Source organism: Haemaphysalis longicornis, unplaced genomic scaffold (genome assembly GCF_048455015.1).
Source record: "Haemaphysalis longicornis isolate Haplotype H1 unplaced genomic scaffold, Haemaphysalis longicornis Haplotype H1 scaffold_23, whole genome shotgun sequence".
NCBI classification, from domain to species: domain Eukaryota; kingdom Metazoa; phylum Arthropoda; class Arachnida; order Ixodida; family Ixodidae; genus Haemaphysalis; species Haemaphysalis longicornis.
This window is the reverse complement of record NW_027526306.1, coordinates 6,027,220-6,099,308: the sequence shown is the minus strand read 5'-3', so window position 1 is coordinate 6,099,308 and position 72,089 is coordinate 6,027,220. Positions and strand designations below refer to the sequence as shown.

Here is a 72,089-nt window from a genome sequence, read left to right as displayed (position 1 = left end):
CACTTCCCCAATTTTCTTTTAGCATTAAAAATAACTTATGCTTGAACGTATATTTTCTGTTTTCTGTTTTCCCTCAGAAGACGCCTTCGATCAGGACCGCCAGAAACGAAGAAATTAGCCTACAACGCCTTTGTGAGATCTTTACTCGAATACTCTAACATTATCTGGTTCCCGAATGCTAAAGTACACATAAATAAATTAGTGCGAATACAACGAAAAGCGGTTAGCTACATTTACAATCGGTATGACACAAATGCTTCACAAACAGAACTACTGAGGAACGCCGGTATGCTAACCCTACAGAATCGTTCAAAACTAGCGCGTTTAAAATTCTTACATCAACTCTTTCATAAAAATCTAAACCTTGATACTTCAAAGTATCTCACTACCAATATAGCGAGGCCCACGCGGCATAATCAGACTTCAACATTTAAAGAATACAATTATCGCACTGATTGCCTTAAATATTCATTCTTCGCACTGCCTGTAAGAGAGTGGAACAGTATGCATTCATCGATTACGAGTAGCGTATCTATAGAACGATTCCTAACTCTAATTGAAAACCACCTCCACGAAACAAATTAACCAAAATGACGCCCAAAATTTCATTAAATGAGTCTACACGGTTTTTCTTGGCTCTCTGGGTCACTTATGATTTTCACTGTTACTGAGTAGCTCTTCAGTAATATGTTTGGCTTGGTTTCATAAAATGTTTGGATTCGCTCGTCCTTCAATCGCTGCTGTAACATATTACCTCCAAATTGTGTCTGTGTTTCATCCTGCATTGAATTGACTGTTTCGTTGCTTTGTTTTTCCATGAACTGGTGACGTTTGATGCATGAGATTTCAGATTTCATATGTAATATGCAACCTTCGCTTGTCATGTAGAAAACCTCTCTCAGATGTCTATACTGTTCTCGTCCTGTATGAACGAAAACCATGCTTGAAATTTGTGTATTTGCAACGATGTATTGCCCCTCCTGCAAAAATCCCAAATGGGATTGGCAGTATGTTAAAATAAATAAATAAATAAATATTCCGAGGCAACATATCAAGGCTTGTTCATCGTCGTTCCCATGTGCATGGTGTTTGATATTGTGTGAAGATTTCAATGTGTTATTAATTCTAATTTATCACTGCCCCCTTGTGAAGGCCTCCAAGGACATCATCAACTGCTGGAGCTAGTTGGTGCTGTTCCCTGGTGGCTAACAGAGCAAAAACTAGGCGAGACACGGAAGGGGGGGGGGGGGGGGTATAGAAACAAGCGGTGTTGTCACTCCCAATTTCTTACGCACTGCTCTTAAAGCCTGCTCACAAAACATACCCTCCGGTAAAACAACGCATTGGTCGTCTTCACCCATTAAAAGCAATTTCATGTCATTGTTTACAATGTAATCCCCCATAAAGTTCCAGTTGAAGCTTATTTCGGGCCTAACTGTGGGCCGCACAACGGCATCCCGATGCGACGCTGCTTACCACCCTCGGAAACATGACGAGCGATGGCACGGGCCAATAGGCTAACCTTTTCCACTTTTTAAAAACGGCGCTTAAAGGAAAACTTTGGGCCTAACGCGAGCTGCTTTTGTCATTGCGTTGGAGTGGATTTTTAAAGACGATAGTCTTTCTTGGGCCACTTAAACCCAGAAATTTTGGTCTGTCTGTATGTCTGTATGTCTGTCTGTCTGTGACTCGATTCAGCCACCCGGCCAAAGCAAAACAATGCCTGCGCAATAGTCTTATATAGTCACAGCTAAATCTGCCCGTCTATGTCCGGTGTAATGTTCATACTTGTCAAAATTGTTGAAGAAGAACAAGACATTACGCAAATATGAGACAACAAATCAATACACAAGTGATATTTGCAGTGTTCCTTTATAAAAAAAATCAAACATGCTTGACGTTTCCGAAGTTAAATACTTCATCAACTGCAGAAAAAGAATTCACTCCGCCGTCGCCTGCTGTCCCCCGCGCCACCATAGCTTCTGGCGCCATTTTAAGAAATCAACCGGCAACAGTTACGCAAGGTTCCACTAGATAGGTTCCAAGTTCTGCTTGCAACGCACGTGGAGTACGGAAACGCGGTTCTAGAAATGTTGAAGTAGGGCGCCTTGATTAACGCGCGTCTTCGCCGTACGGCAGCGTTCGCATCGAGACACCCGGTTTGGAGCAGTGGAACGCGGGAAATTTAAAATGATTTAAGCAAACCTTTGACGTCTTTACCTTGGGAGGAGCACGATTTAAGAGGAACAACATGTGAGGGGAGCGGGAAAGCGAAGGGAGGCATTTACTTCGCAAAAGCCGATAAAGACTATCGTGTTTTAACGGCATTTGCAACGAAAGGAGCAGATACGCGGCCAATTTTTTCCTGGATGGATGGCCGGGTATGCCGGACGATGTTCCAAAGCGCTTCCGTTACTTGGTCAGCGGGAACCATAGGTACTTGAAAGTATAGCAGGTTAACCCATTTTTAATGAGATTTTTTTTTGCCTTATTGTGCGAAAATACGCGTGTGTGCGCGCGGGCTTGTGTAGATATTTGATGGTATCAAATACGATGGCGGTCGGGCAGGCTCTCGGCTACCCAGAGAAATTGCCTGTCCTGCCAAAAGGGTGCCCGTTTGTCAGTAAATTACAACTGTCTGGCAGCCTGCCCACCAACCAGTATATTTCGGCGGGGATGCGTGATTTGGAGACGAGGGGTGCCCCGTCACCAGCCACACAGGAGGGGGTGTGGGATGCAAAGCCGCACCACGCGACACTCGATGGAACCAAAAAAATATCGTAGACGGACGGTCGCCTGCTTTGTGGACGGTCTGACAATGGGTAGCCTGCAGGGAAAGAGCCCATTGCCAGAAGGTTCAGGCGAGGATCCCAGAAGGGGGAGGAGGAGGTGGCGTCGGCGGCACCAGGATGCTGCCCACTTGCAAGGAGGCTACATGCCTGCCTGCCAGAAGACTGCGGCGAGGATGCTTTATGTGAAGACGAGGTGGTCGGTGAGCGGAGTGGAGCACAAGGCGGTACCGTGGCAGTTCCATAGAGTCATGTTCTTAATAGCAGCTTTTAAGCACCCGTTGCTCTCGTTTTGCGTAGTCTCTCAGCGTTGGCCTCGTTGTTACCGAGACAACGGAGAGGCCACTGAAGATAAAGCAAACATAAAAGCGGAGGATGAAAGTATGGCAAAACTGTTTGCGGAAGGGCGGTATGCTGAAGCCGCGCGAGACATGCACCCCGGAGACGGCCCGCGCTATACGAGAGAACGCCAGAGCTTAGCGCGAGACATCGTGCGTTCGCTGATGACGCCATCACTTCATGAGACGCAGGCGCTATACGCCGTCGTCGAGAAGACGGCAGTTCGTGCTTCCCTCAACTTTCACATTAGGGTGTATAGTAATAGTAAGTCATTTTTTCTTGCTTATGAAACTGCGGGTTTATGAGCCAAGAATAAAATTCAAATTTAATCATATAAATGACCTAACTGAAATAATAAAAAGAAACTTGCGGTCATAAAGAGTAATTCTTTCACATTCACACACACAAGCAGCCTTAAGTGTCCCTGTGAGCCTTTTATATCGTTTTAGTTAATCTTGTAATCATTGACCTCCAATGAAAAACATTTTGCAGTGGATTGTGCAGCTAAAGTAACTCGGCAAAACTTCCGATAAACGTGTTCACTCTTTCGCAGCACGGAGCGGTGCTGCCTGTTTTGCTCGTCGCTGGAAATACGCCTTTCATTTCTGCATTGCTTTTGTGGCTTTCTTTTAACAGCGGAGCAACTTAAGCTTGAATCTGGTCCGGTGGCACGCGCAAAAAAAAAAATACTAAGAACAAAACCTGTGCTGCCCGTAATTGGTGCACCACCGCAGAAATGATTGTATAACAGTGAAGCCGGCTTTCGTGCCTGCTCGAGTGTTAGCACATGGGGCATATGCGTGTGCGCGCCCTTTACGATATATCATCTTAAAGGTGAGAGTCTTTTTTGCGCTAGTAAACCGCAAAAACAAATTGGCGCAGCTACACTAGTGGCGCAAGGTTGGAGAAACAGTGCATCTGAAGGTCGACCTAGCTTCTTCACCTGGGATCCGCTGTAAGTGTTGGGGACCGGCCGGAACGGCCTTGCAAAAACCGTGTAAAATTGGCCTCACCCCTCAACAATTAGCTTAGCCTAGCAAGATCATCCCGAAACCTAAAAAACTGAGCGTAGAGCAGCAAAACCTAGTAAAATGGCAAGATCCGAAAAAGCGAGGATGACCCTCAGCTCCGCTGTTTCTCCACCCTTGTGCCAGTAGTGCAAGAAGCACCATTTTTAATAGCGAAGCTGTTGTTTTGGCTGTAATGTGTGCAGCGTCATCAGAAATCCCCCTGGTCATAGTTACTCCAGCCGCTAACCGCGCTCGTGAGCAGGCGCCTTACGTGGGGCGCCTGGGATCGTACAAGCATGGGCGTAGCATTCGGAAAAAAATACTAAGAAAACAGTTCATGTGCGATCGCGCCTCAAGGGGATGCACAAGACAGCTCGCGCTACAGACGCATGGTTCGCGGACCCGGTTACCACCGGTTCTAGCACGTGTTGACGCGCCCCACTTTCGAACACATGTGAAAGCGCGCGGACAAAGCGTTCATGCGTGAGGGAAACGACGATATAGATGGATTTGACGATGACTACTACTATCGCAGTGAGGCGTGACAACAGAACATATAAATAAATAATTTCAAACCTATTACATACGTAGCGGTGTGGCCTTCAGTGCTTACATAGAACGAAATCCTCCAGGCCTTGCGCGACTTATATAGGGCAAGTATCTCCAATTTTATTACGTGGCTATCGAAGGCGTTCATTGCTGATGCTGAAGGAAAGCCGGCCAATAGCCCCTCCACTGCTGTAATGACGTTTTTCTGGCGGACGTCGAAGAGGGGAAAGAGAGAAAAATCTTCTGAGCAAGTTTCCAAGTTGCCTAATAGATATAGAACCGTAATTTTTGGCTGAGGTGTTTTGCGACCGTCTCTATTCTTCGTATTGCGCGTGTTCGTTGACTACGTTCTGGAAGCATTTGAGATTTCGAAAAAATTGAAAAAAAGTGTTGCAGGGTCTTTTGAATCGCCAAAATGAGAACATTTGCACAAAGAAACTTACACTACGAACTTGTTGTTATACCGACGTTACAATGAAACAAAAACGCAGCACTAAAAAAATTAAACACAAAAAACACTCGTGGTTTTTTTCTCCGAACCCGTTTGAACCGGTTGGAACCGGTTCGAACCAGAACGAAATGGTGCTCCGGAACCGAACCGGAACTGAACCCGAAATGCTTGAACCCGAACCTGAACCGAACCCGAAAAAATTCCGGTTCGACACCCTGCTGGGAGGTGCCTGGCGCCACCAAGGCACATGAATGCTCATGGTGCCTTCCACAGCCACGGTGAACGCTCACCTCGCAACCGCCTGTGGAAGGACATGCCACCGGACACTCCCACCCCCGGAAATGCGGCAAGGCGGCATGATGGCCGGGGAGTGAACAATGAAGAGACGTCTTAACTGGGGCAAATACACTTCCACACACTTGACGAGCGTTTTTCAAAAGGTGTTTCGCAGCCAAACAGATTTTTGATTGAACAGCGGGTTTTGTCGGCTTTCAAATATAGGAGTGATCTGCTAACAAAGGCATGTTCGATGCGCAAAAGTCCAAATTAAGTTAAATTTGAGTATGCGTCTATAAACAAGAATGCGACTGCACTATGAACCAATGAACCAATAGCAAATTAACTCCACCTCATGATTTTGTTAAAATTCTGCCTCTTGTTACTGAAACTGACGGTCCTATTCCACTGGTGCTAGCGGTTTTTTACCCGAAGTAAAAACTTGAGCACTAGGTTGAACTGGATTGAACTGGAGCACTAGGTTGAAACCGATAGAGTCCTGAAGAGTCAATGCTGCCCGGTAACGTAAATAAGGATCTTAAACTACCCTGGGAGTAAACTTTGAACCTCAATAGTGTGCATATGAGCGCCGACATTGTAAATAGGCATTCAAAATATGCATTTAGGGGCATTTATAAGCATTTAGGCGGAAACATCAAAATCCGCACTTATACGCACTATAAAAACAGCATAAAAGCCTTTCTTAACCTCTAATTCGTGCTCATATATCAAAATGGCGCGATAGGAGCGCGAAGAACCGAATATGCTTTTGCCTGAAGTACGGTATCTACTAGCGAGGCTACAAGAAATTGGGAAATTGGGGACGACATAGCGAACTTTTACTGACTTCAATATAAGTATTTCCAGTAACAAGTCACACCGGAAAAGGCACCTAAGTCTAAAAAGAGATCGCGATCAAGGCTGGCGTTCTAGGGGTGGCGCAACCACACGTTAAAACTTGCTAGTTATTAAAGACGATAGTCTTTCTTGGGCTACTTCAACCCAGAAATTTTGGTCTGTCTGTATATCTGTCCGTCTGTCTGTCTGTGACCCGATTCAGCCACCCGGCCAAACTAATACAAGACCTGCGCAATAGTCTTATATAGTCATAGCTAAATGTGCCCGTCTAAGTCCGGTGTAATGTTCATACTTGTCAATACTGGTGAAGAACAACAAGACATTACGCAAATATGAGACAACAAAGTAATACAGAAGTGATATTTGCAGCGTTTCTTTATAAAAAATCGTACTTGTTCGATTTGTGCGAGATGAAATACTCCTTCAACTGCAGAAAAAAAAATCCCTCCGCTGTCGCCTGCTGTCGCCCGCGCCACTGTAGCTTCTGGTGGCATTTTAAGAAATCAACCGGCAACAGTTACGAAAGGTTCCACTAGATAGATTCCATGCTCTGCTTGCAACGCACGTGGAGTAGAGAAACGCGGTTCTATAAACGTTGAAGTAGGACGCCTCGATTCACGCGCGTCTTCGCCGTACGGCAGCGATGGCATCGGGACACCCGGTTTGGAGCAGGGGAACGCGGGAAATTTAAAATTATTTAAGCAAACCTTTGGCGTCTTTACCTTGAGAGGGGCCCGCGCAAGAGGAACAACATGAGAGGTGAGCGGGAAAGCGAAGGGAGGCATTTACTTGACAAAAGTCGAGAAAGACTATCGTCTTTTGACGACATTTGCAACGAAAAGAGCAGATACGCGGCCAATTTTTTTGTTTCCTTTCTTTGCCGCAGAATCCCTCGCAAATGCACTCCGAAATCTTGATTGCGTGTCTGCGTGGGAGCATCGTGGCAATTTGAGAGGATGTGTAGGTCACTTGCCTATTCATCAGCCCCGTTTTGATTGGCTGCTTTGTTGCCCATGGGGGGCTGAAATTTGACATCACGATGGCCTCGTCGCTGTCTTGTGTTTTGCCCCCTTTGGAGGAGTGGTTTGGTAATAAAACCACAGCCGAGTCTGGCTTGACACGGACTGATTTAAATTCTGCGAGCTGTCTCATCCGGCTCTGTTAAAACATTCTAGGGGTTGCCTTACCCCATACAATTATAAAATCTGGTAGAAGGAATGTCAATAGGCTCAGTGGCTTAGGCGTTGCGCTGCTGAGTACGAGGTCGCGGGTTCGATTCCCGACCGCGGCGGCCGCTTTTCTGATGGAGGCGAAAAGCAAAAACCCCCGTGTGTACGAGATTTCGGCGCACGTTAAAGATCCCTAGGTGGTCAAAATAATCCGGAGCCCTCCACTACGGCGCGCCTCATCGCCTGCGTTGCGTCGGCGCGTTAAACCCTACAATCAATCAAGGAATGTCAGTAGGGGCGAGAGTGTGGTGTGCTGGCATGAGCCCAGTGTGTGGTAGGTGGCATTAGGCTGAAGTGACAATTTACAGGTTCTATCGTAGGGGGGATATTGAGTAGTTTGCGTGCGTTGTAGAAAGTGTATGTAGGCGACTCCAATGAACGCCCCCTTTCTTGGTTAGTCGAGTGTGGTGTTGAGGCAACAAAACGCGAAGGTTGCGATATCTTCCGCATAATAACGCATGCTGAAAACCCTTCATGGGCATAATATTTTCTGCACCCAAATTTCCCATGGAAGCTGTCGCGGATTATCGAAAGATTTCCCCAAAAGCGAGCCCACAATAATCTGCAAAGCTTTATTTTAGCGAGCTTAATTTGAAACATCAGCTACGTCCCAAATGCACGTGGGCTCGCGTTGGCTGCAAGCTTTTGCACACGTGATCCGTTATGTTCAAAGCTCTGTGGCTTCTTGTTTGCAGATTTTTCATTCACGTGAATCAGGTGTACACTTCGCCGAAGGAAGAAGACAAGCTTGAGTTGCGGAACTTCACAAATAGTTTTGTTGAACACTTGGGACGATTATGGAGGCAAGTTTTCCGTCAACGGAGATACTTGTCATGCATGCGTGCAAACCAGACCAATGAAAAGCCTTTGGGATCGGGCGCCTTTGCTACAATGTTGAAAAAGGGATTGTTAAAAAGTAAATGTCCCAATTGAGTAAGTAAATCAATAAAAATAAAATATTGCTTTGCAAAATCACAATAACAACACAACGTGGAAAACATTATACGTCTGTCCTTTTGAAGAATTTCACCGTGAACTGGGCGGGCTGCACAGTAAACCTTCTTTGTACGAAGTGAACGGTACGACAAAGGGTTTATATGAGCAGTGATTTGGTATCGCTAAAGCTAAGCAAAAGTTTGTTTGGTACAGCAAAATTCGCCGTGCAACAACTCTCCACAAGTGGCAAGTTAAAGAGACCTAGAGAAACACACTTTCATTGAGGTGCAAAAAAAGTTTACTTTCCAATCATGCCCTGCGAAAGTGGATGACCAGGGTTTTATTCTCCGACATAAATATGACGCGGAATTGAGGTGAAAGTTACATACACCTAGAGCACCCGCCACTTCTCACGGCCGTAGTTCGCGGCCCTGAACACGATGCGTCCGCGTACCGGTGATAGGCTTCATCAAAAGCACAACCTTCCTAAATCGCCGAATGCATGGCTAGGAAACCGGTCTGTGTCAGGTTCTTCACGCTGTCAGGCGACTGTTGGGTTTAACGCGCGAAAGCTAGACGTGGGCTATGAGGTGGCGGCCGATATCGAACACGCGTCCTTGGTTTCAGGAGCACGACGTTTGAACCCTGCAGCGTTAGTCAGAAGATGCAGAACGACAATATTTTGTTATATATGTGAATCTACGCATCTAGATATTGTTTGAAATGCAAAGAAACTCAAATTTCGCGCACCAAAACTTAAAACAACTTCTAACTTTTTGTTCATTCCGCAAAAAGGTGCCTCGAAGAAAGCAGCGACCGATTTCTTTCGCACGGCCTGCGCACTGCCGGCAAAATGCCGGCACACAAATCAAACGCGAAAATCACCGCTAGCGACAATAGCATGCAAGGCTATAACGTTTCAATTGCGCACGGGAACGCCCCCCCAAAAAGCGCACTCGATTAATTCAACTTGTTGAATATCCTAATGTTCTCTGCGCAATTAGGAAGAAAATTTTAAAAGCGACCTAATGCACACCTCCAAAGGGTTGTAAGCAGCGCATTTGTAACTGGTAGCTGGTGTTTACCCGTGTGTTCCCCCTTACCTGTGTAGGAGATTCGAGAGTTCGCTATGACATCCAGAAATCCAGCCGATCTCTCTGCCCTTAATTTCAACTGCTTTCTACAAGACATTTTTTTTCCCGCATGGGCGCGGGTTTGCTCCGGAGGAGACAGAGAGAATAAACGTTTATTTAAATCAACAGGGGGGATTGTGCTGAAGCTTGAAGGAGGCGTCCTCAGTCCAGGATGCCTTGAGCGCGGGCAGAATCGACAGCCCTTTGAGCCAGCCGAAGCTGGTCGTCCAGGCTGGTGCTCGCCAAGGCGCTCTCCCAAAGCTCGACAGTGGAAAGTTGCAGGTTGGGAGGAATCAGTGGAGATTGTGTGTAGCGTTCCGGGTTCTCCGCAAAATCGGCAAGGCGGGGGGAGTTCTGTCGGTCGAAAAGGTGAAGCCGGATAAGATGGGGATGTCGGATGTATTAGTCGCGAGAGCACGTAAGGGACGTTCGTGCTCTTGGGGTAGATATTTGTGGGGGGGGACCTAGTGTCTGACGCAACAGCCTGTAGTGCTGCGTGATCTCGGCGTAAGAGGTCAAGGGCTGCATGAGCTCGGGTTCGGCAACGCTGCTCTCGGCGCCCGCTCGGTGGCTCACTTCTGGGGCGATGGCGTCCGCCGCCTCGTTTCCAGGGATACCGTGATGTGAGGGAGCCCATACAATCCTGATTAGCCTCTTCAGGGGCTGCTGCTGAATGATGCGTACAGCTGTTGTGTGAAGGCGTCCCCTAGCGAAATTTCGAGAAGCCTAGTGTGAGTCGGTTACAATAACTCCTGCATTAGTTTGGACGACGGTGAGGGCGATTACTACTTCCTCTGCTTGTATAGTATTGTCGCCGGTAAGCAAGAGGCTGCAACGGTCCTTGTTTTCGACGACTACGGTGGGAACCGCCGCGGACCTACCCGGATATGACGCCGCGTCCGTACACGCTGTTGTTGGTTGATTGCCATATATAGATCTTGTATATGGCTTTTGCTCTGGCTTCCCTCCTGTCGACGTCGTACACGGGGTGCATATTACGGGGCAGGGGGTTTACCGTGACGTTTTTACCGACTCAGCGTACACCTATCCACCCACTGCTTCGCTTTAAATCTTTACCATTGTGTGTAAAATTGGCCCTAAACCTTCTTACTGCTCCCGCCAACTCGTGGACCGACCTTCAAAGCGATGCTTTCGGGAGGTCTTCATGTGTCATCTATCTCTTTACTTTTTTTTTCTCTGTGGAGAGCCGTGATCACGAAAGGCGTCGTTTGGAAATGTCTTATCAGCGGCGACGAGTGGCCAACTTCCGACAGCGCGCAGCTAAACGGGGCCCACTCAAGGGCGATGCAGGCGTGTCTGCATAAGCTGCGCCAAAGGCATGTGAAGTGTACCATGATAAGAGCGTAAAACACTAAATATAGCTTAACACCAACGAGTGTAGGCGCGCTTGCGGATACGCTGTTTAACTAAAAGCGCCTGCCTCGTATCAACCCACCGACTTTCAGAAGACGATGGTTCTGAGGCGCGAATCTCCGGCGCGACAGAACCTTTCCAGCGGTGTTGGATTCTCACAAGGCGGCCAGCGACGGTTGGTTCTGCACGCCGAGAGCCTTCACGCTTGTCCTGCGCCTACCCAGTCCCGTATGACCATGGAAGAATTCAACCCCGCTAGGAAAGTTCCCGCACCCCGAAGAACACGGCCTCTGGTCACCACAAGTGGACGAAAAAGATATTCAACAGGAAAAAATCTACTTATTGACGCACGTTTTCTCAAAATGGCTACGCGCACGAAATGGCCAAAGCAGGACGAGGAACACTTTTATTCGATGAAAAAGCACTAGGCCCACTTAGGGAGAAGATTAGTGGAACGGGAGGGGGCTTCGTGGTGTTATGAACCAACAAATTCTACACGTGTCGCATTCACTTCGAGTTCATGTTATGTTTTTGCCTACTTAAACCTATGCTGGAGGCTGTTCGATATGAAAGGGGCGCGAAGCTAAATAACAGTGATGGGATGTTCCCGCTGTACGTAAAAAGTTGTTATGGGCGCCAATGACGTTGACCACAAGGCCAACTGACTGCGATAGCGCAATTACTACACTTGAAAATGTGTTTAAGAATTTAAGAACGCGTTTAGAAGGCGAATGATAATTTGTTCGAAATGGCTCCTAGAAAAAAAATAGTTTTTGGCCAGGTTGATATCCCATTCCGCGGTAATAAAGTGACTTCTTGTGTGGTGGCATTCGTTATGCACTGGAATTTACTGCCAGCCTCTCACTTGTCGGTCTGAATATCGCCATCCTCAAGGCGGTTTGTTCGAACACGACGACTGCAAGCTAATTTCCTTTTTTAGATCATTTTTAATGACCAGTACGTAACTTCACAACATAAATAAATTTCATGAAGAAATATGTTGTTTTCAGAACAGGAGTTCAACGCATTCAAATGTATATAGGGGGGAAAAGTTTTCATAACCTTGATATGCCCTTTTCAGTCTAACGGGGTGGCCAGCTTTGCAACAATAATCGCAATGTTGTCGTAAAAATAGCATTATAAAAAGCCATTATATATGCATGTTACTTAACGTAATAAGTTTTACAGAGGCAGGAGTCTCTAACAGAATGTAGCGTTGGGCTCCAAAGAAAAAATAACGCGAGGGTTCTTGTCGATGTTCTGTTAACATTAAACTGCTCCGAGTCCCAGAGCAGTAAAGATCACCGTTGTGTTCGAGATAAAGATGGCCCCACTTATGTCTGGAAGTCCTTAGCCCTAAGGCCAGAAGAAAACACTTATCTATTTCCCAGTAAGGCGAAACATGTTTCTTCAACGGCATATAATCTTGAGCGCAATCTGATACTTTCCACCCTTCGTCGTTTCCAAACATTGATCTGATAGCGCGAGCAAGAGCTATAGTCTGTGAACGGAAGGCAGTCATTCGCTATAAAGGGCGTTTCTCCTCAGATCGCCACTCAGTCGTTCCACCTGTCCAAGCAGCGTCGCTCTGTCTGGTAGAAATGAACTCCCTGTGGTGTTTGTGCTTGCTCTTAACCGTATGCAAGTCTGTTGCTGAAAGTGGTAAGCTATTTTACCTAGCTCTCTTAACCTGATGTTTTCTTGTTCTCTTTCGCGAAGACACAATGCAAACGTTTTATATAGTTTTTTTTTGTACCTCGTCTGTAATGCGTTCGGGCAACCGTTTATTGTGCTGCTTATTTATTGCTACTGGAATGTCAAAGGAATGGCCCAAAGATTTCATGCCGCGCTGGGTACGTAACGTGTTTTTATGATGGCGACTCATATTTCTGAGAATTGAGGCACACACAAAAACAGGCCAAACATTGTTTCTCTTTATCTCTAGAAATTTGAATACTGTGCTACTGATGCCATCCAATTATGGTAATTCACCTGAATGAGAAGCGGGATGATTAAAGTTCGACTGGCGTGAAATTCTCGGCTCACACAGAGACAAATAGGAGCACAGTTCATAATTGTTTACCCGCGAGGTTTACCAATAGTCTCGTTACCCTATTGCCATATCGCACTAGGTGATCAAAACGAAAACGAGAAAGTACATGCTGAATTCCAGTGGTGAACCATATTCGGAATGATGCCAGTTGGGCAGAAAGCTGCTAGAGGTGCCTTGCTACAGACACATGCACAAGAACGTAAACATCTATAATGCCACGTGCCAAAAGCCAAAGGGACGAGGCTCCTGTCTATGGTCGTTATGTGAACACATAATTGTATTGCAGGAAATGAAAATCTAAATGAGCAGCACAAAAGAGAATCAGGCACAAACGTATCAACAAAAAACAAATACGAAACACACAAATCCTCACACTATCAACAAGTAGCTCTTAAGTTCTAAAGAGTCGTCTATCTTTAATTCGGCCTGCCATGCACACCTTTTGTCCCCTCGCTGCGCTACGTAACGAGGCAAGCCCTACCATGAGGGTAACGGGAACTTCGCTAGCGGGGATGGCGATATACAGTTGAGCGCGAAGCGGCTGGGCGATGTACCCGACCATTGTAGTTGGCTGCGCGTTCGTTGGCAAGTTCTTCTTGCTCGCCCTGAGGTCGCCAGGCCGCACCAAAGTCGCTGTTAGTTCCCCTCGCTCACCGTATCCACGTTCCGGGAGTTACCGATCCCGATACCAGCGATGTGAAGCCTCTGGTGCACTGGGCGTCACCGAAGACCATGATGCCAACGGAGCAAGTCCCCTGGAGTGATGGGTAGCATGGCACAGCAGTGCCAACCGATCATCTCCGGTTCGCGTTCCACACTCCGTCCGGTTGATGCTCGTCCTCCTCTTCAGCTGGCTTTTTCCCGTGTCAACACCTAATTCGTCACCACTTCAATTTTCTCTTCCTTTACATTTTCTTTCTTACGACCCTTCTGCATTTGAATGATTGACTGTGGTGCTTAACGCGCCGACCGGACGCGATGAGGCGCGCCGTAAAGGAGGGCTACGGATTACTTTTGACCACCTGGGGATCCCCTTCTGCATTTGTGTAATTTCAAAATTCTTCTTGTGATCTCTTCATTGGCTGGTTTCTCTTTATTATTTTTCCCCTTTCCCAATTTTTTCCGTTTGGTAATGGACAATCTCTTTTTTATCCTGGACAATTTCCCGGCGCCGGATTTCTAACCACGGACCTTATGTAGGCGAGGCTGAAGATCTATCTCTATGCTACCGCTAAAAAAGTCCGCTTGTTGATGAAATTGCGGAAGGAGTATTGCGGTGCGGCCTGATCCCGGAGACTATTGCCGGTAACGACCTCCCTCCCCAGAGCAGGATTGGCCACCCTGGTGCAGCATTAGCCACAACTTCCCATGAATACGCCAATTAACCCACGGCACTCAATCTCCAGTGGGTGCAAAGCAACCGACCACGACGGCGGTCAGACCTGTAACGCAGTATATACATACATACATACATACATACATACATACACATATATGTATATATATATATATATATATATATATATATATATATATATATATATATATATATATATATATATATATATATATATATATATATATATAGTGCTATGAATTCCTTGATCCGGACAGGCCGCCATGGGAATCTGACCGTGGCAACGTTTAACACAAGAAATTTATGTACCGAGGCGAGTCGGGTTGGTAAAGAAGTTAGAGGTCATTAAATTGGATGTAATAGGGCACAGTTAGGTTAGGAGGACAGGTGAAGCCTTTACAGTGCTGAAAAATGAACACACCCTATGTTGTCACGGTCTAGTGACAGAAGAGAACTGGTAGTGCGATTTCCAGTCAATTAAAGCATAGCTGACAACATAGACGAAACTACAGCATTAACGAAAGGGTATTATGTCTTGTAGTGAGCGTTATTAAGACGCAGAAACTCAAGGCGGTACAGCGCTACGTGCATCATCCAGTTATGACCAACAGCTGGTTGAATACTTTATGAAGATATGGATTGGGCAATGGCCAATGTAAAGATACAGTATACCCAAGTTATGGGAAACTTTAATGCTAAAGTAGACTAGAAAGTTGTTGTAGACAAGGAAGTTGGCGACTATATATAGTCTGAGTTGTAGGAATAACCGAGGGGACTTAGTATAATTTGCAAAAGAGAATAATCTCCGCATGATGAATACCTTCTTTGGCAAACGGTACAGCCGAAAGTGGACGTTCAGGAACCCAAATACGCAGCCTAAAAATCAATTAGACTTCATAATATGCGATGAACCTGGCGTAGTGCAGGATGTGGAAGTGCTCGGAAGGGTTAGGTGTAGTGACCACATGATGGTAAGATCTCGAATTACGGTAGATTTGAGGAGGGACCGTAACAGGCTAGTAGGAAAGAAGCCGAGCAATGAGCTAACGGTCAGACGTAAAGTACAAGAATTCAGGATCGCGCTGCAGAACCGATATTTTGCTCTTACCGAGGACGCAGAGTTTACAACACAGGAAGCGAACGAAAATCTTACACGCATTATCACGGAGTGTGAAATAGCAGTCGGAGGTAGGATCGCTAGACAGGATACTGGTAACCTTTCGCAGGAGACTAGATATTTAACTACGAAACGGCAAAGTACGACAGTCTCCACCCCAGCTGATGGAAAAGACCTAGCGGAGCTTTTGAAGTTAATCAATATGCGTAAAACAGCTGACATACGGAAGTATAATATGGAGAGGATTGAGCATGCTGTAAAGAACGGAGGTAGCCTGAAAGCAGTGAAGCGGCGTCTAAGCATAGAGAAAGATCAGATGTATTAAAGGCAATGTCATCGCAAACAGGGATAAAATAGTTAAAGTAGCCAAGGAGTTCTATAGAGATCTGTACACTAGCCTCGACATCCAGGATAATACCGAACGAGGAAGTAGTTCAGAGGAGATATACATCCCACCGGTAAGAACAGAAGAATTTTAGATCTCTTTGAAAGAACTACCATGGAGCAAAGCACGTGGTGAGGATCAGATAACACCAGACGTCCTGAAGGATTGCGGGCAAATTGTACTAGAAAAACTGTCAAACCTGTATACGCAATGCCTAATAACCACGCGTGTACCGGAAACTTAGAAGAACGCGAACATCATCCTTATCCATAAAAAATGTGACGCGAAGAACTAGAAAAATTACAGGCTTATCAGCTTACTGTCAGCCGTCTACAAGGTGCTTACAAAGGTAATCGCTAACAGAATTTCTGCTACCTTAGATTTCAGTCAACCTTGGCTAGGTACAGTGCCACCTGCGTCATTCGTCCTGGACATCCAAGAGGTTATACTTAATATCGGCCGCACCTATCATCGTCAGCGTCATCTGTCTTCTCCATGCATCTCTTTGGCTCGCTAACATATTGGTCTTGGCAGGGTTAAAAAAATCAAAGGCCCGGTCTTAAGAGAAGGATACTTAAACCGCGTATTTTTCTCCCGTGCATGTAAATGCGGAACATCCAAACTGCTTTGGCCGTCTCGGAATGGCGCAATAAGCTAGACGTCAGCTTCACAACACGAAAGCTCCAGGTTCGATTCCGACCACGCAAAGCGTTTTTTAGGCGTGTGCCCTTTTTGAAATCCATTGTGTAAGTTTGCTTTCATGCAATGAGTTTTGGCAAAATGAGGGTACAAGTGAGGCGGGGAAAGCTTCGCTTTGACCATAAACAGCCGCCTTAGGACTCTTTGTCAGCGTTTTCAATTATCGGCCTCTACAGAAGAGGGAGAAATGCTACCAGTTTATTAGGTGAACCTTACCTGGAACAATTGGTTAGCCTTCTATATACAAAAGATATAGATATACCACAACAGACGAAGGTTTGACGTAAAGTCAGCAAATGAGGGTGGCAGTAGCAGTTGGACATTAAGAGCCAGCAGTCAGCACTGAGTGAGGATGGACATTGTGGGACCATGAGCGGGTGGGCGGTCGAGGAAGAGGGGCGCGCGCAAATTCCATAGGTGAGCATACAGATTCCGAGAAGCGTCAAAACTTGAACATTAGGATTATACGGCAGCGGAGCCAATGCCACGGGGGAGGGGGGCAGAGCCTTGCTGAATATCTGTTGTAGGTGGGGAGGCACATATAAAATAGACCACTGCTTTCTTAATTATCTCGCGCAAAGCCTCAAACGATGCCGAAGTCGTGGTTCCAAAAAGCGCAGCGGTGTCTGGCCTTCAGAACCTAGCGGATAACTGACCCTATCCTTGAGCGCCGGTCCGCTTCTTCCATCGATGCGAGGGTGTCTCACTGGATTGGCTGCACAAGAAGGGACTCAAAGTCGTTGAGCTAATGACCCAGCGTTAGGACCTGGATAACACTAGCAAAATTTTGTGCGGTCAGCGCGTTGAACGCGAACGAAGAAATCCCTCTCAGCGCATGGCAGACTCGGCTTTCATAAGTCGTGCCTTCGTTTGCACGTCGACAATTTCTAGAACGTCCTCGATGAAAGAAGCATGAGGCTCACCGGGTCTTCGTGCACGCTCGTCCAGTTTCTTTCTGGTAGCCTCAGTAGGCGTCGGCGCTGAGCCGAAGACTTGGCGCAGCTGATAACTAAATCGCTGCCAGTCAGTGAAGCAATTCCACATGATTTAAAAAACATGTCCTCGCGACGTCGCTGAGGTAGAAGCAGTCGCAGCAATTTAAGGGAATCGTCACACCGATAGAAGGAGCCGACTCGGTCACAATTATCTAGCCAGTCTTCCGTATTGTCATTGCGAAGCCGAGCAAATCGAAATCTGGGGATCGCGCTGCCAGTTGGTGAATGTCCTGGCACCGATTTACTTTCTGGTGAGGCACCAACGGCGCTGTTCATGTCGGTTGAGTCACCTTGCGGCACAGCGAAGGTGGAACGCTGCACACGCAGACCTGAGCGGAGCTAAGACTGGGTTCGAGGTACGCAGTCTCAAAGCACGTTTTTTAAGGCGCAGGTCAGGAGTGTTGGGACACCGTTTCATTATGTAAACCTTGCCGAGAACAGTAGTGCAGCCACCGTAGGTTAAGCACGGATAAAGCAGATGGCGCTGAACATGATAGAAGGTGGACGATGGTGAAGTATAAGCTATTGGCGGTCCTTGGTGAACCAGGAACGTGGGACTGGTACATAGCCTTGGGCACTTACACACCGGAGGAAGACCACCAAACGAATAATCATGTCTTCGTTACACTCAGCGCTTACACATTATATGCACCAGAACTGGCGGTGCTTCTTGAGTAAACACACAGAGGGAACCACCTATGTAAAGAATGCCAAAGTTGGCATAGACAAGTTGTAGTGACCTTGTTTTAGTACGGAAGTAAGAATTTGGAAATTGTAGGCATAAAGAAAACCCCTCCAGATTTTCGTTCTTCCGCTCATCGTTCAGAAAAAAGGTTATTATGTCCCGTAACTGAGTTACAGATGGCTAAATTTGTCTCTATTTTTAAGGCCTTCATATGTATATAAATGTTTCCTACCAATAGGGCTGCTAGGCAGCGATGGTTCGATTCATATCGAAACGATGTAACATTTCCCGAAAATGCACGAGAACACAGCGTTTCGTTCGCCTAACGTTTGGAGATATCTGTTCTGTTGCAGACGCCTCGTGTGCCTATCATGACACACTCTTCGACATCGGACTGAGGAAAGTGTTAAACTCTAACGAGTTTAAGGAAATCCCACTTTCTGACATCCACGAACGGCTGGGAGATCTGTACAAAGTCGACCTGAGACTGTACACTGGACATCTCCGCTATCTCAACAGTCTCAAGAGGGCCGTCCGCAATTTCATACGGGTCACCGACGCCGGAATCGACGTAGTGTTTCAAGTGGAGGGGGGTCCCTTCCACATACAATACACTCGCGGTGCCGTGAGGTCCTTTCTTTTGGACGCTGACATCAGTGTCGACGTGTTTTTCCCGCTTATCGACATGGCGCTTTATGTACGAGAGTAAGTATACCGAACTCGTACCTTTTTAATGTGGGGGCCTTAAGTGGTAGTTTAGATGCGGAACGTCTTGCCTTGACGAGCGTGAAAAAAGGTGTTTTAAAATGCATAGGAAAGCTAAATATTGTTCTACTTTCGCCATACTATACTACACAAGGAGACGCCAGGATAATTACTCAATGGATGATCGCATCGGATACTATGTGACACTATGACTATAAGATTGTGTCATTGTAATGCCCGTATTTTTTCGACAAGCAGACAACGTAGTTGTGAACCTTAAATTCTCAATTAAAGTCTGATTCTTCTGCGTTGCTGCAGTCAGTCCTGTCGCATGTGCGTTGAATATCACAATGCACGCTTTCAATCGCCTAGGAAAGGAGCACAACTTGTGCTAAATAGATGTGTTAAGAATTTATCCATGCGAAATTTACCATATACTCCAGCGAAAAAAAAATGTGTGCATTGGAAACAAAACCTACCAATTTCTGTCTTTATTTTGTATTTCTTGATGGTATGCCCTTCCGCCTTACTTTTCCGTGACATTCTAAATAGGAAGGGCTTCTATCCTAGGGTTCGCAGTGACATTTCTGGAAGCAGTGTTATTGATCGACACATTTGGTTTTGCAGCGGTTTTATTTTCTGGCGATTCGCATGGAGCGCGTACAGGTGCAAATGTGTATTTTAGCCACAGGAAGAAAAAATAAATGCAGTTCAAGCAACCCCAAGTTCGGGGCAACATAAAACAGTGAAGGTCTCATAACCTCCATAATTGAAGATTTTTAACATGTAGCGTAGAAGATTCTCTTGATTCCAGGTACTAAAGATCCGTATGCTATTTTTATTCACTGTAGGCATTCTTAAGTTACAGGTGTGATATTCCCACAAGAGAAACGTTTGCACAACATAATAGACTGTTGCGCAGACAGAAAGAAAGCTTAAAATTTATATATCATTTATTAACAACCAGAAGGCCAGCATGGATTTACTCCACAACCCATGGTATCATGGTTCAGAGTGCAGTTTACAAGTAAAAGCACTTCAGATAAGTGATATAAAAAATGGCGAAGCTCGCACTAAGTCGCGCAAGGTTTCACCCATACCGACGCTTAAGAATTCACGAACGAGCTGAAGGACACACCACCACGCACTGAATTAGGTTTGAAATTGTATATTTACATATTCCGCCATCGCTTTTCACTGTGGTAGTAGTAGTCGTCGTATCCATCTATACCTTCGTCATCCTCACGCATGACTGGAGGGCAAGGATAGTTTTGTCCGCAGGATTTCACATTTCTCCAAAAGTAGAACACGACAGCATGCGCTAGAACCGGCGGCAACCGTCTTGGCGAACTGGGCGTCTGTAGCGCGAGAAGTTATGTGCTTCCCTGTTGAGGCACGGACGCATGTGAACTGTTTTCTTGGCATTTTTTGCGAGCGCCACGCGCAAGCCTGGCGCCCCTCGTAAAGCGCATCCCTTACACTGCACCCCGCATATATTACGGCCAGCAACAGTAGCTCCACTGTTAATAAATTACGAAAAACAGGACACGCTAATTGAAATACGAACAGATTTGTTCTAGCTCTTTTACGTTTGTATTTCTGCATATAAAAAGTTAAAACCAACCGGTTCCTCTCCTCCAACGCCTTAACCCACCTTATTAGGTGGGTTAAGGCGTTGGAGGAGGGGAACCGGTGTCCATTTCTTCATCGCGAAGGGGGGGGGGGGGGTCCTAAGGCCGGCTCTACGAAGAGACGGCCAGGTCCATCTTCTTCCTTAAAGTACTGAATAAAGGCGTGCCAGAGCGGTGCTTCCGATGGGCCCATGTGCGATGGGGGATCAGTCCACTCTTGGAAGGTACGAGGTCCATGTCCACCGAGAGAATGAAGACAAGTGGTATTTCAAAACAGTACGGCCACTGAGTGCACATTCGAACAAGAATAAATTTTGTGGGGCATAAGGGTTGAGTCCCCCTTCGCCTCCGCGTCTTACGCGTGGGGCCCCTTTCCCAGTGGATGAGAAGATAATCAGTTTCCAACTATATCTGTGAAGGGGTTTCGGGTTGACCCATGTGCGGCGGTCCGTGGGCCACGTGAGTACGACGTACGCTGTGTCCGGCCGCTCATAACCTCGCGCGAGTCCGCTTGCCGATAGCCCGGGAAGACAGCCTCGACCGCGTGACTCCAACAGGTACGGTGCGCACTGTTCTTGTCGAAGCTGTCGCTGGAAGCGGCCGCCGTTGTTCCCTCTTGTGTTGAGAACGCCGCGCGTCAGGCAACGGTTTTTAAATGCAGAGCATTTCAGTAACTCACGATGTCACCCTAGTTGTCCCGTCGTAGTCCGCACCGTCGTTGTCCGCACCGCTCCCCCTACACTATATAAAAGAAAATACTATCCGGCTCCTGGTTTCGATCCCTCGACCCTGCGGGCGGAACGCAATGTACATGGTGCTCTACCCACTGCGCCACAAAGCCGACACAGAATGGGACGCTACGAACGCGCCTTATATCGTTGACTCATTCAAATTACTGCTGACGAGCGCTCTCTCGTCAGCAGTTGCAACAAGTGCAACAACATTAACGTAACGCAAACTACTTAACGTCATGCGCCCCCCGGAAATGCTCTGCATTTGATCGTGCCCCTCGCGAGGGGGATGTTTCACTGCGTCGCCATGCGAACAGTTTGCCACGCTTTAGTTTCAGTTCTTTCTTTGCTGGGGTGCCGACGAGCGGCGCCACCTCCTCGCACTTCGCCGCGGGAGGATCCGCGGCGGGGCCGAGAGATGGTGCTGGCGTCTCCGCGGCCGCGTCTGCGGCCTCCGCGGGCACCGGTTTCTTTCTTCTCTTCGCCGCCGCTGTCCATTTAAATTCGCCATTTGGCATTCTTTTGTTTAGCCTCTGCAACTATTTTAAGTTTTTTTTCAGTATAGTTGCTGCCGCGGAGGAGACTAGCCCCTTCCGATAGCTTGCGTGAGCTTTCTTGTAGTCGGTAACCACCGTGCTCACCTCTGGCATGGCTAGGGCTAGCGCTATAGCTACCTCTTCTGCCACGGTCGGGTCCGTAATTTTCACCGACGCTTAGGTCTTCAGCTGATCGATGTCCGTTACGGCCACCACGGCCTTTGTTTTGTGTTTTGGGAGCGAGGTGTCCACGTACCGGACCCGGGGGTCCTCCTCCAGCTTCCGGGCCAGAGCTCTGGCCCGCGCCGTGCGCCTGCCCTCGTGCCGTTCTGCTGTCATGTTTCGCGGTAACGGTTTTGTTGTGATGGAGTCACGCCATCCCTGGGGGAGTGGTGCCTCTACCGTCTGGGGTTCAACCTGCCATCCAATCTCGTGTAGGACGGCTCTTCCGTGTTCTGTCCTGCTCAGGTGGACTCTCTGGTTGGACAAGTGTGCTTCGATGAGTTCGTCCGTGGTGTTTAGGGTGCCCATGTCCATCAGTCTCTTCGTTGACAAGTACATTGGGAGACCCATGGCTATCTTGGTGGCCTTACGCATCGCCGTGTCCAGCGCTTCCCTGTCCGCCTTCGTTAGCCCGAGGTACGGGGCGGAGTACGCTACGCGGGATACGACGAACGCCTGCACTAGCCGCAGGGCGCCTTCTTTCACTCAGCGGTTGCGGTTTGCAACTATACGTATCATGCTTGCGATCTGTTTCGTCGAGTGCTTGATCTTGGTAACAGCGGCCGATGCCTTTTTATGCTTCACCCTTTGACTTCATGCCCCTTGCTAGTGCAGGTGATTTCAATTGTTGGTTGATCGGTCAGACTTTGGTCGTTTCCGGTCGTAACCGGAGTCGACCACCCTCAGCGCTTTGGCGGCTGGCGCCGTTGAAGTACATGTCGCTTTCTTGCGCCACGCGTTTAACCTGAGTGGGTTGTTGCGTAGGGCCCTGTAGGTATGCCCTGTTTTTCTGAAGCCTAGTTGTGTGTACCAGAGCCGTTCTCTTGCGGCTTTCCAGGCATTAAACGCAGTTCTTCAGTGCTATCTAGTGCTCTTCGAGTCACGGCCCACGCATGACGAGAGCCGAACCTGCCTGACAGCTTGGCTCGCTCGAACCGGTGGTTGGATTCTTTGCAGCGATAGCAGTGTTAGATCGTGAACTCCCACAAATATATTCGGCGGTTCGTATCTTATCTCATCCGCAGCTGTGGCTCATGCGAATGAAATTCTCAGGTTTAAGTTGTGAAAAAGAAGGAAATGATCTGATTGTGGGGTTTAACGCGCCGACGCAACGCAGGCGATGAGGCGCGCCGTAGTGGAGGGCTCCGGATTAATTTTGACCACCTGGGGATCTTTATCGTGCGCCGAAATCTCGTACACACGGGCGTTTTTTGCTTTTCGCCTCCATCAGAAAAGCGGCCGCCACGGCCGGGAATCGAACCCGCGACCTCGTGCTCAGCAGCGCAACGCCTTAGCCACTGAGCCACCGCGGCGGGGAAAAGAAGGAAATGAGGTGAAAATATGCAGTCCGCAAAAAAAATCAATAAACCGAGGAGGGCGTAAGGAATATTACAAAAAGCTATTTTTTGCATTTGATGCGGTCCACGACTTTCACACAAAAATTTCTACACCGCTGACATATTTCTCTTTTATTAAATGGAAGTGTCCAAACACATCGTTTCTGCACATGCGCTATTATCTTTAGCCCTCTTCCTATCGTCGGTTTTGGGGATATCCCAACCTGAAGATCCTACATGTGGTTTTCAGTTTTTTATGCTATGTTTTGACGGTGGAGTGAATAATGTCATTTATCGGCTTCCACCAGTGAAGCTAAATGCGGCTGAAACACCAAATTGGTTTAAACCCCAGCTGATAATTCCCTGCGGGCTACTCAGTTATTTTTCTGTCGGGCACTATTCCAAGGACATTTTCACATTGAACAAAAGGTCCGCAAAGTAGTAATTCCTTGCTTTGAATCGAGTACTTTAATTATTATTCCTTCGCACTGCGGATTGAGCCTGCCGCCTCCACGTCGTGTTAGCCGGTTCGGAAAGAAGGCCAATACTACTGTCTGTTCCTGATTTTGCTTTTTATAGACACTCAATAAGTGCTCCTAAAAACTAGGAAAGCCGAGGTTACATTAATATCGAGGCTTAGGCTTACGATAGTCGGACAGAGACGAAGAAACACACAACGCGAACGGGTAAGCGAAATCCCGCAATGTTCACTTTCTAGGGCTTTGTGTTCACGCAGATAGAGAAGCAGTAAGAGACGAGTTCTCAGCTGCCCCACAGTGCTGAATGCATAAATATGCTACCACTCCTGCCTTGGCTGCCAACAGGTGGTTAGAACTATGTAACAAATATATTAGGAATACCAGCTGTAGAAGTCGTGGCCGTGCATCACTCGAGAGCCTAGAGAGAGGAAAGCTACACTATCCTCTCTCTCTCTCTCTCTCTCTCTCTCTCTCTCTCTCTCTCTCTCTCTCTCTCTCTCTCTCTCTCTCTCTCTCTCTCTCTCTCTCTCTCAGTTCTGATTAACATAAAGCACCGAATTTGAACTCGGCCCATGACTAAGATGGATGGATGAATAGGATGAATAAGCCCATGAATACTTCCTCCCTCTACATGCGGTCGGTGATTGCCCCAATTGGTGGCTCAGGTTTATGGATTTTTTCGTTTATGTGTAAAGCAGGCAAAGTTACCAGTCGAGCTAGTCAGTATCAGTAAGTAAGAGCACGGCCGCTCGATAGGAACTATGTCCGGCCTGCCGAACGCGCTCCTCCTCCGGTGTTGGCATTAGTTTCCCTTTCCGCCGCAGCGTCAGTCGCGGCGCTAATCATCGGTGAAAGAAGAGCGGCGCCTGCCGGCCGCGGTCATGGGTTTTATTGCGGTGTGAGTTGTTCATGACTGTACCGTCGGCCGAAGTCAGCATCTTCATAATTTATAATAATATGCGGTGATACGTGAGGCAGAAACTCACAATATAGGCGTCACGGACTGACTAGTATTTCCGAAGTAGGCACAGCGCTGCAATTGTTTTCCTTTTAGCGTGCCGCATGCGACGTTAGCAGGTGGCGCATTGCTAACGTCGAGCGCAACAGGCGGATTTATTTCTAAAGACTTTTCCAGGGGTTTCACGAAAAATATTTAACGTGGCAAGCTTGTCTGAGCAACCGCATTTCTGTTTATTACGTAACAGTTTATAACTTGCGCTTACGTAAAAATCACATAAACATTTCATGCTTATGCCGTACACGCCCGTTTCTCAATGCGCGTTTGACAAATGTGGCTGGATATTTTCACACTTTGCTTTAACTGCGTTTTCAAAGGAAACTGCAATAACCTTAATACCTTTCAAGGTCCATTGGCTCATTTGCTTTGGAAATATTGTTAGACTGCGCGTTAGGTTACAGGGTACACAAAATTATGGGGGACACTCGAAGGGAGTGAAGAGAGCGAACGCAACTATGAACTGATTTATTGCAACAAGAACACTATTTACATGGGAACCAAAACACAGAAATGAGTACAGGATGAAGCTGGAATGGTGTAAAACTGTGGCAGTTTTTCTTTTATTTACACCAGTTGCACAACGTTATATGCAGTTGTAAGGTAAATTAATCTGCATTAAATTGCTGGGACATAAAAAGGTAAATATAATACAACCTTTAAAAGGGGATTTATTGGGTTTGTCAGAAAATATGTAAGACCTCTTCGCCTACGGTTCACCGGCAATCAGCTTTACAAGCGGAAAGCCTTTGGCGAGGAATGCTTTCGCGAAAGCTTCAGTAGATTCTCCAAAGAGCTATTTACGTCGCCAGCCCAGTTGGCAAGAAGCGGCCTCAATCGCTTTTTTAATAACATTTCGCACAGCTCACGACAGTGGTACGGGTCCCTGTTTCTGGCGCACCACATCAGCGGACAGTCTGCGAGGTGTGGGAATACGGTGTTTGAAAGAAGCTTAAAAATTTGTCCGCTGTGTCGAACTGCCTGTACAGCGCGATCCTCGTCGAATACTTCTTCACTTGTTCGCGTAATTCGTCGGAGCGTTCCTGCAGTTTTTGTAGTCTTTCGTTTAGCCTGTTTACTGTCATTTTAAGCCGGCGGGCATTTCTCTTGGTGTTATCGAAAAAGCCTGTCACAGAGAACGAAGTCTGCTATTCTCGAGTCTCAAAATTACGTTGGCCGCATGATTGCATGTCCGTGAGAGCGTACAGGATTGGGTCTGCCTCTGTGGGTGAGTCCGGTTGATCTCTTTCTTCATTCCCAGTTAGGCCCAGAATTGAACGTTCAATCGCTTCATTTTCTGCAACCATTGTTCTCCCTTGCACTTGATTGCGTACTTGAGATGCCGACGCACACGCCTCGAGCAGCTGCCGAACAAGTGCCCTCCTCCTTTTTGGCATTCTCGGCTCCATGTAGGTTGGGTACGACGGAAATATTCTGGACACAGCTGTTGGCAGCAACAACTTGCGCTTCAATCCCACCGTGTCGATCTGGAGCTTGGCTTCCATTGGCTTCCCTTGTCGATCCCTTGGCGGGAGATGATGTGCAGCCAGGCATCTCGGAGTCACTCCTTGGCTGGAAACTCGTGGTAGCAACCGTCCAGGGTTTTCGAAGAATTTGACTTGCAGCGCGGCACGCAGCAGTTTTGGGCATTGCATAGCCAGGAGCACACTAGTACGCTATATTACGCACGCAGTGCGCGGAATTCTGCGAAACGAAAAGTTCAAAGCACTCACGAGAGCTTCAACACTCCTGCCGCTGCTGCTTTTCGCGCACAAACCGGAGTTTGCGCCGATATGTGGCACCCCACCGCGAGTACAAGCGGACAGCGTAAACTTCGCTTCCATGCCCTCGCCCCTTGCCGACGCGCGATGCTGCAATCCTTCCAACCGTGTTGCTTGCCCGCATTAATTCCGGTTCCACCCTCCTGAAGTTAACATGTACAGATTATTAAAACTGGAATCTGAGCTAATTCAGAGCTGTTCATAATAAAAAACGACAAGCTGCGTAAATGCTAAGCAACATAGAATCACGCAAAAATACACAAGTTCTCACTTCCAAGCAGTTTTTAAGAAAACTATGAATATCCACCCAAGCGGCCTATCAGACTTCACACATCAAATTTAACAGATGCGGGACACTCGAGCGCACAAGGGAAATCAAACCCCGATTCAAACGAAATGCGGAAAGAAGAAAGCAAATCACGAATACATTACCGATAGTACACAGTTTTTCTCACGCAAAGCAATCAGGTACGCAGCGCATGCATTTTACGTCCCGGTTTAGCGAGTAAATAACCGGTTTACTAATAAATGTGACCTTCTACAATTTTTCGGTGATGGGGATATTTGGTTGGAGTAGAATTACCGTGCCTGAATTCAACCATGAGACAGCCCTGGGGCTACTGAGCCCGTGTTTTGCAAGGTTTTAAACACAGCCGTTTTAAAATTGTCCTTCAATTAGCACGGTGAATGGCAGCAGTAATGGAGTTTTATTTTCCAGCACAAACAGGCTGCAGTGCTTAAACCAAATTGACATTGTAACCTGTTGTACAGTCATAATCCCGAACATCGCGGGAACTTGGTTGCGGGAGCGGCCGCATCGCACTCGTCTTTTTAAACCACGAACAAGAATTACCGCCATCAAACAGATCAAATTCTTAGGCATTAAAGACATATCTTTGCCGTAAATTGTGGTGCTATTATTTTCCAGATACGTGCATTAGAACGCGAGTTAACGAGGTTTAAAGTAACGATAATCGTCGATATTCTATAGGTGCCCCGAAGCGAGGACCGCGGGAGCCGTCACCGATGTGTGGCACCCCCGCCGAAAGTAGCGGCGGCAACTGACAACTCCACTGTCACGCGTCTGTCCAGTGGCGGCGCGTGAATGGGCAGTCCGGACCTTGTTCCCATCGATAGGCCCACCTTGTTTAAATGCTTGGTATATTACTTGCTAGTATTGCGAATAGAAAAAAAAAACAATACTGAAAGAGCACTCTGATGCTATGGCCGTCACGCTCTCTGCTCTAAACCAAAACATATCTGGAAAACCTGAAGATCGCACTGACATTCGTCCTTATGTGTTAGTTTTCGACAATACCAGCTCCGTTACCTATGTGGAGAACGAATTCGCTGTGTTAATATCCCCATTGAGAACCAACGAAGAGTTTCCTTTAGGTTGTCGCAGCCGTTACCACGTCTTTATTTATTCCCGGTATTAAGAAAATTGGGATGTCTGCCCGTTTTGTGTGCTGCCGCGGTATCTCCAACTAAATTGCCGTTTCCTGCAATTACACACGCAGGCCGAGCCCGACAAATCTTCAGCTCCAAGTATTCGCGTTAGACAACAGTCGTGCTCATGTCACCATCCACAACGAAGGCGATTATAGTTTTTGGTTCAACCTGGCTAAGAATTTGAAAAACGACGACATCGAAAAAAAGGTCTCCGGAGAGTTGGGGTCCATGCTCCATAAACTCGTGTACCAGTTTCTAGGCATGGTGGAGCTCTACGCCAGGAACGGAACCAAAATCGGAGGTGCGTACTTTATATACTTTCTCTCTGTTCGGTATCGAAAAATGCATTATGCAATGTATTTCTGGATGCTTAAATTGGTGTGATTGTTTAGCCGACTATGATCCTCTTAGATGAGGACAGAGTGTTTCACCGAGCCAGAGTTCAGAGAGTTGTAACTGCGACTGTTTCAAATGCTGCACCAAAAACCATCTCATGCCCAATCCCTTACCCATTTGCTCACATATGGCTCAAGTACACGATAAATGTCCTAGAATAGCCAGACAAAGCCCGCCACCTAAAGGAGTGTTTTCTTGTTCGTACCCTTGCTCACTCGGTGTCGTACTTGATCGGAGCCTTACCTTATGAGATGCTGACTCAAACTGTCTGCGCTGAGTTATTCGGCATATCTGTACAGTCGTGTCTCGTTTTTGAGCACTTTCATCATTTCCACAAAACGTTCGCGGTTACTTTCCGATGGCAACACTAAACAAGACAACAACATTGTCCAAACGGGTATAAGCAAAGCGGCTTTTCATTCGTTTATGTGCCATTCACCGTAGTTTGCATGTTTTCCTGTGCAATTTTGCACTATGTAATAGATGTAGAAGCGTGATAACAAACGGAGGATTTTTTTCTTGGGACAAAATTTTGGCATCGTGTTCTGTGTGACATAGCAGAAGACGCAGGGCCTGCTGAAAGAAATTCGGCTGCGCAGTTACAAAGTCTCAAGTTTTACACAATAGCAGTGCCCTATTCGAGTTAATCGAGCCAAAATACACCATTGTTTCAGAAAAATAAACGCACCATATCAGCGTACTATAGCATGGTGCCTGCAAAATAACGACAGAACATGCCGCACGTCAACAACAGTAAAAACAGTAAAAGTGTAAAAACAACATTTTCGGTAAATTTTCCCCGCCGTCGCCGCACTTATCCATAGCAGAAATTTCAAGCAGAGACCATAAAACCTACGGTTTTTTTTTTGCTCTCATATTTTTTCAATAGGTTTCCTTAATGCGCGATCTAAGATACTACTATGTTCTAATGCTTTGGAACTGACAGTGTCTTCCTTATTCCCGTTATTGCTAAAAATAATACTGCAACTGAAAATTAACACTGGCATGTCAGAAGAAGCACATTTTCTGAAGCGCGAAATAGCAAGAATTTCCAGATTTACTAAGAAAACAATATGGAATTTTTGTTCACATCAAACATTGCCCCGTATAAAAACAATCATACCAGTTTTAATTCAAATAGAAAAAAGTAGACTAAGTAACAAGAAAAACAGGCGGAATAACTAGGATTGACCATCCCCTTTCCCTCCCGGCATTTATTATATCTCTAAACTTCTTTTCTTTTATGGCTTCCCCATGCCAAAGCCATTGTAAACACGCGTAAGTGTACAATTGTAGTTGTGCATACATTACCATTTTATATCGCCACTTAAATGGTGGCGGGCAGCCAAAGCAGCCAAGACTGTGTTTTTTTCAAAGTTCCCGGTCATGCCAGTGCTAACGTTGTGCAGCCCAAACATCTGACATTTCTCGATATTCTCTTTTCTGATACAAAACACGTTCATGAGTGCCAGAACTGAGTTGTCAAAGAAAACAAAGGGGAGCATTTTTAAACATAACCTGGCTGCCTTTTGTGTTTCACTTAAATTTACCAATCCTTCTGGATGCAAAAAAATGAACACACGAGGTGTTGTCATTCAAAGTCCACACAACGATGACACACGTAGTATAAAAAATTTTTTTAAACGCTTAGCATCGTAAACTGTAGCGGAAGTTTGGAATATATCTAGGCGTATATGCCATTAAAAGAAGTGTCAAAACCACTTCCTCTCAGAGCATTCTTATGGTAAGCGGCGCTATCAGCTCGGAAGGAGTACTTCTGTGCCCGCAGGCAGGGCAGATCGTGCAGTCGTCAGCACCTGTGTTCATACAATGTGTTCAAGCCGTTGCCGGGACATATGCCTCCCAAATCACTGTGATACGGAATGACTTGCTCTAAGAATTAGAACTTTTAGTCCATGCAGAACATATTAGGGACAAGGCCGCCATACTAATGATAAAAGTTCTTGGTGAGCGTCCAGGCGCATCGTTGGTGGTCACTTCACTTTGTGTACGTGAAGTGTGACCTGTAGAGACCATGAAGCCAGATTAAAACTGTTTCGTTTAAAAGAACTAATTTTTGGTAACTCATTCGACATCATTTCAGCTCACCATGGTGTTTTAAACCGTGAGGGTGTAAAAACGGAAGAAAAACTTCCAAGCAACGCGACGTCAGCGCTGATGAAACACAGGAAAAACAGGTACCTAATCATCAGTTTGACAAGAGCAGATTCGCATTGCAGTAGCATGATCAAACGGGGCTCGTCTTTGATAACTTATTAAACATCATTTTATCTCAAGGCGTTTATATAGCCCTCAGAGTTATGTAAAAGAGTGTAAGAACGAAAGAAAAACATTCAAACTTTGCGCAAAGCCACGTCAGCGAAGGCAATAATAGCGAACAGAAAATTAGGCAAATTTAGGTCTGGGTGGGGTTCAAAATAGGGACGTAAAGAATGCCAAACTAACAGGCATTCGTCATACCGCCACATTACTTTTTTTGGTCAAGTTTATTACTTTAAAGTAATAAACGCGCAGCTCCCCCTGAACAGTCAGTAGCAAACACACATGGATAGATAACTGGCACATACTTCAGGCTTCTTAAATACATACTACAGTCTCATTGTGTATACCAATGCACTTACAATGTTGCTTACCAGTTTGACACGCCAGTTGCGTGGCGAAGATGGCCACCCACCCGTAGAGTAACGCCCCAGAAATATGCAACATGCGGGCAAGGATGTTAAGCCACGAAGATTCCGTTGCATACCAATATATTGTGTACCCGAAAACGCATCGAAGACGTATATAATATAAGACCTAAATTCAAGCATGGCAAAACTTTTCTCAAAGCAGCATTCTTTAGGCCCGCAGCTGCCCTAAATACACGCGCTTAACTCCCCTACTTCTGAATGCGAAAATGTGTTCAAATTCCTGGTATCGCTGCTCGTAAACTTCGGCGTGGGACCTTATTTTGGCCCCGTGCTCAAGCAACCCAACGTGCACCGTTTTGAATGTTTCCTCGGTTTTTATATAGGTAATCTATACGGAGTGCAGTTGCAGCGAGGCAAACTTCCCAATAGATTGAACACACTTGCAGTCGCAGCAGAAGTTCTCCATTGGCTAATTTTCAAAAACTGAAAGACTTAGAAAAACATGGGCACGCGAGAGGCAAGTTGTGATCGTCTTCCCGGAGAGAAGGACTGCCCCTTTCATTCGCAAACATTTTACGGCCACAGCAAAAATACACGTTTCAAACTGCAGGTAGTCTTTCTTACCGAAGGGGGTTCAGGCAACAGCCTTGTCAAAACATCACCGCACAGAAAGTAGGAGCTCACATACGGGGTTTACTCAAGCAGTGGAAACAAAAAATAAATGGCACAGGAGATATATTCGCCACAGCAATTCAATGTCTGGAGGCTCACGGCAGGGCAGGACGGATGGCTGACCGCTTGCTGTCGTGCAGGCTCCTTGAAGGTGGCTGGCGGCGGGTTGTAACTCCGGTCTTGCGGCGCTCCTGGCTGGCGACTTCACCGCTGACAAGCGCAGCTGCGCTTACCTAGTGTTCGAAGTACGTGCCACACTTCCTTCCATCGCACAGCATTTCAATTGTTCTTTCACAGATGGCAGGAGAGGTGGCACGCCGCATTACGCGAGTGTTCACAGGGAAGAATCCCTACAAAACCGACGCTTTGTTGCGTACATCATATCAGTGTTGCACACGTTCCTCCAAAATAGGAACGACAGCTCGTTCCTCGTTCCTTGCCAATTATGAAACGAGTTCCCGTTACAAGTTCCTTTATTGCGAAAGGAACACGTTCAAGTTTCACTTCGAAAATTGGAACGTGTCGTTACAATAACGCTACAATTAGGTTTTTAAATTAAAATATAGTGTCGGATAATCCTGGGTCGAAATTAAGTGAGACATTTAAAACTCACATCGAACTAAGTATATTACACGAATATTAACACCACCGGCAGCAGATTATCTGGAGATAAAGATAATCAAAACAAACGCTCCTAGGCGAATTTTTTCAGGGAGCACCGGACAAACTCCAGACGGCTCGAGGACATTTCGGTGCAGGATATTTCGGTGCGGAAATTTCGGTGTACGGACGTATCGGTGTACAGCAATATCGGTGTACGGGCGTTTCGGTGCACGCACATTTCGGTGTACGAACATTTCGGTGTACGGACATTTCGGCGACCAAATTATCCGGTGCTTGCCTGTTTGCGACAGCCATTATATTTTTATTTCCGCTTAACCTTGGTTATGGACAACAATCTGGAGCAGTGAATTTATTTTTTTGATTGATGCCATGTTCGATCTTTGCCAGGTATTTTTAGAAATTCTGCATTAATGTATTTTTGTTTATTACCTCTTCCTGGGGACACCTGTTATGCAGCGATTGAATTCTTTAGCACACGTTTTTTTTTTTTTCATTTATGACAGGTTGTTAATTTATATTCGCTGTTTTTAGCTAAGACAATTACCTGTGTTTACGATGGTCTACCGCCTCTATTGTATTTGTTTTAAATTACACACCCTCAAATTACATAAATTAGATGCACACTCTCAATATCCAAAAAGTAACAAACATTAGCTAGCCCCCCAGAATGAAGAAAACCTTATGAAGAGTATTACGTAGGCTGGGCTGCCTTGCTAAAATGAATTTGCGAACACTGGTCTAGGATATTGTCGGGGAAGAAAAACGGGCTTTTTGGAAAACAGCCGCAGGTTCTAAAGTCCTAAATGCTGATTTAGCGCGTACCGGTTGTGCATACAAATTCCACCCATTGTGTTCGGGACAACCAACCTTCGTTTAATGTTTACAAGCCTACATTTACATTTTAATTCTTTGTTCTAGCGCCCCTCCCTCCTTCCACCTCCCGCCTGTACGCTCGAATATCGACCAGATTTCTTTTTCAGCCATATTATTTTCAGTTTCTCCTGAAAACCCTACTGGCGTGGGGGAGTTACGGTCTCCGAAGCGTCACCGAAGTGATTTTTTTATTTTTTTTTTATTTAGAACATACTGCTAGCCTCTTAGTGGAGGCTTTTGCAGGAATTGGGTGATACATTCAGAAGAATGCAATAGCACACTTCGCGTTTAAAACAGAGAAAAAGCTTTACATTCAACATGAGCCCACGAAACCTCTCTAACGTGACACAAAAAGCCACCCAAAAAGCCGCTGAGAACACATTGGGCACTATCGTTTGCTGTCTACGCCCTTCCGCGCGTCGCGGTCATATCGACGGCGCCCCCACTCCAGGAATCGCTTTTTCTCCGCCTTCAGTCACCCCCTTGGGAATTAACTCATCAAGTCGCGCATATCATGGACACCCCAGGTATACATCGCTTCCTCTCATTATACGGAGCAAAAATATGAATAGGCTAGTGTGACCAGAGCGGCAACAGTCGTCTTCAAGTTTTCGAAGTCCAGTCGACGCAATGGTGAAGCACAAGTGACACCCCTCTCTCTCTCTACTTAGGGGGATCATTGCCGGCGGGGCTCAGCTTCCCCTGCCCTAGGTAACGCCACCGTAAGTGCGATCGTTGGTTTCTTAGTTTTAAGTAGAACTGACACCGAATGCAACGAAAGCGAGTTTGATTCAGAGAATAATTAAAACGAAATGCACACGCGCCTAATCGACCTCGTTTTTCTGGTGTTGTTTTTTCGCGGACGTATTGCTGGGGGGGGGAGGAATATACTAAAAACAGCAGCGTCTTCCACCGTTGGGTGAAGTGAAAGGAAAGCGCTCTGCTAACACTTAAAGTATAAGGGTTGTTCACATGAATGTTAAAATAACAAAAAATGGTTGAACGGGTCCAAATTAACAACTTTAATTTTTACCATCTGCTACAGAAATTGGGTTTCACGTGGCAATGCTCCGCCAAGGTTTCGTGTTCGTTTCCACGAATGGCGGCGCAAGCACAAGTCTCGAACGTAAAATCATATCAAATCACGAAATTACAATATTAAAGCTAAAATGTTCAAAGAATGCCTGGGACATCCCCTCACTCAAAATGTCTGGGCCAAGACGTCGTGCACCAAAATGTCCGTGAACAGAAATGTCCACACCGAAACGTCTTGAACCGAAAAGTCCGACACAGAAATGTCCGGATCCCGTTCAGCAGTCGGTCCGTTTCGTTGGCTACGTTGTTAACGCGTTGACCGGGACCGGTGTGCTCATGAGCGCGCGGAAGGGGGAGGCACGGGCATGGCGGAGACAGGCCCGCGGAACTAAACCCTCTACCGCGACGAATGCCCAAGTGCCCAGCCGAGTCCCGGTCAACCCAGTAACAACGCATACGACAGAACGGACGGACTGCTAAAATTATTGGTTCTTTCCCCGCCAGGGAGCAATTCTATCGGCCAGACGCGCATTCTGGCCTCCCCAGACAAACGGTGAAGGGTGAAAAGAATTCTCGCGGCTACACTATTCACCCGTCGAACGCCGCGTAAGCAACCAGCATGAAAGCAAGCACAAGCTGCGGCCTGCTGCGTGGTTATTCTTCTGCCTTTGACCTTCGAGGAAGCACGTACGGCTTAAGGGCGAACAAACTGACCATCTTATAGTAGAAGAAACGCCGTGGCGCTTTGTGGATTTTTGTACATGAGCTTTGGCATCAAAAACAGCCAAATCCTAGCGATGTAACGGCAGGAATGCCATTCCTGCCGTTCCTTTAAAAAAAATCGCGCCAATCCACCCCGTGAATGTGGTTGGAAAGCAAAGCTGTAAACGGCACGCACAACGATTACCCATGCGACGTCACTTAAATTCACTCACGTCGCTCTACAAATAGTAAAACCAGAGAGAAGTGAAATACACTTAACCACATCACTTATTACGTCAAAGAGATTCTTGGTAAGGTTAAATCAATGCATGATGCTTGAACGGTGGTTGGTTGAGTTGTATTGGTGTAGCACAAGAGTGGAAAGTTTTTTTATAAAATTAAAGTAAGATACAACACGGTGTTAGACGATCGGACTTCTCCGTCTCTGCGCCGCGGACGGAGGCAACGAGATTTGCGGCAGAGACGGAGGAGAGCAGGAGGAGGAAGAAATACTTCTGTTCAGATTTCTGAACGGCCCAGAGTGCAGCCCGGGAGGGTGATTCATTCTTCTGTGGGGCCCATACGCAGTCTGCGCGGCCTATGTTCTGTCCACTCGCTGAAGCTGGGTAGGTAGAGAGGGCCTGGACAGCAGCATCTCCAATTGCTCTGGTTGGGTAGTTGACGGAAAGAGAGGAGGGTGCTCAAGGCTAAAGTCGCACACCCCGATTACGGGTCGGAGTGTTCCTACATCTGAGCAAAATTTACATTCAGCGTCGTAGCGATTCGGATGCATTAAGGGAAGACGCGTAGGCTGAGGGAATCAGCCCGGATTGTATCAGCCGTAGGGTAGTTGTTCTCTGGAAAGGACATGGTAAGACGAAGGTACGGTCTGTCTCAGAAGGCGATAATGCTGGGTTATCTCCCTGAACGTGACAAGCGGGTGACTGTCCTCGTGCAGCTCCATAGCACGGGAGGTAATAGCGCAGGCTTGATGGGTGGGCGTATTCGTTGCCCTCCATTGAAGCGTGAGGGGGTGTCCAGATGAGCTGAATGGAACCGTTTGGGGAGTGGTTTTTTAGCACGCGCAGTGCAGGTCAGGACACCCAACCCGACTGGTAATGCCAATAGGCTTGCTGGGAATCGGTGACTACCCTCCGAACCCATGGTTGAGTGAGAGCCAGGGTGATGGCTGCCTCTTCTGCTGCCGTCATTTCTTGGGTCCTAAGCGAGATATACGCAAGGAGGTTGGTTCTGGATGTAGCCACGATGATGGCGTATTGCTGCCCTCGATGTTTGGAGGCGTCTGTGTGGATAACTGCATGATCCCCACCGAGGGTGGTGTTTAGCGCTTGAGCCCGTGCTTTCGGTGACCCTGGTCATGTGAGGGGCTCATATTTCCAATCGACGCGAGCATCCTTAGTTTCAGTCGCCAAGAGCCTGGGAGTATGTCAAGCGGAGTGACATTCTGGGCTGCCCAGCCAATCTGGTGAAGCATGCGGTTACCTACCCCAGTTCTTATTCGGACCTTCTGGTTAGAAAGATGGCCTTATATCAGGTCTTCCACCGTGTTGTGGAGCCCCGTGCTCAGCAGTCTCTGTGTGGACGCACTCATGAGAAGACCAATGGCCTGCTCGACTGCCTTTCTAATCATTATATAAAGCATCTCTATGTCCTTCTTGTCGAGAAGAAGACAGTGGGTTGACGTAAGTGACTCTCGAGAAGACAAAAGCTTCAATTTATCGAAAAGTTACGGATTCCTTTAGGCCTCGCTACTTGGTGGCAACTCGCCTGATCCTGTGTACGATTTGATTAATGCTGTTTTTGAGGCGCTGCAAGGAGACGTCACTCTTGGCGTTAGCCTGGAGATGTAGGCCCAGGATCTTAATGCTGGGGCTTGGAGTGATGGCCTGGCCATCAAGTATTATTTGAATGTATTCCTTGATTTGGCGTGAGGGCGGCCGACAAGGAGCGGTGATTTTTTACGAGAACACTGGAGGCCACAGGCTTTAGCCCATTGGCGTACTAGAAGTGAGATGCCATGCATTGGTGTGAGCTTCCTTTAATTTTTGTAACTCTTAGCACATGAGCAAGGTGCAACCAGGGCCGCTGGATGGGCCTGAGTGGTCGCGTGACGCTTTCACGTGGCATTCAGCGAGAACGCAGCGGGAGAACCCATAGATGTGCTTGGTCAGTACACCACCTGTCTTCCCCGTCTTCGCGTGGGCTCATAGCTAAAGCGGTAAGGCAACGGGCTCTCGCTTTGTTAGTCTGTTAGTTCCAGGTTCGATTCCCGGTGGTGGCAGTAAATTCTTTTATTTGTTCGCTGGAGTTTCCTGGTGACACCAACGGTCGCGAAAGAACCCTTGCGGGGTAGAGGTAAAAAGCTTTGCTTTAAAAAGGTTAGGACACAGCCCCGCGTGCAATACGTGCAAGCTTGAGGGGGACACTGCTGATGGGGACGAACAGAAAGCTGATGGCAATGGCTAGCGAGTCGACCCAGCATCGGAAGGAGCTGCCCATAGGCCTGATCAACTGGTGACGCGTGCGGCACCAAAGTTCAACGGAACGTTTAACAGCAGATCAACACATATTTCATCTTAGCTTTCTCCGCCACATTCTTAGAACGTCAAAAAAAAAAACATCCCGACTAATTTTTTTCTCCAATAAACCAATAAACGCACGATGTGTCGCCTGATTTTAACACTGATACTATCTTCTAAATGATACTAGAGCCACGGCTCGTGAATGTGACGTTCTTGTTGTTCGCAAGTGGGCTCAAATTATGTGACAACATGAAATAATATATTTTTTTTTAGAACGCCCGATGCAGACGTATTGCGATGACTTACATCACCAATAACTCGGAGAATATATATAGCTGTTCCAAGAATTGACGCGGAGAAATCTAAGCAATGAGTTCGTTTTACTTAGCCCTAATACCTATTTTGGGCAAACGTAGTAATGTGGGAAAGTTCCGCTTCTGAAAAGGAGAACTTCGAAACTAAGCTACACAACTCTGCCGTCTTAGGATGTGACTGAAAAATAAAACTTTTTTTTCGACGCACCTTTACATATATCTATCTACACAACAACCTTGCACGCGAACCTAGCGAGAGCATTTTTGTGCTGCGCATTTTTGTGACAAACATTTTGTCGTTTGAAATTAGCCTTTGGAGATCACCTTTTTAATCCACATGAAGAAAGTATAGGTATCCCCTATCCTTTCTTCTATCCACATTTCAGATGTGAAACAGCCAAGACCTGAACCAGAGTACGAAGCGTCATTTCTGATGAACATACTTCGGCAGCGATACCGCAACGAGGATATCGGTCCAGACATGTTCCATCCTACTCAGTGGGACAATCCCAGCGCATGGGGCATCTTTGACTTCTGCATAAAGCGCATCGTCCTCGACAATAGTCTCGATCCACTCTCGTTGAGCGACGTTTCTGACATCACATGGAACGGTAGAACTTTCCAGATACTCAACGTGACCATCCAAGGACTCAAAAATATCAGACGGGGCGGTGAAAACTTGGTCAGCGCTGAGAATTGTGGCCTCGTCGCTCGTGTTGCACTGTTTTTCGAAAACATCGTGGTGCGAATATACGCGAAGACTTCAGGCATCACAGGGCGACTGGACACTCATGTTTATGGAGTCAACGCGGCGCTGGAAATACATGAGTGAGTCAGAATTTACTTGACGCATGCATGCTCCAAACAATGATGGCCCTGCCGTCAGGCTAGGTGATTATGCCTAGTACCACTTCGAGGGCACCGGAATTTTACTAAATAACTAAACAAGTTGAAGTCGTTCCTGATTTATAAGTAGGTGTGCTGGCATTACAAGACCATATTTATCGTCGTCGTTATTCGCCCGAATGCCCCCAAAGATTTCAATACTAATCGCATCCCCGGAATATTTTTAATTATCTAGGCTTCAGCAAATTTTATCTCCACTCCACAAAAAAAGACGACTATATTATATTTGTCCTTTTTTGGGGAGTTAACCGCACACAGTGCTGGAGTGTAACAGGGTGCCTTCACACATTAAATGCGGCTGTTTTAAGCAAGGCCAAATATTTTCATTTTAGATTATGGATCTCTCTAATACAAACAATTGCCTAATGTTAGTGGATATTTTATATTACAAGCGAATATTCGGTTTGCTTTTGAAGCCGTATCTGAAATACAAGTAAATCTGGAGCCATCAAAAAGGATGCACATTCCCGTGGCCCCAACTGCGTTTAAGCTCCTGTACCCATGTGAAAACTCTGTAAAACGTGTATAAATCGAAGGCACCACACTCAGCTACCTGCGGTTACTAAGAACACGATTTCTGCTGGGATGTAACCGTTGCATGCTATAAACAGGCAAGGCTAGCAAATTCGGCGTGACACAGGAAAAGCTTTTGCGAGGCTTAAATAAGCTATACTTCTGACAGATACTTCCGTAGTTAAGTTGGTAGTATTTTTCTGGAAAGTTGGGGTTCAACTTCTGATGGTAAAAAGATGTAAAAGCTAGGCATGTGGTTTGGCTGCGACCAGAGCCTGCACAACATAGGCCAGCTACGACGGAGAATAGTGTCAACTGCTTTGTTTCGCTGAGTGATATTAGTGGGCTAAAGCATCTACTATGACTACTTTTTATCCAGAAGTGTTATGGTTTCCCTGGTCTTGTGTCACTAGGGGCAGCCACCCTTGCATTGTTTTAAATTCAACCTAGTGAAATTGTGATTTTTCAAAGTTAATAAAAATTCGTGATTTCTGCTCTGTGTTAATAGTATTCAGGCGCCGTAAAGCTCGCATTCTTCGAAAAAAAGCGTTTCCCAGAACATCTCCTAGATTCATCAGCGTTAAAATGCGCCTTTTGAGTATTAAGAATGCTTCCCGCCAATTTTGCCACGAAATTCAAGTAGCGCAAAGATCAAGCAAGGTACAATATCATTGCAAATAGTCAAGTGCACCTTGCGGTATTTACGCTTATACGTCCTCTCGTATAATAGGTAAAGAAGCGCACGTGCGTCTGAAGTTTATAAAGCCAAGACAGGTACTGGCCGAAAGCGAAAAGACTTCTCTCTGTGGATCAATCGGCTTTTTATTTTCCGGGAAAACTAATTTAGCGTTTTCCTGTTGTCACAAAGTTTTAGGAGGAAAAAACATTCTTATTGTATAACGCTGGAATTTATATCAAGCAAGCCAGGTCCCCATTGTCCCCTGTAAGCACGAAGGGCATCACGCTTGTCCGTGAGAACTGTTGGCATCAGTGTATTTTGGTAATATCTTGCCAAATATATAAAATTTCGTATCCTTCTGTGTTAGTGCAAGATGCCCAAATTCTGCGATGTGTCTTGGTCTTAAGACACACAAAAATCCATGTGCGGCGCTGTGAGTTTTCCCGAGCTTGTTTTTTTATGTAACCTTAGTACTCGTGAAAGTGTGAAATTTGTGAACCTCGTGAAAATTGCGAAACTCGTGAAATACGTTGAAATTGTGACTGACGCAAGGTATGTGTGTTCTTTTCTTTCTTCTACTTCAGGGTTAACAAAACGCTCCAGGTCGTCGACTATCAGCTTAACTTCACCATGCCCGTGGATACTGACAAGTACATACTCACACCGGGAGTTGGACCACTCGTAGCCCTTTTCACCGGGCCGACGCACAGAACACTCACGGAGGACGAAACCAACACCCTCGAGGAGGCATCGAGAAGATACGTTGAAGCGGCGGTTTTCAAAGTGCAAGAATTTATCAAGGATCCTGCATCCTACATGCCCTGGGACACGTCTATCATCGATGCTTTCCGTAGATACAAAAATGAGCGCTAAAAGTTAACCCTAGCTGTTTAGGATGGTGAAGGGAAATCTTTCATAATGAAACTAGAATTCCGGCAAAAACTGTCAACTTTTAGCGTAAAAAATCCCTCATCTAGCAACGCACTGCTGCTTTTCAGCTCTTGTGGGAAACGTCTTGCAAAGTCGCTTGTTAGGCGTTCACTTCTACAGGAGGATGACACAATAAACTTTCTTGAATGAAATCCTCACACAATTAACAGCCGCATGTTCGCCACCAACACGAACATTTCTTGTTCATTGCACAGGTGCTGCATCAGCTGTAATCAGCAACCCGCCAGGAGATTTATCTCTTATTCCTAGTGCAAATTTTATTTGGTTTACTATGTGTCCCTCATTAAGACAACTTGTTTGGGGCGCTTCCTTCATAACTTTTCCAGCAATTCGAAAGGAATGCTTACATATGTGGACAAGTCTGCCCATATGTGCCCCCAAAAGCATCGTAGTCCTTGTCTTTTCTGATCAACTTTTTGCTTAGCTGTGTTCTGTGATGTAAGGAGAGGAATGAGGGTAGAGAAACTAAAAGTGGTCACGCTCGCAACCCTTGACAGCAGACAGTTGCTAGTCGCCCGCTTCCCTTTGTGGAGCTATTACACATCACAAGCAGGGGTATATCGACAGCAAAATGGCCGGAAGTTGCCCCTGATCAAGATCACTCATAATGATCACTTATGTATGATAAGTAGCCATCGCTTCTTATATGATTGATTGATTTATTGATTGATTGATTGATTGATTGATTGATTGATTGATTGATTGATTGATTGATTGATTGATTGATTGATTGATTGATTGATTGATTGATTGATTGATTGATTGATTGATTGATTGTGAGGTTTAACGCGAGGAACCTACACCTGGGCTTTGAGGCGTGACGAAGTGTAGGGCTCCAGATTATTTTTACCACCCGGGAATCTTTACCGTGGCCCAAATCTCGACTAACAGGTGCTTTCGCTTTTCTCCTTCATCCAAAAAGCAGCCACCGCCGCCGGGATCGATCCCGCTATCAGCAGCACAACGCCTTAACCTCTAAGCCCCTGCGGCTGGTAGCTGTTACGCGTTGCTCTGTTCAGTATGATCAAAGAGAATGTAACCTTGAAGTTTTTTGTATTTTGTTCTCTAATCTGCTCTTTTTCTTGAACTTTATCCATCGCCGCAATATGGCGCTCTCCACATAATTTACTGATTTACGAGGTGAGAAAATAAAAATGTTATAAATTTGTTATATCAAAACACCACAACAGCCAGAAACCACAACAGTCTAGGTGCAACTTCGTTGGTATTTACTTCTTCAAGTGTTGCAAGAAAAACATCTTAGCATATGTTATTTCCGTCCAGCCTGCAGGGCTCCCAAAGCGATGTTTCGGCCTGCGTATTTCACTTCTAAGCGCGCGCACAGCACCGATCGCTTCTTTGTGTGCAATTTTTTTTTTTTGGAGGGGGGATGGAGGATACGCGAAGTCAGGCTTTACGCGCTCGAAGTAACTTTATTTTCAAAATAAGACCCGATTCAAGGACGTGGTAAGTGGTTCTGGGAGCCATCCTATATTCTTCAAGATAACTAGGGCAGCCTAATGATTGGAGAGTGTACAGCTAATTTTCAAACCAAATCCTAATATCGCTAAATAAAAAGTTGCAGATGACACCTACATTTACGTCTTAAGATGTGAAACGCCACAGCGTTGCTTAGACGCCGACGAAGGGCTTCGAAACGGAGTTACTTCGTTTACAACGCATGCTTTGCAGGCACAAATGTTCAGTGAAGAGAGCGAAACTAGCGGCAACGGTTTTTATTTGCCCTGGCACAGGAAGGACAGTGGCCACCTGCGCTTGTGTAGCCGAAGAAGCTGGCGTTGAAAAGTTGCGTCTGCAGGGTGTACGAGAACGCGACAGTGCCAGTTTTTCAAAGATTTACTTTTTAGCGTCGCGACCAGCCTGAACGTTTTGGCATTTTTTTCTGTGCGGAAGGAATAAGGTGTAGTTGGTGTTTTGGAAAAGGAGGTAAACAGATGATAAGGAGCTCAAGGGTTGCGCCTGAATTGCAAGGCCCCAGGCGAAGCGGTTCTTTTTCTGGCTCTATCTGAATACGCTCACGCTTATATGGTGACGAGGTTGTCAGGGGCACTTCCCATGTTTCGACGGAAGTGAAACATGCAACGTTTCCTTTTTTATCCCGTGTGAATATATTCAAATTTCGACAGGTCGCGTGGAAAAAATTGTAAGTTTTCCTGTACATAGGAGTATTATAGTATTGCCGGGCATCTGCTTCAAAGCATGTTCGCCCATCTATATATATACGCGCTGGTTCGTATCCTGACCGAGCATGCGATTCTTTGAATATGACATCCTATTTGGCACGGGGAAGGATGATGCGCGTCCGCGTGCTTTTTGTCAGCTGCGGCGTAACCTTCCAGACTCTCGTCTACGAGTGTCAATGTGATGTAAACTTTCAACATTGTAGACGGAAGAATCTCTTTCAAGCGTTTGATTATTCTGCCTGTAGAAACAAGTTTAATGGCCTTTTGATAGTGGGCAATGATGCATAAGCTAATATTAGGTAGTTCTCATAGGCGGGTCGCCGACCTGTTTGGTGATCGCGAGAAGTGGCACGTTGATGCCTTATATGCTGTCCTCATGATGGTGTTAATTTAGTTTCATTCAGTGCAGGTACATTTCTAGAATGGTAGGGGTGATGAGTGTCTGCATAAGTGTTGGCATTCCATTTTCTCTCTTTCTAGGTCTTTTCTTGGTTAGGTGTATTGCAATGTGGTCCAAATAGATAACAATTTTGAATTTCTTGATGATTGTGAGTTCATTTCTGCCGCTTCTCTGTAATGCCACGCTGGCGATTTTTACGAGACCACCCTCTCAGACGATTACCTGGCCAATTTTTAAGGTGATCTTTAAATTGTCTGCGTGATGCCATCCGTGCTTTTCCCAACAGAGCTTGCCCCGGTGACAGGCCCGCGAGGACTTTCAAAAGTAATCTAAACGTTTGCCTACTACATGCCCTTTGCCCGATTTAGTTTCTTATTAACAGATATTTAATGCGTTTGCGGTCTTGATATAGGTCTTCCTTGCTTTTTCAGAGCTTGGCGTTAATCTTTTGCCAAGGTTTCGCCCTTTCTTAATTACGTGACACAATGTTGGCGCCGCATAAGTTCCGTTGGCAGGGGAGCATTGGCGTGATGAAGTACGTTGCAGCAGCGGCTTGGCACCGTATCTCCCAAGGTTGCGACTACCGATACGGCGTATAACACACCTTACTGCGCAGGCGCCGTCCCCGCTGAAACCTCGCATCGTTCCTTCCGTCTCCGCCGTAGTATTGTTGTCCTCCTTTCCACATTCGAGTTGCCACTCTGCCGTATTTGAGGTTCGGGTGAGAGCTCGTGTCTTGCTGCACCAGTAGTAGTTTACAGTTGGCAGCGGTGACGTACTTCCGTGAACACTGGATTAGCACGGCTGATAGTGGACAGCTAGCCGGCAGGAAGAAATGGAAAATGAGCCTAATAACTCTATCGCGTTAAAAGGAAAATCCGTGGGTCCTGTGTACGCTGAACTTTCTCCGGCAAACCCGATGAGCATGCATGAAAACAACTTGAAACGTAGTTAGAAGTAAAAAGACAACACGTGCCTGGGCTTATCTCTCTCGCTGCAGGGCGGGTGTTCAGAGAGCTACTGCGTGAACACAGATCAAGCTATAATGTCGGGGTGGAGGGATTGCTGGTTCGGCGCGAGCAGCTTTAACATGACAATAAAAAACACAGTCAGAGTCAGGCAGCTTACAATCAGCGATGCAGCGAGTAGGAACGGGAACCATGAAAATACTACCATGAGGCAAGGTATAATGAGAAACCCGTTAATGAACCCGAAGGAGTAACACATGAGTAAGCACTGGCCGCACGCTATAGCGTCGCTGGCTAACCATCTGTACGAAGTGCATGCATGGGCGCATTTTTCTTATTTTCCATGTGCAGCCTGGCGTTCTAGTTTGGACTTGATTGCTGGCTAGTTGGTTTATGATGTACGAAAGAATAAGTTTGCGCAGAAGACGATGCCCTCGTTCTGTCCTCTTGTCCCTTCGTCCTCGTCTTCTGCGCAAACTTATTCTTTCGTACTTCTAGTTGGGATTTAATGCACACGCGCAGGAGCCGGGCGACGAGGCACGTAAAAAACTCCCAGAAGCAGATTATAAATTACCACCGGAAATCTTTGAAAACGCATGCAACGACACCTTAGAGGATTGAGTCGAAAAACAGGAACCGACAGTGCTTATGGCGGCATTTATTCGACTGAGCCTGTGCTCGTTTACAGGAAATAATAACGTTGGTTTGTCAACAGCGCAGCATTTAATTTGAAATACTTTTACGCGCCGCTACTCTACGAAATCCAGATGCAACGATATAAAGCGTTGGTAAAATGCCGAATGACACTTACTTGCACTCTTTTTTGGTCAGCGACGACGCGAGTTAATTCCAGGTTTCATTGAACACTACGTTCTTCACATTCTATACAGAATGCGTTTCTGTACACCTTACCTCTGAAACAGCCAGTTCAACAATCTAATCCTCCTAGTCATTGTACAGCCGCGAAAAACCTCGCGGCGGCAGATGAATGCTTAGACATTTTTCCTCTACGAGAAGTAGAGTAACCAAGACAGGAAACCGAAATCACCGCGGTACCGAAGTCATTCATATGTCTCCGCTAAGCCACTCAGGGGTCGGACCACAGCCTGGCGTCTGTTTTGGTGTCTGGAGATATAATTTTTGAGCCTTTTTGACCCCGCTGTCAGTGTTGTAGACCTCAAACCAAAGCTTCCTAATCCTCTGTGCATTATCATCACCGGCAGTTCTGATGACTGCAGTTGCCATCCTCGCCTGTACATAATCATCACCGTATGGGTTGTTCCACCTCCCGAACGCCAATATGAATGATCATCCCAACATTTCTCTCTCAAATTTTACGGTCACACATAACGAACGTTAACATTACGGGAGCCAAAATCTTACGAAAGCTTTTTGTTTCAATTTTTAAGCTTAAGGAATGTGGAATGTATTGGACATTTCAGGCAATTCCCTGCCTAACATATTTTAAAACCGGACCTTTAACACCCACACAACTCTAGACTAGCGCATGTTCTTCTCTATGGATAGCCCTAAATACCATGTCATCACTAGTGCGAACGATCTCACCATAAGGGATGAGGATACGAATGTTCTGTCTTTCCGCCAGTAGCAAATTACAAACTTAAAATACCCAATCCCACCTTCAGAAAATCGAAATCCTACATCGTCACTGACATTGTCAACATTTGCCTTTGTGGCTGGCCTTTTCAAAGTATACATCACCGGTGATTCTAGTGCCCACTCCGTGTAAGAAACATTTCTAAATTTTACCTGGTGATCTTCCGGCTACCATCTTGTATAAACCAGTGTGTAGTTCTCCCATAGCACAAAATTCATTTAAAACGTCGATTTGGTAGATACAATGGCCGAAACAGATTTTCGACCAAGTTATACACGATCATGCAGAACATGGTGAGGATACAGTTAGTGAAAAAAGGTTATTCGGGAAATTTCACGGCGTGCCAAAAGGGATGGGAGGGCAAGGTTAGATTTCATGGCAGTAATACTGGCTGCTCGATTGTAGTTGAACAGAATAAACCTGAGTTATTTTAATCACGTTCTTGTGCCTTTTTAAGTTTATCCTGACTTGGGTGCAATACCGAGCATGCGTATTCCAGTTTGGAGCGTATTAGTGTTTTGTAGAGCATTATTTTAGGTTGCGATTGCCCCTTATAAAAATTATGACGTAAGTAACCTAACATTTGGTTAGCGTTGCTAATTACATATTCCGTGTGAAGGTTTTAGGTTACGTTAGTAGTAAAGTGGATGCCAAGGTATTTGTAAGATGTAACTGATTCTAATTGGACACTTAAGATAAAGAGGTGGTAGGACAGTCTTGGCGCGGGAAATACGCATCACTTTACCTTTCTTATTGTTCAGTTCCATTAACGAGGTTTTGGACGAGTAAGCAACAGCATTAGGGTCAGACTGTAATATGGTAGTGTCATAGACCTTTCATAACGCCAAGCGGTGTCATGGACATTGAGAAGGCCTATGACACCGCTTGGCGTTGGGGGATCTTCAGTGACTTCACGTCATTCGGTGTTTCGGGCGTTATGCTAAACACCGTTGCAATCTGCATGTCTGAAAGAACGTTTCGCGTAAGAAATGGTAGCGCACTGTCAAGGGTTCACGTGTAAGAAAATGGCGTTCCGCAAGGTGGAGTTCTTTACCTGCACTTTTTTAAAGTCAAAATGAGCTTTCTAGGTATGGCATTGCCACCTACAATTTCTTATTCTTTGTAGGTATACCGGGTCCAGATGGCATTGCCACCTACAATTTCTTATTCTTTGTAGGTATACTGGGTCCAGATATCTTTTAAATCGTGTAATATGTCAATGTGTAAACATCAGGTCCGGCTTGGTATCAGAAAACGTGCCGGCTGGGCAGACAAAAATGGTTTTAAACTCAATACAGAAAAACGTTTCTGTGTTTTGTTTTCTAGGGACCGCGGGATCCATCCGTTCCCAGATATTACTCTTAATGGCATTTCAATTTTTTAAGAGGAAGCACAAGATTTTGGTCGTAATATTTCATAACAAACTAACATTTCTTGAACACTTCAAACATCTGAAGCAAAAATTCCTAAAAACTATGAACATTCTTAAAGTTTCCTCCCACCAGTCCTATGGCGCCGACAAGCAACTCCTCCTGCGTGTTTATAGCGCCCTGGTTGGATCTCGATTGGATTACGGCAGTGTCGTGTAAGGGTGTGCAACAAAAACTGCGCTAAAAATGCTCGACCCAGTGCTGCATTTGGGGTACGCCTTGTATGGGGCGCTTTTCCCATCAGCCTTGTCCAAGGTCTGTAGGTCCCTACATCGCCAGATGGTATACATGGACATGTTGAATGCCTCAAAAATCATGTGTATGACAAATCATTCTTTTAAACCGACAATTAGTGATGCATCCACAAAGCAACTCTTTTTATATCGTCCGTCTATTTCCAAGCCGTTTCCTCTCAGAATAAGAGAAGCAGCTTCTAGGCTAGGAGTCTCATTTTCAGACATCCACATGACACCAATCCTTGATTTTATTCCACCATAGAATCTCCGCCCTGTATCGTGTTACCTGTCTTTCACCCTATTTTACAAAAAACACACCAAGGAATTGTGCTTCTGCCGCATTTCTTTTCCAACCAGGATAAGTATTGCTGTTCTGATTTTTACAGCGATGTGTCCAACAATGCAACTGCTGTGTCCTGTGCTCCGCATGGGTCAAACTTTTATGTCTCTAAAACAATGTCTTTGTAACACTATATTCACAGCAGAAGCATACGGTATTTTAATTGTCTTAAATAACATTGTCGAACTTCAAATTTTAAAGTCCATCACGTACGCGGACTCCCTTAGCGTTGTACGTGCGCTTGCATCTGGAAAGTGTTCTAAAAACTTTGTCATCAATCTGGTTTTAAGGCTATTATGTCTTCATATGCATCAGACCTGGAAATAACTTTTTTTCTGGGTTCCAGGCCATTCCAGGATTGCCGGAAATGAGACCGCCGATCAAATCGCCGCTGCTGCGACACTCCTGAATACAGTAAACTTAACAACAGTACCCTATACCGACCTCAAGCGATACATAAGGCACTACCGTCTGAAGACATGGCAAAAGGAGTAGAGTGAACAGAGAGACAATAAATTACACGTAATAAAACCACATTTGGGACCGTACACCACTGACACATACAGCAGATACACAGAAGTTGCCTTTTCTTGGCTGCGGATGGGGCACACACATCTGACACACTCGTATCTGCTCACAGGGTCTTCGAGACCCCTGTGTAGCAGGTGCGGAGAGGCCGTATTCATAGTTCACATCTAATTACATTCAAGGCATTCGTTTTGCGTTAGGTGAGTTTTTCATTTTATAACGGACGTTAAAGTTTTACAGCTCCTCACATATCATGCATACCCATTCTGGCCCTATACACCAGCCAGCTTAATTTTATTTTAGTTCGCTTCACTTTTGTTTTTACTGAAATAGTTTAGTATTTGATTTGCTACTGCATTTATAAATAACACTGTCTTTGGCGCTCTTTGTCCTACTGCCCATGCGCCAATAAACACAAACTATCATCATCATCCCCATCATCATCATTTTCATACTGTATCCGATCACAGGGGTTGTCTCAACAACGCAAGTGTGTTTCCGGAGCTCTAAAAAATGTCCAGCAGCTAGATTACACTCGGGACGTGAATGTCAGCCTGCAATGGTACGCAGGAGGAAACTATTATGAAATGAATTTGTTTCAGCAAAAACTGGGCTTTAAAGCGCGTATTCGTCCGTGACGCGTTCTTCGCGTGTTTAGTGGCTTAACGAACGCAGACATAGTTAAAGCAACTTTTTATACTGTATGTTGCGGAGAACTAACCAAAACAATTAAATCTATTCTACTCAATGCGAAAGCTGTCGGAATTGCGGAGCAGTGATTCGCCATAATGGGCTGTAGCGCCGTTATCTGCTCGCTGCTACCACCCAATGCAATTCAAAATTCCCGCCTTCACAGTGCTCGCGCGCCCCCTACCTGAAAATACGCCTGCGGGAGTTCTGTTGTTTTTGTGCTTGCTTGTACTCCAGCACGTGCCGGCGTTGCACTGGCACGTTTTTTTTCGCTTGCAATCGTAAAAACCAACTCAACGAGCGTTCCTAACTAAATGAACGCGGCCACTGCCGGTTAATTACGTATATTCTGCCTCAAATGTAGCTACAGTTTTCTTTGCGTTAAACAACGTGGAGATGTATGACAAGCGCCAGTAGTTCACGAGTTCCGAACGCTTATCACTACATAAACCGCTTGGGTTTCGAAGCGTCTGGGTTATGCCACGACGACAGCCGCTACGGTCCAGCGAGCGGGCTGCGACGAGAAGCCAAGCCCATAAAGTGCTCAACACTTAAAATCTAATAAACATCTCATTTCCGTGGTGAGGTTATGAATATCGGGCGTGGACTGCGTGGAGGGGTCATTCAATCTTTATTTGCCTCAATGAAACGAACACATTTTCTTTTGAGGTTCTCAACTCGGTTAATATCATTCATAGCTAGCGGATCAAAAGCTACAGATGCCTGCTCAAGTTTGAATGTAATGAACGTCCCGTAAGCAAAGACCTCAACATTACTTGGAGTATGCTTGAGCTTTCTCCTTAAGCCTGGAGTTTTAAACGCTCAACCACAAATGTACATGTTGAGACCATGACAATATTTGGGAAAAAGGCAAAGACAAAACTTCCGTAATGGTGCTCCCATGAATGTGATACCGGAAAACGCTGTGGTTGTTACACTTGAAAGAACTCTTTTCTGAGATCCAAGTTCCCTGTCGTAATCATCCCACCATGGTCGCTACTTTCCATAGCTTCCTGTTGGTTGCCAGCCGTATCACTTGCGCCACGAACATTCTTAAAAAATAAAATCATTGACCAGCAAGTTCAATAAAACAATAAAAAGATTTAGTGAAAACGTTGAAGTCAATTTAAAAAAAGAACGGTCCCAAACCCGCTGCGCCGAGACACTCCAGATTGAACAGACAGCGCACCAGAAACGCAGTCTCTAACATTAACAAACTGCATCCCACCGTGGGTGTATTCGCGAACACAGTAAACCAGATATGGGGAAAGGATCATCGTAAGGTTATACAGGAGTTTACTAGGTTACCTCTTATCAAAGACTGTGCATAAATTAAGGAACACAAAATCTACCTACGTGCTCGATAGTGTGCTAAATGAAGAGCTCTTTAACGGTACATTCGTAGGTTTACGAAAGCACACACCCGGCTGGCATCCAAAAAGTGATCTTCGGAATAATATCCACAAAAAGCGTCCACAACACTTAACCATTTACTAACGCATTTTAGATCGTCCCAGCCCATCGATAGCGCCTTGTACATAAAGAAAAATAAAGCACGAAGGAACACTACGCAAGCTTTTTTTCATCCATAATCCGAAAAAAAAAACACAAATAAGCACTTGGGGCGCTGTCTTATATACTGCGCCGAAGATATATGAAGATACACTCGGCTCTCATTGGCTAACCGCGCATTTTATAGCCAGCGGTAACGAGAACAACACACCAAGAAACACTAATGCATCACAAATTTCGGCAGCAGCCTTGGTAGGCCTTCGCGACTGGGAAGGCAGTGTTGCAATGGCAATGATAGAGAGTTATTTTGTCACAAGTAGCTGCACCGAATTCGATGTAGAGGATGTAGACTATAACCGACATCGTCAGGCGAGTTGTATAGAAACCTAGCTAAAACAAACGCTTTTTTAAACGTTTCATAACCTTTTGTGTCTCTGAAAGCCTACAGACAGCGATCGTACCGAGCCAAAAGCTAGGGGACCGGTGCAATAAGCAAAGTAACGTACAGACACAGTACATAATATATGTCTCAGGGAATAGATTTTAAATGTTTCATAGCTTGCACGCTAGCACAGTACAGGTTTTTGCTCTCTCTTGATGTCATCGAATCACATTATACAAAAAAAAACAGAAATGGAACGTGCCCGCTTACAGAGTCATGAAAGTACACAGTGCAAATACCAGGCATGATGTCTATCATAGGTTTTGTTGGGTCATTCCAAAAGGTTAGGTTCACGAGGTCTACGACTTCAAAATTTAAAAAAATATCAGTAGTGTAAAAATACTTCTATAAAACTGAAAAATGGTTACAGGCTGTTTTAAAGTTTCTCTTTAGTACGACCGCAATATTATGCGCCCTTTTCAAGTCAGAACTCAAACTAAATCAAATTCATTCCGGTGAAGAGCCTTAATCAGTCCCTATAAATGTTATTAGAGAATTGTATTACAGAGGGAGCTACCGTTTAGCTCGCGCTATTCCATGGGAGCACCCTGGTGCGCTCGCAAAAAAAGAGTGTGCATTTTGCGGGAGTCCGCAATTTTTGGTAGTTTACGGTCGGTGTCTTGCGGGCGTTGCCGGCCGCGCAAGGCTAGCGCTGATCTCGCGAGCCGTGATTGCGCGAGGCCTCCCAAGTTGGCCACCAGATGATACGGATCTGTGCGCGCGCGCCCGTCTTTCACCGATGATCTCGCGTTGCTGAGCGGTACCTGCCGTAGCACAGAATACTCGACGGTATTTGACTGTGCCACTGTCCCAAGCTGTACCAAGCACAACCAGTGTAACAGACACTGCCGCCATTCTTGGCTGGCTCCCGTTCGTATGGGTAGTTGGTTTGCTTGCCAAATTATAGTTACGCCACAGAAATTTCGTAAAAGTATTTTCTTTTTATTTTGATGTTATTTTTTATTTATTTTGTTTGTATTTTTTTGCGAGGTGATTGTACAGTGGCGTTGCGACTAAGGCCGCTGTGCAACGCCACCCCGTTACAAAGGGGAAGCCACTAAGCATCATCATCATCGGCATGGATAGAGGGTAACGGCATGCTGGGAGAACAACAAAATGAATTCAGACGAGGCAGGCGTTTAGACGACAACCTATGTGTCCTAACGCAATGCGTAGCGCTGTCAATGGCTCAAAAGCGAGCATTACGGACGGCATTTCTGATATAAAGGCAGCCCTTGACAATGTAAATTGGGAACTCTTATGGAGCCTACTTGAGCGGGATGGATTAGGTCAGGCCTTTATACAGCTGCTGCAGGGAATTTACAATGAGAGCGAGATGCAACTTACCCGGGAGGAGCTAAAGTGCAGCGAACCGGTAGTCATAAATAGAGTTTTAAAACAGGGTTGTCCTCTGTCTCCATTGCTGCCTTTGCTGTACATGGCAAGACTAGAAAAAATATTGAATACAGTAAAATAGGTTCCAACTTATGTTACAGCCGCAAAGGACAGAGAGTTGAACAACATATCCTGGGACTGATATATGCAGATGACATTGTGCTACTAGCAGATAGTGAACAGTGTCTGCAACAGCTCACGGACATGTGCGGAGAAGAAGCCACTGAACTGGAGTTAGTGTATAGCACAGCAAAGTCGGGGGTCTGGTTTTTAATGGCAACGCTCGTAACAAATTGGTATTCCTTCAACAAGCAACAAAACCGCGACTACCGAAAAAGAAATATCTGGGCAAATGGATAAACGAAGGCCAGGCCTATATAAAAACGCATAAGGAGTATTTAGGAATGAAAGAAAACAGTAACTCCTCTATCATGAAGCACAGACTACTATGTGGATAGAAGAATAATGAAGTAGTGAGGAATATGGAAGTGTGTAATGGTGCACATTCAACCGCAATAGGGTGCGTCAAATCAGAAATTCAGTGAAGTCTAGAGCTGAACCTGAGGGCGGTAGGTCGCTTGGCTTTAGGATCCCACAGTTAATCAGCAAATAAGGCAATGCAGGGAGACATTGAATTGGCCTTTTTTGAAGTGAGAGGAGTGCAGCGTTAAAATATGTTTTCAAGGGCGACATTGAACTATTGACGTACAGAAATAGGCGGCAAGAATGTTAAAATATGTTTTCAAGGGCGACATTGAACTATTGACGTACAGAAATAGGCGGCAAGAATGTTAAGGTATGTTTGCATGAAACGCGTGGACACACAGTGGAGAAAAAGTACCAGAAGGATTAGCACAAAGTATATGAAACCTGGAAAGGCAGGGCAAACGACCAAGCCAATAAAAATGAAGTAAAAGACTCAAAGACAAAGAACTGGAAAAAAAGGATAGGCTCGAAGAATCGGGAAGCGATAGATCACGAGGAAAACGTTCGTGATCACGGGAGATCACGAGGAATGTACCAAAGATTATGCATAGCTTTTTGAAGCCAAGGCGGGTTGCTTGCGGACAAAAACGCTAATCGGGGAGCAAGCGCAGGAAGAACAGTGCCCAGGCTGCAGCGGGAAACCAAAAACCCTGCGACATATTGTAGTAGAAAGGGATCCTTGCAGTCCTCGGTGAGGGACACATCCAGATTCCGGAAGCCCTCGGCTTTAATGTTAACGAAAACGTGAATTGGGAAGCTGTAGACTTTGTAAAAGATGATTGGAATGGTGGTGGAACATAGTGGAGAAGAAGCTGAGAAGACAACAGAACAAAGAGGTCAGACTAGCACAAAAATACCGTGATGGGGTCATTTTTTATGGTGAGGTGATTTTAAAGTGCCGTTGCGTATAACCCGTTACAACAAGGAATGTGTGTACGAGATTTCGGCGCACGTTAAAGCTCCCCAGGTGGTCCCAATTAATCCGGAGCCCTCCACTACGGCGCGCCTCATCGCCTGCGTTGCGTCAGCGTGTTAAACCCTACAATCAATCAATTACAACAAAGAAGCTGCTAAGCATCATCATCAACAACAGCAGCAGCAGCACTCTATTAGTGTAACTTTGCTGCCGCTAAAATAAATGCGGGGTAGTCAAAAAGCATTTGCGGTGCGCAAGTGCAATATTTTGCGCGAGCTGTGAAAAAACTCTTCATTTTCCGGTGCCAAATTAGAGATACCGTACGTGAAACTTCTAAAGGGAGAGATGAGGAATAAAATAGGGCAACTTAGATAATGATTTGTTTTCACAATACATTTTAACACAAAGCCCCTCGTTCATTCACCCAAACGATCGAAGGGCAGTAATTGCCCCGCATGGTATAACGGCTGACTGGTGCTGTGTCGTAACTATGGGCTGTTGTTTTTATCGCGCGTTTTTTTGTAGTCTCCGTAGGAAAGCGCGATACAAAGTGTAAGTCGAAGGTCGTGATTGCATGCAGAGCAATAAATGAGTACTGATAAATGCAAAGTACATCATCCGCACAGTTCTGCTCTGAAAGCAGTTTCTTGCCTGTAGGAGCGCAGATCCCCGAGAAGCTAGCTTCATACAGAAACCGTTGATATCCTACCCAGTGCAACTGGTTATCAACTGTTACCCAGAGATATATAAACGTGTATGCTATGTTTATTTGCGCAGTTTTCAGTTTTTGCTGAGATTGTCATTGCGGCGAATCATTAATATTATCAATGCGGCGAATATTCGTAATAATCTTCCTCGTCCTCCAATATTGTCGAAGCTTGCGAAGCAATCGTTCTGTAATTCGCTCTAACCCAGCAGCTTTGTTAGTTGAAATATTCTAGTAGTAAAAATAGCTTCCGCAAGCACCATCTCGCTCATCACAAACGTATTAACAACTGGGCTTGGCACGATGTATCTGCACACTCATTGGAGAATGCTGTCGGCTAAAGTTTTCCCAGTTCCATCAGAAAACAGGCTATTGAATGCTCCTACAATGCTATTGTGGACGCTATCAGGGAGAAAGCGTAGGAATAGACGGCCGCCAGTACCTTTGTTTACGGTACTTCATATCTTGCGGGTATCACCAGATACTAATTGAATGCGATGTGAGTATTAAGTACTTTCTTGCGAACCCTGCTCCACACAACGCACTTGTTGGGCTGTGGTGTGTACTGACATTATTAATATTTGTTTTCTTTTAATGTTTTCATTTACTGCATCAGTAGATTTTAGTTTTGAATACTTGAGAAATCTGTTAATTCGTCCAAGAACAGGGCACTAACTTGTACAAACGTCTAGGCAACACGTGAGTGGACTTTCTAAGTGCGATTGTAAGGATTCCGATCAGATTCAAAAATTTAGTATTCACATTATTTCCATTAATGTCGCCATAATTATTTCACAAAACGCACTGTAAAAAAAATTGTAATCCGTTTCGTAATATGTCTGAAATATTCTTTTTTGTGTTTGCCAAATTATTAAATACGATAAGCACAGGAAAGTTGTCCGCAATGCAATCATTGGGCACGCTTGCGTGGGCTCGGCATCTATAGATAATAATGCTCGATATTGTCACGAAGCCACCGACGACGCAGTTGTCTTCAAGCATTCACTGAACCCGTGCTAGGCCACTTTTGATGGAACAAATCAGTATGTTATGAAGTCTGCCCGGATTTTGTTGGTGTGGGAGTCTATGTTAGGTTGCCTCGATGCCAGCGCCGCCGTACGGCGGCCGCGCGTGAATCGAGGGACCCTACTCTATATGGGAAAAAGTTTTCATGGTGGATAGAGGCTTCACTAAATTTTCGATAAGAGGTCGCACAAGTCCAGGTGAGCATGGGTGAGAAAACAAAACTCAAGCAAAAATAGTCAGAGCTTAATTGTGATGCACGCCATTAGTCAGCGACAGATGGAATGTATGCGCACGGAGAGTCTGCCGTAATGAGTGTGCACTCCTGTGTTACGGCAATAAAGAAAGAAGCGGTAAAAGTGCAGAAGGTGCACGCAAAATCACTGTCACGTATTGTTGCATGGGACCGGTTGATTAAGAGCGGAAGGGTACGTGTCGTGCTTGCGCGAACAGCCAAGCAGAACGGGCGTGACTGGACGTGGCCCTTCTCGGCGTCGCTAGTTTTGTCCCTTTACGCCGTGATAACGCGCTGACCCATCCGCCAGTCGACGCTCCCGCTATATTGTTAAAAAAATTGGCCAGCAAAAAGGTAACATCTTCTTTACAGTGTTTCTATCAATGTCCCTGACGTGTCGGTTTTCGAGAAAATTCTCCAGTACAAAAACCTCTCTCTTGAAGGCTTCTGCTGACAATGAAAAATTACCATTCGCTTTTTTATTGTGCAACGACGAGTATTTTAGAGAAACCTGCTTCCATTCAGAGGTTATGAGCAGTGTTTTTCGGTTAAAAGTTCGCAATTTACGTCAATGCTTTAGCGACTCTCTAATAGTCGTCTCCAAATGTTGCCATTTCCAATAACGCAGTTTTTTTATGCTTTGGATACGCTCATAGGAATTGTAATGAAGAAATTGCAACAAATGTTGCCGGGCCGCCTCTGCAACACTGCGACTGCCAGCGGCTCTAAATCGAATAAAATGTGTGTTGTGTGGCCGATAATAGTAAAAAATCAAGCTACTGAAAAAATAAAATTTTTAGATCATGTAAACGAAAAAAAAAGGAAGTTCGATTTTGCCTAATCCATCCCCTGCAAATGCGCTGTAAATTAGGCAATACATTACACAGTTGAACCGGACTGCCGTTAAAGAGGGCGGCTTTCGAATGAAACATTCCCAGCCCAGCCCAATCGTATTTTAAATTGCCATTTTCCATGAAGTAATTTTTTTATAACTTCGGTCACGACATTATAGTACTCCGAGTCCAGAGACGACGATTCATGCTGTACTAACCTTCATTTGACATTTATAAGCACCCCGGCATTTGACCAGTTAGTTCAAAATGCGATTTGCAGCGTTGCTATGAACACGATTTGATTTTGCCGAAAAATGTTTGGACGACTTATTTTCATGCTTAGCGGTTTTAACAAAAACTATTGCGTCCGTCTCTCCAGCAGGTCTTGTAATTTTTAAACAATGTCCCTTTCGTACAAATGGCAAGGAGTATCTTGAAAGACTTTTGTTCAAAGATGTTTTACCGTGAGGTAAATCAACAGAAAATTAATTTTGGTTTCCTCAGACGCGAGAAAATTAGCTTTTGTCAAATTTGTTTTCATCCGAGTACAGCTATCCCGGTTTATACATTGTCGTAGATCGGCTTAGCAGCCAGATTTTTGATTTCCTGTAATAATAGACCAACGTAGATTGTGGTCGGGGCATGCAGACCAAGGGAATATTACACAGCTTGAACGCAAGTTGGGTGCGCTGTCCGCTGGAAACAACTTCCGAAACCCGGCATTCACTACTCCCACGTCAGTCAGCCAGTTGATTGTTTCTTTGTTTCTTTTTATTTACGTCTATGGCAATATGCTTCGCAGTGGAAGCGAGAAGTAATAGCTGCAGAAACGCGGGTGTGACAGGACCACATGACCCCAACACTGGACAGCATTACAGCAACTGCAGAGACAAACCATATCGCGAAACAAATTTGCTCTCGAACCTCCTACAACCACAATTCGACCGGCTCGCTTCCCTTGTCTTCATTCCCATGAGCCGCGCATTCATGACACACTTGCGTTGCAACGTCCTCCCGCCACTGCAAGCACCACAACGACCACACATTCAAGCCTATATCATTCTCGCCCCACTCCGGGGCACCCTACCTAAACTTCGTTTGAAAAAAAAAAGCACACGATAGTCTTCCACAGGAACGATCATTTAACGACCCCGACAGTCGATTAACAGACGTCGCATCACATTTTCAACGGCCAGACCACGCACTGGCTGCCTTTGTTCTGCCATACTCTACACTTAAATCCGCCACCATCACTCATACTAACATAGAAGATGCGGCCATTACCACTACCACAGTGCCGGCCGGCATGGTCACCTCACTAACAAACTTCGGCAAGCCTGCCGCATCTATAATTATAATTCTCACAGGCCGCCCTGGGGGGCTCAAGTATCTGCAGCCTGTCAAGTCAACGGTTTGGGAAAACGCCGCTGGCCTCAGCGTCGCTAAAATGTCCTGCCCCCACGGTGCACCTACACATGGCGCTGCCAACTGCTGACGTCGTCGGTTTACTCGCGGGGTTCGCTTGACGCTATCCGCGGTTTACCAATGGGCGCTTTCTGAACACTACCCCGAGAAAAATTCCCACAAAGTCCTATGCTCGAATAATATTTCTGCCATACCCTAATTGGCTACTTCTTGTTAACGTTCTTCAGTAAGTAGTCCAGATAATGTTTTCCACACAGGAACGCCACCTTCCATGCGTTAGTCTAACATTGTGCAGATCGCACTCAATTTGACGTTGCGCACGTCTTTTACGGTTGTGTTAAAGTGAGGTTCCATGCTAATCTGTGGTATTTCCTTTTTTGCAAAATAGCGAACTGAACATGCATTTCTAAACGGGTGATGACTAAGTTCTGTTTAGAGGTTCACCGTTTCGTGACGGCGCCAGGGCGATGCTCAAAGCGCAGAGGTGTTATTTAAAATTTGGGCATTTTCGGGACACATTTTTAGGCCCCTGATTTTCCCAGTGTGGTATGGATATCTCCATATGTGAGGTATAGTGCTTGGTTTTATCTGTTTTGCGAAAATATGTGGATGACCAATATGCGCTAATTATAGCATGGTTATTTATTAACACCACAGCTACATTTAAAGTGGAACTCACACACAAAAATTGATACAGCCACATGAGGTCAAACATACTTGACTTTTTTCTAGTTTCAACCATGCTCCCAGCATCTGCTACCAATGTAGCTACAGCGCTTGCCCAAAATGTACCTTTGTATCAACATGTCGCTATTCACATTCAAGTGCGCCTTGTTAATACGCAAGAAATTCATCACTCAGCAAGTCAAGAAACGCAGCGTCTATGGATTCATCCGTTGTGACTCCATGCAATGCGAACGTTGCCATCGGTAGGGGCAAGTTTGATGATGAGGTCGGCCTTTCATCAAATAGTTTCTGCTGAAAAGTGCTTGTTTCATCAATATTGTCGTTGTCATCGGCTACAGCAGCCCCGCTGTGTTCGGTGGCTTCTGTTTTCTTACACAGCTGTGGCATGGCGATGTTAAAGCTACGCAAACATAGAACAGCGGAAGCAGCTAGGTTTAAATCCCGCAGCCTTACCTACTTACGCAGGCTTGTTATCTTCCACAAATACCCGGATACTCCTTCAAAGATAGAAAGAACAGCGTCCTTAGAAAGTCGGCCTGCAGTTTGTTTGCGTTACAGTACACTGCGACTATCAAATTAGGCGAACAACGAACAAACAAGCGAACAATGAAATGCGCCATAATGTGTTGTTCACACACATGGTCTGTTCGTTGAAGTACGCGGTCTTCGCGTGGTACGGCTCGCCTCCATGCCGCGAGTGTCGCCTCGTCGTCCTGTGGCTTAAAAGCGTGCACTTCTGTGTGTGCGACTTCTACTTTTGCGAAATGGCGTGAAACACTTCCCCATCCCTTAGCCGAACGAAATCATTCGCTCTTTAACAGAAATGATCAGTTATCTTCGTGATGTTCTTTTCCCCGGGGCTTCTCCTCCAAGTCGCAGCAGCGCTGAGGATCTCACCCCGGGTATCTCCAACCGACAAACTCAGCCTCCGATACAAACTGTAGATTTATTTACAGCCCGGCGGGCGACTAAAAAAACAGTACTCGCGCGGAGCACGCAGACGACGGGCCGAGCTCTCCTGCGCCCGGGCCGCGTCTCTTCTGTCTCATCTTCCCTTCCACCTGCCGCTGACGGCCGGGGAAGAAGGAAAAGCAGTCGTCTTCGTCGGTGGCCATCCCATGTGGTGGCGGTTAAGAGATCCGGTGCGCGCAGGCGTTCGAAATGCGCGGCGTCTCAAGGCGCCGCGCGACACGTGCATTTCATTTGTGCGCTGCTCGCCCCAGGGCCCCCGCCAGTTCGTGCGTCGAAGCGCCCGACATGATCTGATCGCGCGAGAACAGCGGTTAGCGAGAAATTTGGCTCAAGTCACTGGAACTAGGACAGTACCGCCATTAGCCCGCGTCGTGCGGCAAAATTTGGGTGTTTTTGCTAAATTCGGTACGGTGCGGGTGCGTCGTCTGCTTCGCAAAGAAATCGCCGCTTGCGAGTGTGAGAAGTTTTCTACTGCTGGCGGATTAGCTGATTGGGGGATACTATTAGAGAATTCCATGTAATTTACGAACCAAACAAGAAACAGGCTACAACACAGTGTTTCTTGCGTGGTAACAATGTTCACACCAAGGGCAAGTTACACGATTTTCCGTGTGCCGTAAAGTCACTCGAACTTGATTGATTGTGTGGTTTAACACGCCGACGCAACGCAGGCGATGAGGCGCGCCGTAGTGGAGGGCTCCGGATTAATTTTGACCACCTGGGGATCTTTATCGTGCGTCGAAATCACGTACACACGGGCGTTTTCTTTTCGCCTCCATCAGAAAAGCGGCCGCCGCGGCCGGGAATCGAACCCGCGACCTCGTGCTCAGCAGCGCAACGCCTTAGCCACTGAGCCACCGCGGCGGGTCAAGTCACTCGAACTTCGTGCGCCTAACAGTTGCGTGTTGTTGGCTGCTCGAACACTAAAAACTTCGCGCACGTTTTGAGTAAGCAGCATCTTTATCACAAGCTGTTGGTTTTTGCCCGATACTGCCAAATGTTATTGTCCCACCATTTTATTGGGACAGTTCTCGAGCATTCAGTGGTGCGTAGGGCACATATCAGCGAGCATCTTCGTTGTAAATATGCGCCAGTGGCGTACACTAGATTTCTTTCCGAGTTTCCGGGTGAATAGGGTGCTCATGCACGTTCCTAAGCAATGCCGCTGCTGTATCGTTGACAGAGTTTCTCTTGAGCTAGCAACAGGAGATTCCCCATTCAGCACGGGTGCTCAGCGAGGGAAGGGTGGTTTTTTATATATTTTGACCACCGCTTATAAAAAAAATACTTCGCATTCTATTTGAGCTTATTTTTTCCACCGAAACAAGCCTTTTTAAACTGACCTGGCGTACAGTGGTACTAAAATACTGAGACTGCCTCCGTATAAGCACAACCAAATACATAACTATCAGTTCGCTGGTTGCCATAGTCAGCCACAACTTACAGGTGAAGTTGTGGGTATCGCGACTTTCACGCGAACCCCTTTCTGGCTAGCTTCCCATCGCGGCTGGCGTGGCACAATGCGCCTCGCTCGCGCGACGGGAACCATACGGGAGGTCGCCAGCGACCGCAGGGTTTGTTGTCGCCAAGGTGGAGGCCTTGACCCTTTTCCCCTCTGCCTTACCCGAGAACCAGTTCTTCCTCGGCACTAGCGCCACCAAATGGCGAGGTCTGGTGGGTTGTTGCATGACGAGAGGACACTCTTGTCTTGGGGATGCAGTAGCGCACGGACGTTTCGGCGCGTTGGTACAGACCTGGGGAACGCGACACCAAGAGACGCGTCCGGGCGAGCTGGGAGACTGCAACCGCGCTCGCACGCGCAGCGTGACTCAGTCGTTCCGGAAAAAGGTAAACGTGACAACGCAAATTATAATGAACATTTCCAAGCGATAACGGAAAAAAAAGCTTTCATGTCCCTCATACCCTGCAATGCTCATATTTTTCTCCCTAAAACGCATGTCGTTCTCGGTAACAAGCGACAACACGCTATGCTATTTTGCAAACAATGACAGAGGTTCTTTACTGCTCCTCGAACAAAACAGGAGTAAGCGGCTTAATCGACGCATTACAACAACACGTAATGTTTGCGCCATTGTAGTACGTTTCCACCTTCCTGTTCCTCAGTAAAACCCATCTCAAAGATTTAACGGCCGCTAGGTCTACGCGCCACCTTCGGCGCGCCCTTTAACCCGAACTTTAGCCACCGCTCTCCGCGAAGCGCTTCCAATTCACTCCTCAACATATAAAGTCAAAGCTCACCAAACCAAATTCAAGCTGAATATAGAGTGGCATAATCTGAACAGCACAGTGAACAGATGTGTTCTGAAGCACAACCACTTCTAGGTTAAAGGGAGGCTGACTAGATAAGATTGGGCAATCGGCTTTTGATGAACAATGACTACATCTTCAGAACGGTTCGGTGCAATCATTCCTGCTGTCCTACAAAAAACTTCTTCGGGCCACACTAAGCCACTGGAATACAACTATAGGTTTTAAAGGTTATTTGTTATATCTACTGAATTCGTAATTGAGCCCTTAAACCTCTACTCAAACACAATTTCGCCGAAATCTTGCTTTTAAATCACTGCTTAGCATTTCTCCATGTTCTGTACTGCTGATGTACTTTCCTTTCTGTCTGCCACTAGGAGCTGTTTAAAATTCTAAACGTATTACTGACACTTTCCTTCTTTTTTAGTAACCTGTTTAAAGTGCTGCCATTTTATTCTCAGCGTCTGATTGGAAGTGTTTAAAAGTGGGTTCCGATGAGATGTGCACAGTGGCGAGTTTTACCGCACCTGCATAAGCCTGCATCACGTGGCCTCCACTAACCGCTGCTTTTTTGTCATGGTACGAGGAAACAATTTAAAAAAGAGCAGTTGGGTTGGTAGTACCAAAGTGGCAAGTATCATCTCCACAAATAACGTAGTGATAATTTACCAAGCCCATCTTCTGACTCTCCCATCTAAAAGTTATTTGCTGGGGACGGACCTGGCCTCTGTCGATCTGATTGTAGGGTTTAACGCGCCGACACAATGCAGGTGATGAGGCACGCCGTAGTGGAGGGCTCCGGATTAATTTCGACCACCTAGGAAACTTTAACGTGCGCCGAAATCGCGTACACACGGGCGTTTTTGCTTTTCGCATCCATCAGAAAAGCGGTCGAGGGGGCCGGGAATCGAACCCGCAACCTCGTGCTCAACAGCGCAACGCCTTAGCCATGGCCTCTGTCGAGCTAATAATGCTCATTAGCCATAATGTAGACATACAAGAACGGCTCTCAATAAAGGCCTCTGTTTTGCTTCGCTCTTGATCAAGAGCACGGTTGTAGCCGTTTAAAACAAGCGGTAGCGTGACGGCACGATACTCCCGAAATTTCAAGACACTCGAATGAGCAGTTTGGCTAGACGCTAATATCATCTGTTGGGCCACTGCATTACAAATGTAATTTGAAAAGCATTCTTCCCGCATATAAGCTGAGTCGCAGTACAAATCAGTTAAATTTGTTCTTGCGCATACATGTGAGTAACATTCGTCAGCGAAAACCGATTCAACAAACTCAAGGGCCGAACAATATGCGGACGAGCCTGTGAATCACAAGCACTTTCTTTTTTCTCAAAGCAAGGTTTTCCTTATAAAGGTTTGGTCGGCGAAACCGTGAAACTACTTTTAGACAGTTGTACGGTTACATATATGAGCAAAATGCAGTTTGATACTTCAACCGGCACTTGAGACAATCAGAGCATTGGGAAAACACAATTTCCCCCATGTACTCCTTAAGGGGTGGCAATTTCAAAAAATCTAGGCTAAGTAAGCCCCTACGTCCCAAAATAAATATGATCCCGAAATTTCAAGTAGGTTGGACTATCAGTCGTTGACTTGGCGTTTATCAGTCATTCAGTCGGACGCCTCCATTAATGGATACTTCAACACAACAAAACATTTTCCCCATTCAAACCTTCTGCTGACACTGGATTATCAGTTTGTTCCTTCGAATAGAACAAGGAATTGGCCAGAGAAAGGCATCTTGGACATGTTATACGCAGTTTTTCTGTGTTGAAAGTTAGCAATTTACACATATGCCTAGAAGAACCTGCTATTATCGACCCCACAGATAGCCACACCTTAGAAGTGACAGCTTTGCGGTTTTGGGTGCGTTCACCGAATAAACAATACGCAAGTTGCCACAAGTGTTCCTAGGCAGTATGTCAGATACGGCAAATGTCAACGGTTTGAAATAAAAAGGCACCTGTTACTAGGCCGTTAAAAAGAGAAAGGCGTGCCACGGGACACGTAGGAGTTAACGTTAGCTACTGTGTCAGTTCACAAGAATTAGAATTCCTTTAGACCACCGTGGTGCGCACAAAAAGTGCATTGAATGATTTTGAAATCATCTGTACGGAGTACGTAAAACCCAATGGTCTTTTTCGTGGTTATACTGTCTGCAATGTGTCTCAGAGTGGACCTTTCTTGCGCCCAGGAAAGCCTTAACGACAGTGACAGGGATGCAGGAAAGGTAAAGTGTTCAGGGTTCTGTCTCATACTTTCAATGGATATAGTTACGTAATAACAAAAACTCGAAAACTATAGCTTTGATTCCCTTCATTTTGAAGTTTTTTTACGTACTGCAAAAGGCATGGTCTTCAAATTTACATAGCAGAGCACTACGTAACTGTATCTTGATATTTTGGGCTGAAGTATGTAATTAAAATTTTCGACATGGGTTGTAACTGCTTAATACGCGAGGAAATGAAACTACGTAGTGCCAAAGTATGTTATGTTGATGAAGCTTCCTATTAGATTCTTTTCTAAGAATATTTTTGGCCTATTTTAGTGATGCTACAGAAAACGTAAACCAAAGAACACTGCGTCCGACGTAATCCACAACCCTGTAAAATTTGTACCCTATGTGCCAATCTTTTCTCATTACAATACCCCAATTAGCAGTGAAGGCGAATAAGGGTATAACACGAGACCTATCGTTCATGTGAGAAATGTTTTGTCTGCACCTATATTGTTTGTTATTGTATTGAACACTCACACTAAATCAATATTTACGCGTTGTAACACGAGAAATGACTTTGCGCATTTTTTTATGAGTCGTGTCAGCGCCAGCTTCGTGTCTTTGTAATGTTTCCACCTCGTCTACGTGAGCACTCTTGCGTAGCCTAGCTTGTGCTCACGTGTATTAGTTTACCTCTGTCACCCGTTTCCTTAAATTTAGGGTGCACTGCCAGAAGATATGGGGAGTCGACTCATGAGAGCCAACAAACCCCACCGAATCCACAGGGCACAGGTGACAAAGGGGGTGGCCGTCTGATGTGCGGCTTTCACCGACCAGAGCGGCAAGAATGAGCAAGAGCCTTGATCGGAAGACAGCACAAAGACTTATATTTAGACAGGCAAGTCACAAATACAAGCACGAGGTAGCAGATCGATAATGACAGACAACTTAGATGGACTTCAAATACAAGAAACAGTCCAATTCGACAAAATGATACAAACAGGAGCGTTAACAAATGAATATTACAAATCGGAGCAGTTAACTAAAAAGAAACGAACAGTTCGATGCATTTGAGAGACAGAGTCCCAGCATATTCACCGACCGGGCCGGACGATGCACCGCTGTCGGAGGCGAGTCGGCTACCTGGGAAGCGTGGCTTCGCTGTAGGCCAGGCCGTCCGAGACGATCACGGTCATTCGAGGCCCGGGAGCACGTTGGAGTCCTCCAGGGCGCGGGTCGCCGATGGTGTGATGTACAAACTGGCAGGTGCCGTTGTCAATCACGACGTCCAAACGTAGCTGGTTTGCTTAGGCGCGGCTTCTCTTTTTATAGGCGCGCCGGTGCGGAGAGGGAGAGCACAACACACAACGCGCCCGCCGCCGTCAGCGAATAACTTCACTCTTCTCCCTTTTAGAATCATCGACGCTCTTAAGCCCTGGCAAGGCCACGCGCACCTCCTCGAAAGTACTGGAAGCTTCGACGAAACCGGAGCGGCGGAGGTTTTGTTTTTGTTGTTTTCTTGCCGGCGAGCCGCCGGGTGATCGTGTTACTGCCTGTTCGTTCGCGAAAGTTCCAGCCTTGTCTCGGGGCGAATAGAACCGAATGGAATGAATCGGACGATTGTAAGAAGAATTAGGCGCTGTACAATAAAAATGAAAAATTTATAAGGTACTTTTAGACGTCGTACGCTCGAGTTTGTGACAACCTCGCTTTGTTCAAACACGCAAATAGGGCTTATTGTGTTATAAATAATGTAAACTTGAAGCGCGAAAATCGAAATTTTATCTTTATCAATAACTAAACCTCTTACTATTTCATGGCACTTCTGCCAACTGCGTTAGCGTCTAAGTTCTGTCTTGTTTACTCTCCGTTGTTACCCGGCATGGTGGCTCAGTGGCTAAGGCGTTCTGCTGCTGAGCACGAGGACGCGGGTCGATTCCCGCCCGGGGCGGCCCATTTTCTGGTGGAGGCGAAAAGCAAGAACGCATCTGTGTACGAGATTTCGGCGCACGTTAAAGATCCCCAGATGGTCAAAATTAATCCGAAGCCCTCCACTACGGCTCGCCTTATCGCCTGCGTTGCGTCGGCGCGTTAAACCATACGTTTCCACGATTAAGCAAGGAAACGATCATGTTTGTTGCGTTTGGGCTGGCTGTGTGCCGGGGATACAAAACAACGCGAAGAACGGAGCGCGCAGCCTTCGCACAATGCTGCGGTATTTTCCTGCTTTCCCCTACGGCAAAGTCATAATTAATGAAAATGACGGCTCAACGGCTAGAGGCTGATATGTACAGTCTTTGCCAAATTTTGTAGGCCACGCCGACCGCGTGTTGGTCCGGCGTGCAGCCACGAAGGTGCTCTGCGGTGGCTACCATCGGCTGGTAGTGCGACTAAAGAGAGCGAGAGGGTCTTTCGCTCTCGCTTTTGTAGTGGGTCTGGGGCTGTAAGAGCAGCGCGTGGCCGGTTTCTGAGAGCAGGCACTATTTGCTTGAGGGTAGGCACTTGCGCCACATTGTGGCGCCAGACACGCTACGAAGGCAAGAGCGAAAGTTCCCTTCGCTTTCTTTAGCCGCCCTGCCAGCCGGCAGCGGCAATCGCAGCGCTCCTGCTGGGCCATGTGCCTGCCCCGACCACGTTCGCCGTGGCTTACAAAATTTTGGCACAGACTGTACTTCGTTGCGCTTTTTACCACCACTGCGCCGACAAGCAATTTTCTGTCCGCACCGCGCATCACGCCAAACGTACTATTATGACCAATATGAAAGGGAACACAGGAACCCGTAAAAAACACCCTCAGACCCAGCTATGAGTGATACGCAGCGGCCGCCGTCGGAAAAAAGTGGAAAGAAGGACGCTATTCTAACTGTTCCCAATCCCACCGTGTGGCTCAGTGGCTAAGGCGTTGCGCTGCTGAGCACAAAGTCGCGGGTTCGATTCCCGGCCGCGGCGGCCGCTTTTCTGATGGAGGCGCAAAGCAAAAACGCCCGTGTGTACGAGATTTCGGCGCACGTTAAAGATACCCAGGTGGTCTAAATTAATCCGGAGCCCTCCACTACGGCGCGCCTCATCGCCTGCGTTGCGTCGGCGCGTTAAACCCTACAATCAATCAATCAATCAACCAATCCCACCGTGCGTCTTATCGGCTGTCGGACGATACCATATTATCGGCGAAATGATGTAAGCTGCTGCTTTATAGAAATGTCAGCGTGGTGGAAGTGCCAGCATTTTGTGGAAGAGGGCCGTCCTTTCCCCCTTTGTTTTTCACAGCGCCATCCGCGTATCGCTCCGAGTCTATTGCGAGGCTGTTTGCCACGCATTGCTGTGTTCCCTTTCATATTGCTCATAATAGTACCTTTTATTTTTCACAAATTTCTTATGCATTTGGGAAGATAAACGAACCGAGAACAGGCTTGCGCTTAGCGGACTCTGCAACACTCCGATAAATGCTTTCACTCTTTTCTTCATGCCATCAAGCATTGCGAAAGTTACAGTTATCGCCAGAACGGAGCGTCACTGCCTGATTTGCTCATCGTGGCAGATCCGCCTTACGTTTCTGGTAGGCTTTTGTAGTTTCCTTTTCGATGCAAAGCATCTCTTGACCCTCCGTCGTCCGGCGTCCGCACTTCTCCTCCTCTCCCCACCACTTGTGCGCTACGCGCGCTGCTCGTTGTCTCCCCTCTCTACCCCAGCTGCTCCTCCTCTCCACTCCCTATGCTCTGCAAATAAACCCGGTCCGGACTCCGCTCAGTTCCTTCTTCGGTACTGCGCCGTCCGATGACTGGAAATGGACGCCAACGATTCCGTTAGCGAACTGGCTGGCACACCTTCAACTAGCGCCAGCCAGCACAGTGTCAGAACCGCGAGCACCTCCGAAGACAAGGCTGCACAGAAGAGAGTTCGCGATGCCGAACGTGAACGGCAGCGTCGAGCAACGGATTCCTCGCTTCGAGAACGAGAAGCCGCTTTGAAACGCCAGCGGCGAGTATCTGATCCAGATTGCATGGCTTTGCATCCCCTCAGGGTTCCCACGTGGGAAGATGGTGTAATTTTTTTGAAGTGTCTTTCGAGTGCGTTCATTGCTGCAACTGAAGTAAAGCCTGCCAATAGCCGCTACACCGCTGTAATGACGTAATTCCCGCGGTCGAAGGAGGACAAGACCGCGAAAGACAGAAAAATCTTCTGAGCAAGTGTCCAAGATATCTGACGGGCATAGAGCAGGGAGTTTCAGCTAAGGTTCCTTGCGACCCCCTAATCTAAGCACTTGATGTGTTCGTTGACTACGGTGTGCAAACATTTAGGAATTCAAAAGAAGTTGAAAAAGCGTTGCAGGGCCCCTTTAACTTCTCACCTCGCTTTTGAATAAACAGGCATCGGCAGGCAGCATCGATGCGCCTTTCTTATCGGCAACGACGGCCCCGTTCCTATCAAGAACAGCGAGAAAAATGGCCATTGTCCAACGGCCAAATTTGCGGCTTGCTCAGCTGAGCAGTTGTGCTGAAGCAACGGCCTAAGCGGGTCTGCGATCAAATCGCAGGCCGTACTATCAATGTGCGAAAGAACAGCCCATGCGCACCGATTTCGAACCTGGCAGCGAGATGACGCTGCAGGTATCGAAGGCTATGCGCTCCATCCTTCATACTTTTTTGTATCACCCCTGTACGCAACCTAATTGTAGTTGAGGGTTCGAAGGAAGCCCGTCAGGTCGGGAGACATGTTGCAGTAAACACGAAGACACCGACCAAAAGAAACTTCACTTTAAAAACAACAAACAAGACGTTTCGGCTTCGCTACGGAATCATATTCACAATGTGGGGAAGGAAAGTTTATGGACGCTTATGTTTTCTGCGGAACTTAACGTAAGCAGCGCGTGTACGATCGGGTGAGGGTTCCTTCATTGCGATTCAGCGAGTGGCGTCTCGTCTGTATCTCCAATGACTCCAGATGAAGCCGCGATTTGAAATTTCTTTCTGGGCCGATGATTCTTGAATTCGCCCATCTGGTGTCCCGTCGCGTCCACATGCTCGGCAAAAACATTCGACCATCTTCGCGTATTTTCTACATCATTAAGATGCGATCACAATCTCTGTCTAAATTTGCCCAATTCACCCATGTATTCGAAGTCGCTTTCTGCGGAGAAAATCTTGTACACCCCGCCAGGAAACGATTCTCTCGGAAGCCTGTCCTTCCCACCCACGAGTGTGTGCCTCAGCTTGCACACAGTCACATGTGCCACCTCAATGTAATAGCCACGGAGAACACGAGAAAAGGATTCGCTTACACCAGGGACGAAGGGTATGGCTGCACGCTTTCTTGTACGGGGAGCAGCCGGTCAGACAAAATTGGACAGGCTGCTTTCCACACCGTTCAACAACGCCGTGAGACAACCGCTTGCAGAGAAATCGCCTCGCACCCTGTCGAGGTCGGTGAAACGGCCTTCTGCTTTGGTACAAATGTGGTTCGCACGTATGAACAGGGACGCAGCAACAGACATTTTGTGAGCGTCAGGATGAACTGACCGAAAGGTTAGGTAGCGGCCAGTGTGCGTGTCTTTTCGGCACACGCTAAACGTAAGCGCTCCAGCGTCTCGGCTGACAAGCACGTCCAAAAATGGAAGTCTATGTCGACCTCCGTCTCTACTGTTAACGATATGGCCTTTCTCGGACTGTTTAGGGGCACAGTGAACGCAGCCAGAGCGCTGCGCTGAATCACGCAGAAACAGACATCTACATAGCGCAGAAAAACTCTTGGCCTTTGACTTAAGGAAGAGAGTGCCCAATTTTCAACATTGGCAGCAGTGACAGAGACGGAAGCGCCCATTGCCGTACCATAGACTTTCCTGTAGAAGACCTTGTCGAAGCAGGAGTACGTGTTTACAACGCGAAAGCAGAGGAGCCTCTTGAGGTCTGGAACGTCAATCGGCGACCTGCCTGGCAAAGTCCGGACCGATTCTAGAGCAGAAGTGCTTGTTTCCAGAGCCATGTCAGTCGGAATTGAAGTGAACAACGACAGCACGTCGAAAGAAACCACCACCCCGTCGCCGTATAGTGTCACTTCACGAACTTCTTCAACAAAGTCGCAGGAGTTGCTCACATGCGTGGAGCTATTTCCTAAGAAAAAAGACAGAATTTTGTACAAGTAACCGGATAACTTGTAGACAGGGGAGCGGGAGTGGACACCGACTGGACGCAGGAAGACATAAGGCTTGCGAACCTACGGTAAGCCATAAAATGCAGGTTCAGTGCCATTATGACAGAGGAGCGTATAATAAATAGACTTGCGCTCGGGAGGAACAGAGCGAAACACGGCCGCCAGAAGTGCCTGCAACTCCCTCCGTACCTTCAAGGTCAAGTCCCGAGTGAGCCGCACGTGTGTCCTGCCTGGTCACCAAGCAGAGCCAATATCTCGGTTTTGTAGACAGCCGTGTTAATTAGTACTGTCTCCTTCCCAATGTCAGCCGGAAGAATAGCGATTTCACTGTTCGGCTGAAGCCGCTTGACAGCCTTCCGTTCCTCAACGGAAAGGGGCAATGTGAATTTCCGCTGGTGCAGACCAAAAAGAACACCAATAGCACGGGTGTGACCCTCGACACGGCGGAACGGATCAACTTGGTTAACGGCACACACCACCGCACGCACAACCTATCTGACGTCTGGGGCAGGCGCAACATCGAAATTCAGCCGTAGGTCCAGGACGGAGGCCTCGGCAGAGTGGAGCGTGTGCCACAGGCAGGACAATTGGGGGAAGGGTAAATAGACGGGTGAATGTGGTGAAGTACCGCTCGGCAAAGGAGAGTGTGAGTCTTGAGGAGTCGCCATGTGCGTTCCTGCCTGTGGCACACGCTCCACTGTACCCCACTCCATGTGGGGCTGCCCTAAAGACCCTTTCCCTCTAATTTCCTCCGACGAGCAGTGGGAGGGGGCGCTGGGTAGCTCTGACCTAGGGACACAACTCTGCCTCGTGGACAGGGCTACGCTAGTCGCCGCCAGGCCGGAGCCTGCGGCCACCCCGACCTCTTAAACCTACTGCAAATAATAAAGTTTTCTCTCCCTCTCTCTCTCGGCAGAGTCGACTCTGTGGGAGGAGAGGTTACATGTCGTAGTATTGCTTTGCGGCCCGTGTGGCTTGGCTTTTTCCGAAAGTCTGCCAAGCTTGACACCATGCACGAACTTGGAACGATGAGGTGGAAAGTTTGCGTGTAGCTGGAGCCTTGTAAATGGTCAGGGGAGTGGTCCTCCGGGCGGCGTCGCGCAAAAAACGCCTCGCTTGCCAGCCTTGTAACGGCATCAGTGCAGCCCAGTATTCTCGCCTGTAGCAACATCCTCACTGCCTTTTCCACAATGCTATAACCAAATTTGGAAGGTACAGGCCTGTTCAGGGACAATAACCGCGGCACGAGTCCCCGTGCTTTGCATGCTATAGGTTGAAGTCCCGGTGTCCATGAAACGCAGCAACGCGGATTTTGAGAGATACATAACGGCGAATTTCGGTCATTACGGGTTGGCCATACGCCTGGAGAAGGTTGATGAAGCTGAGGGTTTGGCGGAAGCCCGTCTGGTAGG

General features: G+C 46.5%; 1 protein-coding gene across 1 annotated transcript; it reads left to right on the top strand.

Annotated features, from left to right (window-relative positions):
- Window positions 1–12,476: 12,476 nt before the first annotated feature.
- Window positions 12,477–41,121, top strand: LOC144172530 (uncharacterized). Its single transcript, XM_077701206.1, has 5 exons — window positions 12,477–12,606; window positions 18,589–18,940; window positions 28,193–28,425; window positions 38,321–38,762; window positions 40,617–41,121. The coding sequence occupies exons 1-5, from the start codon at window positions 12,546–12,548 to the stop codon at window positions 40,903–40,905; spliced, it is 1,377 nt and encodes a 458-aa protein (XP_077557332.1). The 5' UTR covers window positions 12,477–12,545; the 3' UTR covers window positions 40,906–41,121.
- Window positions 41,122–72,089: the final 30,968 nt, after the last annotated feature.

Bases quoted from the DNA above. Each gene is read 5' to 3' on its own strand.
- LOC144172530 (XM_077701206.1), top strand. From the start codon at position 12,546: ATGAACTCCCTGTGGTGTTTGTGCTTGCTCTTAACCGTATGCAAGTCT. The intron at 12,607-18,588 runs GTAAGCTATTTT...GTTCTGTTGCAG, and splicing joins CAAGTCTGTTGCTGAAAGTG to ACGCCTCGTGTGCCTATCAT. The intron at 38,763-40,616 runs GTGAGTCAGAAT...CTTCTACTTCAG, and splicing joins GCGGCGCTGGAAATACATGA to GGTTAACAAAACGCTCCAGG.